Source organism: Triticum urartu, chromosome 6A, assembly GCF_056163025.1.
Source record: "Triticum urartu cultivar PI428250 chromosome 6A, HENAU_Tu73, whole genome shotgun sequence".
Classification (NCBI taxonomy): domain Eukaryota; kingdom Viridiplantae; phylum Streptophyta; class Magnoliopsida; order Poales; family Poaceae; genus Triticum; species Triticum urartu.
Window position 1 is genome coordinate 128825247 of NC_141878.1, and position 71381 is coordinate 128896627.

The 71381-nt window shown below is 45.4% G+C and overlaps 5 protein-coding genes, 1 long non-coding RNA gene and 1 pseudogene across 7 annotated transcripts; 4 read left to right on the top strand and 3 right to left on the bottom strand.

Annotated features, from left to right (window-relative positions):
* Positions 1 to 12421: 12421 nt before the first annotated feature.
* Positions 12422 to 15896, bottom strand: LOC125517193 (B-box zinc finger protein 21-like). Its single transcript, XM_048682372.2, has 2 exons — positions 15554 to 15896; positions 12422 to 13078 (listed from the first exon to the last, which is right to left on the bottom strand). Exons 1-2 carry the CDS (start codon positions 15878 to 15880, stop codon positions 12662 to 12664), a joined length of 744 nt encoding a protein of 247 aa, XP_048538329.1. The 5' UTR covers positions 15881 to 15896; the 3' UTR covers positions 12422 to 12661.
* LOC147964447 (uncharacterized) lies at positions 13591 to 17324 on the top strand. Its single transcript, XR_015607572.1, has 2 exons — positions 13591 to 13958; positions 17033 to 17324. It is a non-coding gene; the product is annotated as an uncharacterized LOC147964447 (long non-coding RNA).
* An 8447-nt stretch (positions 17325 to 25771) lies between these two features.
* Positions 25772 to 29961, top strand: LOI1 (Pentatricopeptide repeat (PPR) superfamily protein). Of its 2 annotated transcripts, none has more exons than XM_048682076.2 (3): positions 25772 to 27492; positions 28098 to 28590; positions 29137 to 29961. In XM_048682076.2, exons 1-2 carry the CDS (start codon positions 25886 to 25888, stop codon positions 28561 to 28563), a joined length of 2073 nt encoding a protein of 690 aa, XP_048538033.2. In that variant the 5' UTR covers positions 25772 to 25885; the 3' UTR covers positions 28564 to 28590; positions 29137 to 29961. The 2 variants fall into 2 exon arrangements, with proteins under 2 accessions (XP_048538033.2, XP_048538032.2); XM_048682075.2 differs by having other exon boundaries at positions 25774 to 27492; positions 29140 to 29961.
* Positions 29907 to 32221, bottom strand: LOC147964448 (uncharacterized; annotated as a pseudogene).
* LOC147964449 (uncharacterized) lies at positions 32199 to 33913 on the top strand. Its single transcript, XM_087529984.1, has one exon. It carries the CDS (start codon positions 32237 to 32239, stop codon positions 33911 to 33913), a length of 1677 nt encoding a protein of 558 aa, XP_087386110.1. The 5' UTR covers positions 32199 to 32236.
* A 2528-nt stretch (positions 33914 to 36441) lies between these two features.
* LOC125516760 (protein SINE1) lies at positions 36442 to 39386 on the bottom strand. The gene is made up of 3 exons (XM_048682081.2): positions 39139 to 39386; positions 37285 to 38716; positions 36442 to 37174 (listed from the first exon to the last, which is right to left on the bottom strand). The coding sequence occupies exons 2-3, from the start codon at positions 38650 to 38652 to the stop codon at positions 36617 to 36619; spliced, it is 1926 nt and encodes a 641-aa protein (XP_048538038.2). The 5' UTR covers positions 38653 to 38716; positions 39139 to 39386; the 3' UTR covers positions 36442 to 36616.
* A 4671-nt stretch (positions 39387 to 44057) lies between these two features.
* On the top strand, positions 44058 to 46400 carry LOC125517358 (desmethyl-deoxy-podophyllotoxin synthase-like). The gene is made up of 2 exons (XM_087526989.1): positions 44058 to 44982; positions 45517 to 46400. Exons 1-2 carry the CDS (start codon positions 44098 to 44100, stop codon positions 46132 to 46134), a joined length of 1503 nt encoding a protein of 500 aa, XP_087383115.1. The 5' UTR covers positions 44058 to 44097; the 3' UTR covers positions 46135 to 46400.
* The last annotated feature ends 24981 nt before the right edge of the window (positions 46401 to 71381 follow it).

The window sequence follows — 71381 nt, forward strand, 5'->3', positions numbered from 1 at the left end:
TTTTATTGTTTTTTCTAAGACCTCCCATGGAGTTTCAGGTCATTCCGAGAATATTTGTTTTCTGCACATAAAACAACATCATGGTAATTCTACTGAAAACAGCGTTAGTCCGGGTTAGTTCCATTCAAATCATACAAATTAGAGTCCAAAACAAGGGCAAAAGTGTTTGGAAAAGTAGATACGACGGAGACGTATCAACTCCCCCAAGCTTAAACCCTTGCTTGTCCTCAAGCAATTCAGTTGACAAACTGAAAGAAAGAAAGAAAGAAAAATTTTACAAACTCTGTTTGCTCTTGTTGTTGCAACTATGTCAAGCCAGCATCCAAGTTTTCAGCATAAATCATAACTAACCACATTTGCAATAACTCTCAGGTCTCATAATTACTCGTATCAATAGCATAATCAACTAGCAAGTCATAATAATAAATCTCGGATGACAACACTTTCTCAAAACAATCATAATATGATGTAACAAGATGGTATCTCGCTAGCCCTTTCTCAGACCGCAAAACATAAATGCAGAGCACCTTTAAAGATCAAGGACTGACTAGACATTTTAATTCATGGTAAAAGAGATCCAATCATAGTCACACCCAACATAAATTAATAGTGATGAATGCAAATGACAGTTGTGCTCTCCAGCTAGTGCTTTTTAATAAGAGGGTGATGACTCAACATAAAAGTAAATGGATAGGCCCTTTGTAGAGGGAAGTAGGGATTTGTAGAGGTGCCAGAGCTCGGTTTTGAAATAGAGATAAATTGTATTTTGAGCGGTACACTTTCATTGTCAACGTAACAACTATGAGATGGCGATATCTTCCATGCTAAACACATTATAGGCGGTTCCCAAACAGAATGGTAAAGTTTATACTCCCCCTCCACCAACAAGCATCAATCCATGGCTTGCTCGAAACAATGAGTGCCTCCAACATACATCAAGTCCTAGGGGGAGTTTTGTTTGCAATTAATTTTGATTTAGTTTGCATAAAGCATGGGACTGGGCATCCCGGTGACCAGCCATTTTCTCGTGAGTGAGGAGCGGAGTCCACTCCTCTTGAGAATAACCCGCCTAACACGGAAGATAAGGACAGCCTTTGTTGATACATGAGCTATTCGAGCATACAAAATAGAATGTTTATTTGAAGGTTTAGAGTTTGGCACATACAAATTTACTTGGAACGGCAGGTAGATACCGCATATAGGAAGGTATGGTGGACTCATCTGGAATAACTTTGGGGTTTAAGGGATTGGATGCACAAGCAGTATTCCCGCTTAGTACAGGTGAAGGCTAGCAAAAGACTAGGAAGCGACCAACTAGAGAGCGACAACAGCCATGTACATGCATTAAAACTAATAAACATTGGATGCAAGCATGAGTAGGATATAATCCACCATGAACATAAATATCGTGAAGGCTATGTTGATTTTGTTTCAACTACATGCGTGAACATGTGCCAAGTCAAGTCACTTAAATCATTCAAAGGAGGATACCACCCCATCATACCACATCATAACCATCTCAATAGCATGTTGGCACGCAAGGCAAACCATTATAACTCATAGCTAATCAAGCATGGCACAAGCAACTATGATCTCTAATTGTCATTGCAAACATGTTTATTCATAATAAGCTAAATCAAGAACGAGGGACTCATCATATTTACAAAAACAAAAGAGGTCGAGTTCATACCAGCTTTTCTCCTCTCAGTCAGTCCATCATATATCATCATAATTGCCTTTCACTTGCACGACTGAACGGTGTGAATAATAATAAGAGTGCACGTGCATTAAACTAAGCTGGAATCTACGAGCATTCAATAAACAGGAGAAGACAAGGCAATGTGGGCTCTTGGGTTAATTCAACAATAATGCATATAAGAGCCACTTCAACAGTTTAATTATGGTCTTCTCCTACTGACCCCCAAAGAAAAGAAAAGAAATAAAACTATTTACACGGGAAAGCTCCCAACAAGCAAAAGAAGAACGGGAAATATTTTTGGGTTTTCTTTTTGATTATTACTACTACAGCAGAAAAATAAACTACTACTATTTTTTTGGTTTTTCTTAAGGTTTAACAATCACACAAGAAGAAAGCAGGAGAAGGAAAATAAACTAGCATGGATATTACAATGAAAAAGTATGAGCACCGACATCTAGCAATGAGTGTGTGTACATAAATGTAATGTCGGTGAGAAATACGTACTCCCCCAAGCTTAGGCTTTTGGCCTAAGTTGGTCTATGGCCACGGCTGGCCTGGCGGATATCCATAATAATAGTTGTTGGGGTCGTAGTGTGATGAGGAAGGATAGTTGGGATCATACTGATGTGCAGTGGTTATCGCCTGCTGAGCTGCAGCATGGAGTCGAGCTGCCTCTGCTCTCCTCTCGTACTCTTCTGCCTCCTCTTTGGTAATAACATATCTTCCTTTTGCCTGTGAATCAAAGAAGGCAGGAGCAGGGAGAGTAATACGGAAAACACGTCGTTTATCAAAAATTAAGCGGTATAAGAGAGGTGATTCAGACCTCTCGACAAACTGGTGCGAGGCCATAGAGTCATAATCTAAATATGCAGGGGGCAGCTCCGTATCACCCTCACGAATGTCTATTTCAAGAAAATAAGCTACGCGGGTTGCAAAAATTCCTCCAAAGAAATCTCCATTATGTCTATTATGATGCAACCTACGAGCTACAATGGCTCCCATATGATAAGATTGGTCTCCTAACACAGCACTCCTAAGAATGCTAAGATCAGGGACACACATGTGACATGCTTCATCCTTAGCATTTATGCATCTACCGATGAAGAGAGCAAAATAATGTATAGCAGGAAAGTGAATGCTCCCTATGGTAGCCTGCGTTATATCTCTAGATTCTCCCACAGTTATACTAGCAAGAAAGTTTCTAAATTTAGATTTAGGGGGATCCCTAACACTACCCCATGATGGAAGTTTACAAGCAGAAGTGAAATCCTCTAAGTCCATGGTATAAGATTTGTCATAAAGATCAAACATGACTGAAGGAGAATTACGCGAAGATGAATACTCAAACCTCCTCACAAATGAACTTGTGAGATTATGATACTGGGGGCATTTGTTAGCCTCAAAATCCTCAAGACCGGCATTGTGCAAATATGCTTTGAATTCTTCTTTAATTCCCGCACGGTCCATAAAATTTTCCGACGGCCATTCGCAAGGCCGTACTAGAGCGTCTCTTGGTGGATCCTCGTCAGCATCGCGCATAGCAATCTTGGATCCTTGCTTCTTAGAGGAACCACCTTGGAACATCTTCCTAAACATATTGTTTATCTCTAAAAAATTCTGAAATTTTTAGTAACTTCAAAATAAAAGTAACCAAACTCAATAAAACTGATAGCAACTACTCCTACAAGTGCCTAGAGCCTATATCAAGCATTAGAACTACTTGGAACCAGATAAATTTGACATGCAAGCTCAAGAACATGGTCACCTATGCAGCTTAGATTTGCAATGAATAAAGCACTAGAACAAAAACTAATTGGACCAATGGAGGAGTCACATACCAAGGAACAATCTCCCCAAGCAGTTTTGCGGGAGGTGCTTTGAGCAAGGAGATCGAAAATCACAGCAAAAGTGGCTGGAACTCGTGCTTGAGTTAGTTTTTCGGGTTTGTGTGAGATAGAGGAAGAAGATGGGTGCTGGGATAAGTGGAGGAGGGCCACCATGGGCCCACGAGGCAGGGGGCGCGCCCTATAGGGGGGGCGCGCCCACCACCCTCGTGGCCAGGTGGCAGCTCCTCCCGCGGTGATTTTTGCACAGTAAATCCTCAAATATTCCCGAAAAATCATATTAAATTGGCATGTCATTCTGAGGACTTTTATTTTCGGGATATTTTTATATTGCACGGATAATCAGATAACAGACAGGAAAATACTATTTTTACTTTATTTAATATAAATAACAGAAAATATAAAGAGGGTACAGAAGTTTGTGCTTCTAGTTTCATCCATCTCATGCTCATCAAAAAGAGTCCACTAACAAGGTTGATCAAGTCTTGTTAACAAACTCATTCCTATAATCATGAAACCGGAGAAATTTCGAATAACACTAAGTTACCTCAACGGGGATATGCACATCCCCTATAATAAGAATATCATATTTCTTCTTACCAGTAGGAAGAGGAAATTCAAAACCTCCAAATATAATTGATGGAATTTTTCCAATAGAGTTGATACTATGAACTTGAGGTTGTTTCCTCGGAAAGTGTACCGTATGCTCATTACCATTAACATGAAAAGTGACATTGCCTTTGTTGCAATCAATAACAGCCCCTGCAGTATTAAGAAAAGGTCTTCCAAGAATAATAGACATACTACCATCCTCGGGAATATCAAGAATAACAAAGTCCGTTAAAATAGTAACGTTTGCAACTACAACAGGCACATCCTCACAAATACCGACAGGTATAGCAGTTGATTTATCAGCCATTTGCAAAGATATTTCGGTAGGTGTCAACTTATTCAAGTCAAGTCTACGATATAAAGAGAGAGGCATAACACTAACACCAGCTCCAAGATCACATAAAGCAGTTTTAATATAATTTCTTTTAATGGAGCAAGGTATAGTAGGTACTCTGGGATCTCCAAGTTTCTTTGGTATTCCACCCTTAAAAGTATAATTAGCAAGCATGGTGGAAATCTCAACTTCCGTTATCTTTCTTTTATTAGTAATAATATCCTTCATATATTTAGCATAAGGATTTGTTTTGAGCACATCAGTTAATCGCATACGCAAAAAGATAGGCCTGATCATTTCAGCAAAGCGCTCAAAATCCTCATCATCCTTTTTCTTGGATGGTTTAGGAGGGAAAGGCATGGGTTTCTGAACCCAAGGTTCTCTTTCTTTACCATGTTTCCTAGCAACAAAGTCTCTTTTATCATAACCTTGATTCTTTGATTGTGGGTTATCAAGATCAACAGCAGGTTCAATTTCTACATCATTGTCATTACTAGGTTGAGCATCATTATGAGTATCAGCATTAATATTTTCATTAGGTTCAGGCTCATTACCAGATTGTGTTTCAGCATCAGACATAGATATATCATTTGGATTATCAGGTAGTTCAGCAATAGGTTCACTAGAAGTTTGCACAGTTCTATCATTTTTCTTCTTCTTCTTTTTAGAAGAACTAGGAACATCAATATTATTTCTTTGAGAATCTTGCTCGATTCTCTTAGGGTGGCCTTCAGGATACAAAGGTTCCTGAGTCATTCTACCAGTTCTAGTAGCCACTCTAACAGCATAATCATTTTTCTTACTATTCATTTCATCAAGCACTTCTTTTTGAGCCTTAAGTACTTGTTCTACTTGAGTGGTAACCATAGAAGCATGTTTGCTAATAAGTTTAAGTTCACCCTTAATATCAGCCATATAATCACCCAAGCGTCTAATCATATAAGCATTTTCTTTTAATTGTCTACCAAAATAAGCATTGAAGTCGTCTTGTTTAAACATAAAGTTATCAAACTCATCCAAGCGCTGACTAGCAATTTTAGTAGGAGGAACTTCAGCTTTATCATATCTATAGAGAGAATTTACCTTTACTACCTGTGTCGGGATATCGGGATCAGGAGGTTCTTCAACAAATAAATAATTGAGATCATAAGTTTCTTCAACAGGCGGTGAATTAAGACCATGTATTTCTTCAATAGGAGGTAAATTCTTAACGTCTTTAGCTTTAATACCTTTTTCTTTCATAGATTTCTTTGCCTCTTGCATATCTTCGGGACTGAGAAATAAAAACCTCTCTTCTTCGGAGTTGGTTTAGGAATAGGCTCAATAATTGGAGCAGGAGCTGGCTCAGGAGGTTCCCAATTATTTTCATTTGTCAACATATTATTCAATAGAATTTCAGCTTCATCAGGTGTTCTTTCCCTGAAAAGAGAACCAGCACAACTATCCAGGTAATCTCCGGAAGCATCGGTTAGTCCATTATAAAAGATATCAAGTATTTTAGGTTTCTTAAGAGTATGGTCAGTCAAAGCATTAAGTAGCTTGAGAAGCCTCCCCCAAGCTTGTGGGAGACTCTCTTCTTTAATTTGCACAAAGTTGTATATTTCCCTTAAAGCAGCTTGTTTCTTATGAGCAGGGAAATATTTAGCAGAGAAGTAATAAATCATATCCTAGGGACTACGCACACAACCATGATCAAGAGAATTAAACCATATCTTAGCATCACCCTTTAATGAAAACGGAAATATTTTGAGTAAATAGAGGTAATGTGATCTCTCATTATTAGTGAACAGGGCAGCTATATCATTTAACTTAGTAAGATGTGTCACAACAGTTTCAGATTCATAGCCATAAAACGGATCAGATTCAACCAAAGTAATTATATCAGGATCAACATAGAATTCATAATCTTTATCAGGAACACATATAGGTGAAGTAGCAAAAGCAGGGTCGGGTCTCATTCTATCTCTAAGTGATTCCTTGTTCCATTTAATTAATAACCTCTTAAGCTCATATCTATCTTTGCAAGCTAAAGTAGCTAGAGAAGCATCTTTATCAAAAAGATAACCTTTAGGAATAACAGGCATGTTTTCATCATCTCTATCATCATCGTATTCAAATTCAATAATTTCTTTTTCTCTAGCCCTAGCAATTTGTTCTTCTAGAAAATCACCAAGGGGCACAGTAGTATCAGACATAGAAGCAGTTTCATCATAAGTATCATGCATAGCAGAAGTGGCATCATCAATATCATGCAACATATTAGAATGAATAGCAGAAGCAGGTGTAGGTGTCGCGAACTTACTCATAACAGAAGGTGAATCAAGTGCAGAGCTAGATGGCAGTTCCTTACCTCCCCTCGTAGTTGAGGGATAGATCTTGGTTTTTGGATCTCTCAAGTTCTTCATAGTGTCCAGCAGATATAAATCCCAAGTGACTCAAAGAATAGAGCTATGCTCCCTGGCAACGGTGCCAGAAAAAGGTCTTGATAACCCACAAGTATAGGGGATCGCAACAGCTTTCGAGGGTAGAGTATTCAACCCAAATTTATTGATTCGACACAATGGGAGCCAAAGAATATTCTCAAGTATTAGCAGCTGAGTTGTCAATTCAACCACACCTGGAAACTTAGTATCTGCAGCAAAGTGTTTAGTAGCAAAGTAATATGATAGTGGTGGTAACGGTAACAAAAGTAAAGACAGCAAAAGTAATATTTTTGGTATTTTGTAGTGATTGTAACAGTAGCAGCGGGAAAGTAAATAAGCGAGAACCAGTATATGGAAAACTCGTAGGCACCGGATCAGCGATGGATAATTATGCCGGATGCGGTTCATCATGTAACAGTCATAACATAGGGTGACACAGAACTAGCTCCAATTCATCAATGTAATGTAGGCATGCATTCCGTATATAGTCACACGTGCTTATGGAAAAGAACTTGCATGACATCTTTTGTCCTGCCCTCCCATGGCAGCGGGGTCCTATTGGAAACTTAGGGATATTAAGGCCTCCTTTTAATAGAGAACCGGAACAAAGCATTAGCACATAGTGAATACATGAACTCCTCAAACTATGGTCATCACCGGGAGTGTTCCCGATTATTGTCACTTCGGGGTTGCTGGATCATAACACATAGTAGGTGACTATAGACTTGCAAGATAGGATCTAGAACTCACATATATTCATGAAAACATAATAGGTTCAGATCTGAAATCATGGCACTCGGGCCCTAGTGACAAGCATTAAGCATAGCAAAGTCATAGCAACATCAATCTCAGAACATAATGGATACTAGGGATCAAACCCTAACAAAACTAACTCGATTACATGATAAATCTCATCCAACCCATCACCGTCCAGCAAGCCTACGATGCAATTACTCACGCATGGCGGTGAGCATCATGAAGTTGGTGATGGAGGATGGTTGATGATGACGACGGCGACGAATCCCCCTCTCTAGAGCCCCGAACGGACTCCAGATCAGCCCTCCCGAGAGGTTTTAGGGCTTGGCGGCGGCTCCGTATCGTAAAACGCGATGATTTCTTCTCTCTCATTTTTTTTCTCTCCGAAAGCAAATATATAGAGTTGGAGTTGGCGTCGGAGGATCAACAGGGGGCCCACGAGGTAGGGGGGCGCGCCCCCCACCCTCATGGAAAGGGTGTGGGACCCCTGGTTTTCATATTTGGCGAGGATTTTTTATTGTTTTTTTAAGACCTCCCGTTGAGTTTCAGGTCATTCCGAGAATATTTGTTTTCTGCACATAAAACAACATCATGGTAATTCTGCTGAAAACAGCGTCAGTCCGGGTTAGTTCCATTCAAATCATACAAATTAGATTCCAAAACAAGGTCAAAAGTGTTTGGAAAAGTATATACGATGGAGACGTATCATCGTAGTTCTTAGGCGAAGCCCTGCGTGGATCACTTCACCATCACCGTCACCATGTCGTAGTGCTGACGAAACTCTCCCTCGACACTTTGCTGGATCAAGAGTTCAAGGGATGTCATCGAGCTGAACGTGTGCAGAACTCAAAGGTGTCGTATGTTCGATACTTGATCGGTTGAATCGAGAAGACGTTTGACTACATCAACCACGTTAAACTAACGCTTCCGCTTCCGGTCTACTAGGGTACATGGACAAACTCTCCCCCTCTCGTTGCTATGCATATCCTAGATAGATCTTGTGTGAGCATAGGATTTTTTTTTGAAATTGCATGCTACGTTCCCCAACATGCAGGTCATCGGGTCCTGCCTGGGAGGAACTAGTGACTGATTATGGTCTCCGTCATCATGATACAATGACTGTTAGACTTGAGAACTATGGAACGTTGCTTGGTTTTGATTTTTATCATGGTGAAGATTTGTTGCTCACTTTACCCCGGGTTGGTAAGTTGTTGGTTTTCATTTTTTTTAAATTATTACGATAGCTGATATTTTTCATGCAACATTTTTGCTCCCATTGGAATATCTTTTTGTAGCTCTTGAGAATTTGAGTGGATCTTAAAGGGGCCTTATTGGCGCCTAGTTTTACACTCGTGGGGCCGATCTCAATTATCGATAGTTGTTTTCCATGTCACGTTCTCTCTTCATTCACAACTACATATTATGTCGTCCTTTTGTGCACATGCTTACTTCTTATAATGTCGGTTACTGGTCCTTTGGGTTGGGTTCGAGGATCCCCCTAATCCCGTCCACTAGTGGCCATGTTCGTCTAGTCCAGGAACATCAAGAAGGAATCACGCGAAGACTTGATGCATACTCCAAGGCGTCAAGGTAGTCCCCGACATGTTTTCTCCTAGATGCAACCGACTTATGTGTACCCCTAGGCACCCCTGGTATCTATATAAAGCGAGGTGTTAGGTCCATAGGGATACATATTCATTCACATACGATCTCGTGGTAGATCACATGTACCTTTTACCCCATCACATCAATACAACCAAAGCGGTAGTATCACTCTCCACACGAATGCGACTAGCCACCTAGGCCAGATCGATACGTTTGCTCTAGGACACATTGTTAGATTCAAGAACTTCGAATACACCATGGATTTTTGTGGTGAAGTCGTTTTCTTGGGCTGGGTATCAGGTCAGGCCAAAGATCGCACTAACATGCCCATTCGGGCATCAGAATCAATCCCAGACTAGGATGATGGCATAAAATCAACCGTGAACCCAACTTTGAGTCTAGAGCCGAGCACTACCATTGCGAATCCAGGTATCAGACCTGGTCGGGGAAGAGCCCGAGGTCATGTCAGATAGGATCTCAAATAGACTCCCATTGGACGCGACCTTCGATCAGGCCATGAATGAAAGTGAGAAGACTCTGCTGAATGAGATGTTAGGTCGAATTCATAAGCTTGCAATCTTGGACGATCGGAACTCAGTTTACGATCATATCTGGTAGAAACTGGGAGAAGTTGGAATTTTCAGCCCACCCATAACCCATCTAGTCGCTAATGCCGAGGAATTTTGACCCCCTCTTACACCTATAAATATTTTGAGAGAGAACCATCGACCCCCCCCCCTACAGGCACACCAATTCTAAGGGGTCTCTCCCACATAGCTCCACACTCAACCCGATCTAGTTGATTACTCTGTGCATTTGAAAACCGAACCGAAAAAGCATACCAAAAATAAACCGAACCGATTTTATGGTTTTTATGGTTTCAGGTTTCGGTATGGTATGAACTTTTCATACCGATTTGAACTTTGGTTTTTATGGTATATACCGAAAAACCAAACGGTTAACCGATTAAACCGAATTAAAAAATAAATTCATATTTCTTGAGATGAACAACCATAAAAGTTGTCATTTTTCTTGTACATGAGTTAAATTCACTACTAAGCACATAAATTTTCTTGTAACATAGTCATTTTTCTCCTTTTAAAATGCTAAGCACGTCCATAACCATCAACAGACGAATCAAAGCATTCATATATTCTTATATATGTAGTCATATACTATTTGTGTAAAATAGTATGTGTTTTGAGTCATAAATTTGCAAATTATTATACGTCATTTTCAAATTCGCGTCAACTTTGGTTTTTATGGTATGTATCGAAACCATACCGAAATAATTTGGTATATACCGAAACCAAACCGTATTTTATTTTCATACCGTATTTACCAAAGTACTAATACCGTACAAACCGAAAAACCATATAACCGAACCATGTAAACCGAATAAACCGAACGCACAGGGTGACTAGTTGATCTTAAGTTTAGACTCCTAATGACGGAGCGAAATACTATCACATCCCTTGGTAGGGTTCATGACGAGATCAGAAGTACCAAAACGGAGTCTGCACGCAGAGTTTACCCAGGTTCGGACCTCCGAAGAGAATTACCCTACATCTTGCTTCTTCTTGTTATTCATGGTGAGGGGATACCTCGTGCAAAGGATTACAATGGTGTACAGGATTGCTACCGAGAGTTTGTATCTGAGATTGGATGATAATGAGGTCCTATACCTCCCTTTATATAGACAGGAGATGTCTAGGGTTTACACAGAGGGTAGGTCAGATATGTTATGCCGTCGTTTCCTTGACTTGAAGAGCACGAAGGTCGCCCATGCTTCTTTAGGGCTTCCTCCCCTTCTTGGGCCCGGTGGGCCCTGTGTACTGGGTGAGGACAGGTACCAAGGGTACAAGACCCCGTCACCTAATTAGATGGGTTCTAGTCTCTATCTAATAGAATTAGACTCCTAATTATATGGGACGCCGCTAGGCTCTCTCTCCAGTTTCCTCGGAGCTTTTCCTTCTTTCACGTTGAAGTGTTGTCGGATTACTACTTCGAAATGTGTGGATACCTCGGAGGGGCCGTCTACTTCGACTCTCGATTGGCGGATCGTCTCGAAGAAATTCTTGCGGCTGGGAGGTATAACCTAGTTGCTTTGCTACTATGCTCGCCGGTGAGATTGCCGTTACCTGCCATCCTCATAGTGTTGGGTGTGATTGTGTAGCATATATCTTTTATTGTGCAACACTTTCCCCTACAGGTGAAGGGGCAAATGCATGTGAAATATTGTATTCTAGTAGAGAAGATATGTATGATGATATAGTGAGCCCTGGCCATGGGAATGGAAGACGCTTCACAAATGCTCATCAATTACAAGGTGATATATAGTATTAGGACCATGGAATCGCCATATTGTTCTTTCTTGGACCAGAATGTAACCCAATTGACTGTGGTGGCCTAATATCATTGGCCTTCATGAGACGGGCACTTGGCGCTGAAGGATAATTTAGTCTGTTTTTCTTTTGACATTCCACAATTTAGTCTATTTATAAAGCAAGTATACCTGAAACTGAAATGTTGGTAGTGTATATTGAGAGTTACTCTAGCCAGTATTTATGCTGCTTGTATACTCAAATGAAAATGCTCAGCTAAAAAAAGCTTCTTTGTAAAGACATATTGTTATACTCCCTCATATCCAAATTAATTGTCGCTACTTTAGTAGTTGTACTAAGGCCCTGTTTGTTTGGGTTTTTGCTTCTGCTTTTGCAACTTTTTCACTTTCGTCAAAAAGCCATAAAAGCTCCTAAATAGATGTTTTTGCAGCTTTTATGGCTTTTGAAGTTCATCAAAAGTCATAAAAGCTCCAAAAGCACCTATTTAGAAGCTTTTATGGATTTTTGGCCAAAATGAAAAAGCTGCAAAAGCAAAAGCAAAAGCAAAAGGCCAAACAAACAGGGTCTAAAGCAGCCACAATTAATTTGGATTGATGGGAATAGTAAAAATACTTTAAAGAGTCGACGTGTTGGATGTGTGATGAGAAAAACAGATCGAGATATAGTTTTATTAAATGAGAGCAACCCTTTATTAATTACATACACATCTTGTAATCTTTAGGAGTATACTTTATTTCTGAAGATTCAATGATTGCAAATCCTCCAATTCACTTTTCTTCCTCTTCATGTTCTTTTTGTGCATGTGCTGAAAGTATATTTTCCCTTGATATATGTATGCCACTTTCACGCCAAGTGTGGGAAAATACAGGCTAGAGTTAACTGTAATTATTTGCTTTCTTTTTGAAGTAAAAATAAAGACATATTATAATTTCTTTTTCTATCAACTCATGCCAAATACATACTCCTTCCGATCCATTGTACTAAATCAGTTGCAAGTAATATGAAATGGAGGAAGTAATAAATCCATTTAAGTGGAGCTTTCATCATCCAGTGAGGCTGGAGGAACCAGGTTCAGAGAAGCCAGGGTAGCACTGGTGTTGATCCATGCCAACACCATCATCAGCAAAAATATCGCTCCAAGGCCATTGCTGCTGCTGGCCAATGTCGTCTTCTCCTCCTCCGATCAGCCCCACCCCCTCCTCCGACCGCTGGTCGTTGGCAATGGCGAAGTTCTCGGAGGTGGGCATGTTATTGCTTCCGTTGGCGCTGCTGTTGCTGGGGCTGCCGACCGTGGCGCCACTGACATCGCCGATATGGTCCTGATCAGCACCGACGCGGACGCCGGTGATGAGGAATCGGCGGTGGGTGGAAGCATGGGGAGTTGCGGTGTGGATGGCGACGTCGCAGCTTCGGCACAGGAGGGCTCTGTCCTCTACACAGAAGAAGTAGCCTGTTTTCTCCTGGAATGTAATATATAAGTACATAGTTCATGTTTTTGAATGAAAAAACTCATATCAATTAGAATGTTAGGAGATTCTTTTGAAAATCCTTTTAACAATAAATACTTACATATGTACGTCTTTCTTATATTTTAATAAGAATTTTAGAAATTACAACCCCCAGATAAATAAAGTAGGTTGCACACCATGTCACGTTTAGAAAGAAAGAATTATACAAATAAGGGTATTTTCCTTTTTCACCCCCATAATCCTGATATTTTGATAGTTTTGCCCTATTTAAAATATCTTGCTATGTATACTCTCATAATTTCAGGGTTTTCCAAACATTTTATTCAAAAGTCACAATTGAGACAAGGGACGGATCTAAGGGGAGACGAGGGGGGGGGCGAGCCCCCCCCCCCCCCCCCAATCGATCGTCTTGTCCCTCGATAGTGATCTGTCAATCGCTAATTTTTTGGCTTGCCCGCTTGTCCCGTGCTGGCTTCGCCCCCCCCCCCCCCCCTATCCTTCCTCACGCCTTTCTCATTAACGTAAAAGCTTCAGCCCATGTACGGCCCATTACATGCTAAAATCCAAAAATCCACCATCATAAAAGAAAATTGCCTAACAGGCCATCGTGGAAGGAAAAGAGGCCTGTTAATTGCAGCACACAGCCACGACCTGATTACGCACTCCCGTATCGCTAATTTCTCCAAGCCGCCGTTGATATCGAAACTGGCGCCTGAGGGCTGCTGCGATCAGATCTCTCCGTCGGGTCGCCATGGAGAGAAGCGGAGAAGGGAAGGGATCGCCGGAATACGCAGGTGTCTATCCACGCACATGTTGCTGGTTCCCAGCAGAGCGGACGCACGGATGGACAACAACCACTCAAGGGGAAAAGGTAATTGATTCTCACATCAGATTAGTTCTTTGCTTTAAAAATTATAGAAGTATAATCAGACAGATTTAGAATCAATTATAACATTCCTACTTGTGCTTGTGTAAACATGAAGAAGAAGAGAGTAGAATTGATTCATCAATTTTTGATTCCGTTTTTGGGACTGGGTCGAGTTAGTGAGGTCCATCTCGTCAATTCCAATAAATAATGAGATTAGGTAATATATTATTTACTACAAATTATTATTTCATAAGATTATCCGGTATTTCTAGTGTTGTGAATTTGTTTTGTCATTTGTCAATTTTCAATCAAGTTTGATCATGTGAATGCAATGAATAGACACAAAAAGGGTGTGTTACACCATGGCATCTTCATTAGACCAGACCCTAATTTTTTTTACAACATTACCATTGCATATGAGACTTAGTGTGAAATCTCGCCCCTTCTATGTTGAAATCCTGGCTCACAATCGGTTTACCAAATGACAACACTGCTCACAACAACTTTTTCATAGCTCACATCCCACAATCAGCTTTTTGAAAGCCACATCCCAACCAAACAGACAGCCAACCGAAAAGGCGGAAGGGAGAAGCGTCACAGAGGCATCACAACCAGTAGAGCGTCAAGGACCGGAACTCCGTCGAGGGTGCTACACTGGGCAAGGTCGCGTGTGTTTGGCACCTACATGCCACCCAGCGAGGACCAGGGTGAGACAATTACGCTAGGCTTCGGTAGCCCGAGTCAAATGAGGAACAAGAGCGACCTCCACATCCGTATGCGAGAACAGGATGGGGTCGGTGACGCATAATGCACCGTGGGGGAGCCACAAGTCAATGTAGAAGACCTTGTGATGCCTGTTGTTGACGAGAGCGACAAAGATGGACCGGTAAGCAGCAACAGGGAGCACATTAATCCAAGTATTAGAATAATTGAGGGAAACATTCACGCCCTCTGTTTTAGAATAATGGAGGGAGTATCTCCTACCAAGAACAACCAATGCGGAGCTGGCACGTCAAATATTGCACCACAAGAGTAGAGCTAAATGTTTACTCCCTCGGTTCCATAATATAAGAGCATTTTCTGATACTAGTGTAGTGTCAAAAACGCTCTTATATTATGAGACACAGGGAGCATTTTTTTGGCTGTATTAACATAGAACGGATTTTGGCATTGAATGCCTAAGAATCACTGTTTAATTTTTTTTCATCAAATTACTTTCGGAACATGTTTTTATTTTTATCGCAATCTGGGAGCTCAAATAGAAATGAATGGTCAAATATGCGGATCTTGAAGATCAAGTCAGTGTCTAAAATGGCAACTTTAGAGAACCTGAGGCAGAACATTGATATTGCACTCACCCGTTTAACAAATACGGAGTATCACGAAATTAAGTTTGCAATTGCATAATGCTGAACTTGTTTCATACTAGTAGTTCGCTACAAGAAAACAGCTAAGTAGTCAAGGAAAGTCGAAAGAACAGGTAAACAAACTGTCAAACAAGCAAGAAAAACATAATTATCCACCACAACACCAAACGGAGCATACGTCAAGCACAACTCTTCTTCTTTTTCTTTGCAAGAAAACTCAAGCTTAAGTACCTGGCAGATGTCGCAGGCGGGGTGGCTCCCGCCGTCGTCGCCGGCGCCGGGCGACGACGAGCCGGCGGGCGTTGAGGAGAGGAGCGCGACGCGGTGGTGCCTGCCGGCGAGCTTGTTGGCGGAGTGCACGGCGGCGTCGCAGCGGCGGCACAGCGCGGCCTCGTCGGCGCAGCACAGCACCGCGGCCTCCGCCTGCCCGCACGCGTCGCACCCTATCTTCATGAGCATGCGCCGTGTCGTCGTGTGCATGAGGGAGAAGAGAAATCTCGAGGATGGATACTGGGAGGGTGCGAGCCGGGAGGGAGAGGGAAATGGTATTAGTAGCATCGTGGACACTTGCCAGTTTTGGTAGATGGAGGTCGCTGTCCGGGAAAATATCCGCTGCCCTGCACAGGCTGCACTACATGCCACGTCGGTAATTCTAGTACGGAGTACCTGCTTCCCTTTTTTGACAAGTTTTAATTTTCTTGCTGGCCACGGTTGGAGCGTCGTGCGGTTGATAGACCGACGCATGAGGCTCCGGTTAGCCGTGGAAGAGGTTTATGTTGTGCCAAGGAGCCACGTAGGTCTACCGGAAAGTCCATTTCAGTCACAGCTAGGGAGAAAAATCCCGAGATCTTTAGTCGAGTCCACCGTGCATTTTTTCTTAATTTCAACATTTTTGCATTTTATAAAGATAGTACCCCGTCTGTATAACATAATAAATGACGTGGTTTTATATCGTCTGACCGAAGGGCGGCTTTTCTTCCTCTCAAGGGCAAGATCACCAGTAGAAAAACGAGTATTAGCAGCAGGTCTCGGAAGCAGTTGTGACCAAGCAGAACAATGCTACATGTAGTACCTACACCGAAGGAGCTTATTATTATTATTATTATTATTATTATTATACAAAGCACCGGAGGCGGTTAGGAACACAAAACCTCCTGCGGCAAAGATTGAAAGTGGTTGGTGATTAGCAACCACCTCCATTTTCGCAGCACCGCAAGCGGTTTCTTCTTAGAATCCGCCTAGGGCTAGTGATTAGCTCGGGGCACCCACATTTCCTTCTTTTCTTCCACGGGTTATGATACATGATACGTCTCAAATGTATCTATTTCTATGAACACTTTCGATTGACTTTTAACTAAAATATTGTTGTGGTGAATAAAATCTAACCGGCACTGACGCTGCTGTCAGCAAAATTTTACATGGTGTTATCTTTCTGTGCAGAAAAGTGTTGGAAAAAATAAAACAACAATAGAAGGCAAAGTATTTCAACATATAAGGGACATGGGGCCTAGACTTTGACCAAACAGAGGCCTATAGTGCCTAGGCACCCATGGCCCTGAGGCAACTCCACCGGATGCGTACTGCCTAGGGTGTGGGTGCCTCGGGCTAGCCTACAGTGCCGTTGGCTTTATATTCATGAGAAATATCTTTGTGATTTATCCTTGTTTTTTGTACGATACTGAGATGCCATCATCATAATTCTTCATCCAGGAGGAGGCGGGGGCTGCTTGAAGCTGTACTTTTTTCCCCGGAGAGGGGGGATGTTCACCATGAACTTTGTCAACCCCTTCTTCAACACTATCAACATGCTCTCCCAATCATGTGTGAGTAATCCGATGTAGCCACATGGGATGGATGAGAACTGAATGAGATTGATTATGTATTAGACCTCAGATTGATGTGGGAATGATCCATAGTGTAATGGTTGTTCAAGAATTGGTATTGCTATGACTTTGCTTTGCCCAATACTTATTACTAAGGCCCGAGTAACACTTGTCATCAAGCCACAACCCCTCTCATTTTTCGTCCATCTCCCTTTCCCTTCCCTGATCCATGGCCAAACCCTAGCTAGTCAAAATCCTTGTTCACCTGGACAAGCATGGAAGTGTAGTGGCGGTTCTACTGCCACCGCAGCGGCGTGGTGGCAAATCCACCCATCCACGTTGGCACAATGGTATGTCGCCGCCACCGGCCTCCACCGAGGCCTCCCCAGGCAGACTCCGTCACATGGGAGCACCCCTTTTGATGTTGTCTCATATCTCTGGCACGGTGAGCTCTGGAGTGTGGCCGACCTTCGCGTTGATGGCCTTTGAACTTGCCTACTAAACACTGATGAAACTTGTATCTTTGCCTTTGTACATTTCGTCGAAATACATATGTGTAATGAAACCCGACTAGGTCTAAATAAACGTGTACACATGTGTAACAAAACCCAACTAGGTCTAAATAAATATGTACAGATGTGTAATTATACCCAATTAGGTCCAATGAAATATGTCTCTTGCAAGTGCTTTATTATTTGATGACACCGTACAAAATTGTAACTTAGTTGTTTTGGACCACCACATTTTCTCTTCTCGAAAGGCTTGATTTATTTAGGTGGCTATACTTAGTTGTATGTCCAAACATGAACAAGTTTTTTCCTTGTTGTTAATAGGGATATCGATGGGGACATGTACTATCATCGATGTTGCGACATTTTAGTTGCATAGCATAAGTATTTAGTATATAAGAGGAAGAGTCGGGAGGAAGCACTAGCTACTCCGGACGATGAATCTTCTCTTCTTGTGTAATAAGTTTGCCTTCAGGACATATTGTTGCCTTATGGATTTATTCAATCAACTTCTTGTCCAGAGGCGGTTATGATCCTGGGAGCATGTATAATTGTTCTGGTTAAATTTCACTTAGGTCAGTACATATGTTATTACTATATAAATTATAGTTTCCTTGTGAATTGGTTTTTGATCAAATTGGATTTTAGGCACACTACACGAGATGGAAAAGTCTTACTAGCTCGTCTACTGTACATCTCCATTAATGTGCATATTTTATGCACATCACAAAAGACATATGGAAATGTAGAGAGGACGTCATGAAGAGGCGGGAAGGGTAATTAGATGGGACGCTGCTGTAGTAGTATAAGCACATCACAATAGACTTATGTTTCTAGATTTTACAAATATGTCCATATGTTGGATGTGAAGTGTTTAATTCTCCATCGTAGCTTTGAAACCCCAGTTATATGCATGTGTTTTATGAAAAGCAAAGTGTTGGTGCAATGAATGATGTATGCATGTGTATCGTGCTTGTATGTTTTTGTCAATTTTATTTGCAGGGCTAGTAACAAAATAGAAATCATTCTCAGCCCTGAAAAGGGTAATGGAGACGGTAATGAAGACAATTCTGCGGAGGAAACCGCCTTGGGGCTCAAAGCATTGGAACTGCGTTATCTCAAAGAACCACGTGCACTTACAAAAATTGGAGACGTTTGCTAAAATGCCACTGTTGTTCCAACTATTAGCGACACAAGCTTTGAGACGGAATAAGAAACCACCGCTTGCCCATGTACGAAACCACCTCCAAAGCCCGATCATGTACTCAAATTAGAAACGGTACAACATCACCATGAAATCTACGACGAGGTGTCATGGATGCTCCGTCATCCAAGTGGTATCGTCCCCGGCGACGACGGAGTTTTGTCTGTGATGAGGATGTTTAAGGGCCAATTTTGTTTCCATATGTGTTGGGGGTCTCGTTGTAAAAGTCAAGGATAAGTTTGCAATTTACATTTACTAATTGGTCCATCTATAACTTGTTATGTACAACTATTTTAATATTAATGCAACTTCAGGGTCCTTATGGACCCCCTTTGGTTCAAAAAAAATGTATGATACTAACTTATTTTCCTATGCCGATATCTAACCACGAGGCATTACCTAATTGTACGCACATGTAGATGTTCTTCGATTTTTTCCCCCACTGCAAGATTTGAATGCCTAGAACACAACGAGTGGTTCAGGGCGAGTGGTGCTGCGAGTAGTGCAATCTTTTTTTCTTTTTTGGTGCAATCTAACGACACATGACAACATGAACCATCGGTGAGAAGAAAAACGATATGCATACACAGCAAGATGACATCTCTACCATAAAAGGAGAGTTTGTAGTCACATCCGTTTCGTTCATGTCGTATGTAGCCATTCATCTCCAAAAATCGTTCTAGTTATCTCTTGCCCAATCTCGCAATTAATTAGTCTGGTTAATTATGCAAGTTAATTAGGCATGCTTTAGTTTATGGAAAATAGTATGGACCTTTAGAGATGAGGGTCACATTAGTTATGAAGAGTTTCATTCTTTAAACTGGAAGATCACATGAATTGTGTAAAATATTGTCGTGCATCGGACGTGAAAATCACATTAATTAAGAAAAGTATTATCTAGGATACCCTTATCCCCGTTGCAACACAGAGCAATTAGCTAGTCTAACTAGAGGGTGAGTATAACTTCTTTTGCTTGGTTTTGAATACGGATGAGGACAACGCCTGTCACTGGAATGAAGACAAGGGGAGTCATGGCTACCAAATCCAGCTCGTCAAAATATCCATGTTTCTACTCAAGGCAATTAGCTAGTCTAACTAGAGGGTGAGTACAACTTTTTCTTTTACTTTTTGATGAATACGGATTGTAGAAGTGTATGCTCTAACTAATGCAACTAAAATATCGATTTGATGGAAGAGATTAGGCAGCACATTATATGTCAATACTCTTCCTCACATGTGCCTTCCTCAGGCCTAAATGTGAATTGAAAATGGGCTGTAATTTTTAATTGCCTCTTGGCTTTGATACCATATAAAAATGCATGCTTTAGCTAATGTGATCAAAAAATCAATCTAATAAAAAAGACTAGGTAACACATTAAATACAACGCATGTCTAGCACTGGAAATAAGACAAGGGAGTCATGGCTACCAAATCCAGCTCGTCAAAATATCCATCCATGAGATCTCGATGGGCCAAAAGATCTGTGGCAGATACAGTGGCCTTGTCCGGACTCGAGATGGGTCCGTGGCTCCATGTCAACGTCGCCACGAGATTGAGATGCACTTGCAGGGGCGGGAAGGACCACGGTCCATCAGTATGCAGAAGCCTTGTGTGGACACTAGGTTGCCACGGTGAAATGAGAATGGATATTCCGACCCGTACCCGTAGACCGTAGCTTACCTACCTAGCCGTATCTGGTGTGTTCGTTCTTTCTCTGCTCGACCGACTTCTCTTGTCCACACAATGTGATATCCAAAATGTATGCAAGTGAACAGAGGAAGGTGACGTGTGCATGCCTGCATGGATTAGGGGCAGCCTCAGGATTTGAGGATATCTCCGACTACGTTTCTCAAACACATGCAAAGAAAAAAATTTGTTTCTCAAACGGACATCCTCATATGTGAATGAAGTAATGTTCATGGACTCCTTAAAAAAAGGTAATATTCATGGACATTAAGGCGGAGAGACGCCATACAATGGTATCTCTCAAAAATTTCTAGTTCAAATATTTCAAACACAAAGTTTTGATCAAATTTACCGAATTTGATATATTACATGCAAACTATACTAAATTTAAGCTAATTTGATGTATATTATAACCAAACATAACTTAAACTAAACCTAAACTAGACTAATATCGGATTGTGACCTCGTCGGCATGACCTTTGAGGCCACTAGGACCGTCAACATTGTCGTCATTGTCGCCACAGTTGCAGAAGCGTCCCAAGCACCAGTGGTGGAGCTTGAAAAAAAAAGTTGGGCGGGCCAGACTAACACAGAGGATAGTTTTTCTTTCTGAAATTTTTAATCATATAAACAATACACACAATTTTAGTCCTCCGAGTACTCTAGCCATGAGGGGGAAAGACCAAACCAACTGTAATGGAATCGGTGCCAATGCCCTCGTGCACCTGAAAGTTTATAATTCTATATACGGGATTGCATAAGACCTAACATCAATTATGCCCTACTCACATTATCTCTTTGTTCCGGTGGATATTGCCAAATTGAGAGCAGAATCTAGGGTCTTTCTACAAGAGCTCAATACCTTGGAAAATTCATTTGTTAAAATTCCTTCATTTGGTTATGTTGTTGTTCCAATTCTAAGCAAGGGGAATACATGATCTTCCTCAACTTTAGTTATATCATCACTTTTCGTTTTAAAATACAAATCAATCATCCTCTTAGTCTGATTTTTCTTGCCCATAACTACCTACTGTATGTTGCAATGTAGAACATCAGGACTGTATAAGACGTAAGGAACTGAAAAAAGTCAGGCTATTAATTATCAAATGGAGAATTGGGGGAAGATATTAGTTTACGTGATGTTGTGCATGTGCGTTTGTACATGTAGCTGTTGCTTCGCTTCGCCAAGTTATTGGACTGCTGCTGGACTAGGCTAGGAAGATGCATAGGTATGAAAAGTTGTCAAATTCCTGGGCGGGTTATGGCCCCATTTGGCCCCTACAAAGCTCCGCCCATGCCAGGCACTGCTGCATCCAACCATCGCTAGTTGTGGCGTCGCGCTTGCACCATAGTCATTACGCCTCCTTAACACAGAGGTCACACACTAACTCGGCGACCGCGATCTGGAGGAGGTCCTGGATGCTCCAGCACTAACGACAGGGTGTGGATCTCCTTGGTGGTCTTGAACAGGTACAAGGTTCACACCTCCGCAAGCTTCGGGGCATCGAGGACCCAACCCGACGGCACTTGTATCTTGGCCAAGGACGCCGAGCGCCACACCTGACACCGCTCAGTCTGTTAGCGATAATCTTGAGTTTGTAGTCCATGTGTTAGTGGAGTACTAGCACGTGTGCATGTAGAAGTCGTGCAAGTTGAGTTCGGCTACGATTTGCATCTGGCCGTAGTCTGAGTTAGAGTTGTACTAGGATTTGAGTCCATAGCGTGGGGCGGATAGGCTATCCTGCCGTGTCCGTGTGTGTGTCAAGTCCGTCTAGGATTAGAAGTCCTATACGAGTAGGTTTAGTTTGTCTGGTCGGCTGCCTTGGTTGTGTATATTTAAGCACAGCCAAGCCGTGAGGTTTATTGTATCATCATGGAGAGAAAAACCAAAAAGGAGAAAATAAAAAGAGGAACTTTTAGGGTACGAGACGTACCCTTGGCGATCGGTTTTGCGTGTGCGTGTTCATCGTGATTTGATATGATCGATCCTGTGGTCGAATTCCAACACAGTCATGGTGGGTACGCTTCTCACATGAGGAGGTAGTCAGCTCCTGCTTGGCGGCGGCCATGCGCCACTAGGTGTCGATGCGGTGAGGCAGCGAGGACGGCTGACACCTGATGCGACATTTGATTTGGATGGCATGGTTTCTCGGCGAGGATGGCGCCTGTTTCGGAAGCACATCGAGGAGGGATTCCCAGAGCCCGTCAGAAGCTGCTCTTGTTCCTCAATGGTTTTTGGTGCCCCGGGTGGTGGGGTGTCCGACTACAATGACTCCACCACCTTGTGCTAATCGATGTCGTCGGAGGAGGAGGCAAGCTCCTCCTTCACGGCAGAGGGCGCAATACAGGAGGATGGGCCCGACGACGTGCGGCAGCAAGGTGCATTGCTCGGGGCGGCACGCGGGGACAACTTAGCTTCATGTTGCTGCGAATTGAAGCACGAGCTCCCGCTATCGGATTTGTCATCGTGGCAGAGCGACGACACCTCGGAGTGGCACCCTTCGAGGTACCACATCACCCGGGGCCTAAGAAGCTCCTCTCGACGTCATCTTTCGCGATGGGACGGCGGAAGAAAGCGTTGTGGTGGGCAATGGCCACGATTTTTGGAGGGGGGGTTGTGGAGTGAGTGATAGTGAGGGGTTGATACGTCTATTTTGCATCACTATTTCTTATTATAACTTCCTTTTAATTATTGATATTTTGCACATTGTAGTTCAATGCTAATGTATTTTTCTCTAAAATTATGTGATTTAATGGAGGAGAGGAATTACCGAAAATCTGTAATACAAGAGCAAAATAAGGGGGTGCTGATCTATGGGGGACGGGGGCGCGTGCAACTGGCTCGAACCGAGGAGAAGAGAGACCGCCACCACCTCACCGCGCTACCTAACGGCGCCCCCAACCAGCTGCACCTCCCCCAAAGACACCACGGGCCCGCACACCCTACCGCCATGTGAAAGTGCTCCTAATCTCTTTGGTGGTTTTGGAAATTCATTCCAACATACATGGCTTTGAACTAATATTTTATTTGCGTATATTTCAGGAATTGTTCATTTTAAGTACAACATGGGAAGTGAGGGTGAACCCCTCTAGAGCTAAAGACAAGTGTTGGATCAAGCCTCAAGACTCTTCATTTTGTATTTAAGTGATCAAAGATCACATTAAGTCCATAGATATGTCAATACTATCAAAAGAGGATGAGGTTGAGAAGATGAGTTCATTGTTCAAAGTGCTTAGAGATCAAACTCCAAAGACATTAGCTACTTCACAAGTTCCCACTATATCAAACCCTAAATGCAACTCCGACACACCGAATTGATTTCTATCAGAGTCACTGAATCACACAGATATAGCCATTTTCTAAACCCTAGTTGCATCGGTCGCACCGAGAAACCCATCCGGACCCACCGAAGCACATGTGCAAACATTCTATAACCTTCTACGTTCTTAGTTTCCGAATGGTTTCACTCCGTGACACCGAAGCGTGTAAAATGCTTAGGTCAACACTTCTTAGAGCCACTGATCAATTTTCCATGGTGTGACCAAGAAATCCAACTGTTGCCTCTGGGCCATTCCACTCTCGGATTCACTGATGTGTGCAAAAGTGTGTGTAACAGTCAGATTGTTTGTCCAGCCTATATACCCCCACCCACTCCATCAGTGTCTCTCGAAGCAAACACAAGTCGTATACATTTTTCTGGGAGAGAGCTCCCACTCCTTGTGTTGATTTCAAGGGATTCTATTCCAACTATTGACCCTTTGATCGCTAGTAACCTCATTGCTTTCTATCCAAACTACTCCAACCAAAAGCCCAAAAATATGTGAGCCGACCATTGCGAGGGCCGCGACTGTGGTCCTCGTCACGCGCCGTCTGGAGGATGAGCGTGCTATCCTCAAGCTCCCCCTTGCACCAGACGCATGGGAGAAAACTCTCGAATGGGGGTAAACATACCCCCATAAGCCGAGCCTGCCAAAGTCGTAGGAGGTGGGGTTTGTAACCCCGCCGTTGTTGAGCCCAAGATGAGGAGGCCCGACACCGGTGGCGGAGCCGGAGTGCGCGACGTTGATGTTGCATTGGCCCGTTGTGGCAGCAGCATGGTGCAGAAAGGGGACAACACCCGGAGAACCGCTGCGAGATACTGGCCGGGAGAGGGGGGAGGCGGCAATCCACCTATGTCGGATGGGGTTGCTACCGGTGATGATGGGAGTGGGGGGGGCGGTGGCTCTGGCATCGGAGACACCGAAGGGACGATGAGGAAAGAGAAAGCGAGTTTGTGTGAACTAGCGTGGAAGGTGACTGAAGAGAGCGTGGGAAGTTATGAGACGTCACGTCGTCTGGCGTGGAAGGTGACTGAAGAGAGCATGGAAAGTTATGAGACGTCCCGTCGTCTCCAGTGCTTCCCCACGCGTGGCTCGAGCAAGCCTGGCTCAAGAAAAATAGTTGATTTGGCCGTTTTACTGGATGTAAGCTCGGAGCTACTTCAAGTTTTATATGAGGCAGAAAACAGATGTAGCCCATGTAACTAAATAGGCTGATTTTATTCCACAAGGGCCTGGCTGAGGGCAACAAACTGTACCAAGCCCGACCGTGCGTACGGGGCTGCTGCGGGTCTGGTTGTAGATGCTCTTACAGCTCTCCCTCCGCGCGCGAAAAGAAGCGAGTAATACTACACTTACGAAAGAACTTAACGTAATGTTATGTGATCAGACAGTTGCAGATTTTGATTGGTGTTAAGACAAAAATGCTACACCTACATACACTTACGTTCCCACCTTACGTAAACTTTCTAACTAATCTCTCCACCCCCCCTGATTTCAACTGGGTGGGCCTCCCTCCTCTAATTTCGCCCAACAAAAAGATGCCACCTGGCTTATTACGTTAATTACGTAAGACTAATTAGGCTGGTTGTAATGGGGAGTATCATATAATAGTATCATGCATATGATACTAGTCTATGATACTACATCCCTAATGCATAGTATTATATATTAGTATTATGTAGTACTTTATTTATTGCCATGCATGACACAAAATAACATAACATTTAATATAATACGGTATTATGATATGATATTACACCCTCTCTTTCTTCATTTAATGTTATGACACATCATCAAAATTAACTAGTTGGCGTGCATAATACTAACTATGATACTACCATTACGACCAGCCTTACATAGATTGCTGGTGTTAAGAGGAGGCGGGGACCACCCTCGTTGAAAATCAGGTGGGCAGAGAATTAGGAAAGGAAGGTCTACGCACTCGCAGTCTCTTCGTAGTCCTTCGTAGGTGTAGGATTATTGAAAAGAGGGCAAAGAAGCCCAATTCATCAACAAGCAAATGCGCGCGGGCGCGGCCATGTCGGCGGACCCCCAGCTCCTTGCGGCGGCTGTGGAGGCCGCGATCGCCTCGCGCTCCCCACGGCTCGGCCGTGCCGCGCACGCGCGCGCGCTCAGGCTGCTATCGCCGGGCATCCCGCCCTTCATCTGCGCGCACCTTGTCAACCTCTATTCCAAGCTCGACCTCCCCGCGGCCGCCGCCTCCGCCCTCGCCTCCGACCCCAGCCCCACCGTCGTGTCATTCACGGCCTTCATCTCCGGCGCCGCGCAGCACGCGCGCCCGCTCCCCGCCCTCTCCGCCTTCGCCGCCATGCTCCGCCTCGGCCTCCGCCCCAACGACTTCACCTTCCCCTCCGCGTTCAAGGCCGCCGCCTCCGCGCCCCCTCGCTCCGCCGCCGGCCCGCAGATACACGCGCTCGCCATTAGGTTCGGCTACCTCCCCGCCGACGCCTTCGTCTCGTGCGCCGCGCTGGACATGTACTTCAAGACCGGCCGCCTCGGCCTGGCCCGCCGCCTGTTCGAGGAAATGCCTAACAGAAACGTGGTGGCGTGGAACGCGGTGATGACCAACGCCGTGCTCGCCAGCCGGCCCCTCGAGACGGTCCAAGCTTACTTTGGGCTCCGGGAGGCTGGTGGGATGCCGAATGTCGTCTCGGTCTGTGCGTTCTTCAACGCGTGCGCCGGGGCGATGCTCCTGTTGCCTGGGGCCCAATTCCATGGGTTCGTGGTGAAGTGCGGTTTTGACATGGATGTCTCGGTGTCGAATGCGATGGTTGATTTCTATGGGAAGTGCCGATGCGCGGAGAAGGCAAAGATGGTGTTTGATGCGATGAGAGTCAGGAACAGTGTATCATGGTGTTCCATGGTTGTTGCATATGCACAGAACGGGGCAGAGGAGGATGCTTTTGCTGTGTACCTGGGTGCGAGGAGGGCGGGGGAAGAGCCGACTGACTTCATGGTCTCCAGCGTGCTCACTACATGCGCAGGCCTGCTAGGCCTTGACCTTGGGCGTGCTCTGCATGCAGTTGCTGTTCGCTCTTGCATCGATGCAAACATCTTTGTTGCAAGTGCATTGGTTGACATGTACGGCAAGTGCGGGGGTGTTGAAGATGCTCACCATGTCTTTGTCGATATGCCACAGCGGAATCTTGTCACATGGAATGCGATGATTGGAGGGCATGCTAACATCGGTGATGCTATAAACGCACTTGCAGTGTTCAGTGATATGATAGCGAGTGGAGAGACAGCACCTAACTACATCACACTTGTAAATGTGATCACAGCCTGCAGTAGAGGAGGTTTGACCAAGGAAGGCTATGAGCTGTTTGAGACAATGAGGGAGAGGTTTGGGATAGAACCACGGACTGAGCACTATGCTTGCGTGGTTGACTTGCTTGGGCGTGCAGGAATGGAAGAGCGAGCTTATGAGATTATACAGAGGATGCCAATGAGACCTTCCATTTCTCTCTGGGGAGCACTACTTGGGGCATGCAAGATGCATGGGAAGACAGAGCTGGGAAGGATTGCAGCTGAGAAGTTGTTTGAACTTGACCCTCAGGACTCTGGCAATCACGTGCTGCTCTCAAACATGCTCGCATCAGCTGGCAGGTAAAATTAACTACCTTACTCATACTGAATTTCTCTTACGGGTTCGTGGTGATATTTACCCTTTGGGAAATACTGCCATATATCAATGCCTGAAAGAGTTCGCCTCAAAATTAACAATCCCACATATCAGTGTGAAGTGTCGTAACTTGTCAGTAGATCGCATGTATTCTTCATGGCATTAACTCTAGAACACATTGAACTATCTTTTCTTATCTCTTGGCCTATTCGAGCATCCACGATGTGTATGCATGCCGCTAAGCTCTCTCTGTCTCTATCTCCTCTTGGAGGCAGCCTCTATACACTGCAGACTGCTGCCTCTAACCAAAAAACGCTAGCATCGCCTCCTAGCTTGCAAGCTGCCATCATCAACTAAAATAACAGAGCTGGCCCTGTTCGGTTGCTGGGTGTGGACATCTGCAACGTTCTCATGTTAACCGAAGCACTATGTTTTGGAAATAACAAAACAATATTTTAATACCTTTTTAAACATTTCATGAGATATCTGCCAGATTATGACATTCTTTGGAACTTAATTTAGCCGTAGAATCAATGCATTAACACACAATTCATACTGTTGATTTTATGTGTCTTCTGAACTTGTCCAGGTGGGCAGAAGCAACTTATGTGAGGAAGGAGATGAAAGATGTCGGAATCAAGAAAGACCCAGGGTGTAGCTGGATCACTTGGAAAAATGGTGTGCATGTTTTCCATGCCAAGGACACCAAACATGAGATGAATAGCGAGATCCGGGCATTACTGGCCAAGCTTAAAAAACAAATGCAAGCTTCTGGGTACATGCCAGACACACAATATTCACTTTATGATCTTGAGGAAGAAGAGAAAGAATCAGAGGTGTTTCAACATAGTGAGAAGCTTGCCCTGGCCTATGGACTCATTCACATTCCGCCTGGTGTACCTATAAGGATCACAAAGAACTTGAGAATATGTGTGGATTGTCACCGAGCTTTCAAGTTTATATCTGGTATTGTTGATAGGGAGATAATTGTGAGGGACAATAATAGGTTTCATCACTTCAAACAATATGAATGTTCATGCAAGGATTACTGGTGAAAACTCTGTCCATGTGATACAGAAAAGGTATGCAACATCAGTTCCTGTAGGATAGTTGCATGAGATTATAAATTATTTCTCCAGAAGGATGATGTTTTAGCTCACTTCTTTATGTATTGTATATTACTCCCTTTGTTTGAACTTTCAAAGAAAATATAGAGGTCAATTGAGGAATAGATCTCAGTGTTACTACAATATCCAGCATAACTACAGTAGAAAACCCTCAAGTTACCAATGCATGTTTTTGTGTTACTATTATAGTTGCAGCATCGAGAGAACTACTTGGACAAATTCTTCAAACAGCAGGTAATTATTATGTTTCTTGTTCAAAAACAAGGACAAGCGCTCCTTTTCTCAATTTGAAAACTAATGTTCACCTATATTGGTGGTTCATTAAAAATGGCACCTACTGTATTAAAGGATGACATCAACTTTGTTGTGATTCCATTTTGTTGATCCACTTTTGTTGTCTGAATATGGTTGTGAAGTACCTCTCTCCCTTGCTTTATCTGACGAAAATGGCCTATAAATGAGTTTTTCTCTGATTTGGTTTACTGTAACTAATTTATGAAGCAGGAAGAAACAGCGGAGAAGATCAAGAGCTGGGTGAGGATGGCCACGAACAACCTCATTGGCTCCATCATCTCTGCCGACACCGACCTCGACCTCGTGCTTGTCCATGCAGTCTACTTCAAGGCCAAGTGGTGTGGTGCAGTATGTTCGAGACACATTGGATGAGGCTGGGCACGTTCACTGGCTGGATGCCGCCGCGTTTGATGCACAGGTCATGTGGAAGCTCATGTATGACGCGCACCCATGAACGGGTTCAAGGTGCTGTGGCCGGCGAGGCTTCATCTGACGCGGACAACACACATCACACCCAAGACGGCAGCCGCCAACTGTTGGGCTGCCCAAATTCAAGGTAAACTTGAAATGGGACCTCCATCTGCTTGGGCTCACGCTACCGTTCTTGCCAGAGTCAGACGACCTGCCGAGCATGTGCCAATGTGCAAGGACCACGACAGGCAGCCGACATTCCTGAGAAAGAGGGTGCACCAAGCAGTCGTCAATGTGGACGAAGAAGGAACTGAGGCGGCCACGATCATATTTGGATCATACAATGTGCTGGGAAGACACCAAGCAATGAGTTCGTCTCCGACCATCCCTTCACTTTCTTCATGATGGAGTTGAGGGTGCTTGTGTTTGCCAGCAGGATCGAGATTTTAGAAACTTCAGGCATTGGCTATCTGCTTCTTTTACTTTTGCATCTAGCTGTCTCGATGTTTTCAGAACAATCAAGCAAAACCAGAATGCAAATATTTCAGTTCCATGTATTTTTACAATCAATCGTGGGATATGGTACTCCCTCCGTAAAGAAATATAAGAGCGTTTAGATAACTACTACTCCCTCCGTCCCGAAAAACATGTCGTGGGCGTAGTTCACTGGTAATTTTGCAAAAAAAACCTTGTGGTTTCAAAAGCGTTTCAAACAAGTCCCTCCACCTCGTCTACTTCCTCTGCCCATCGCCAGGGGCCGGCGCCGCCCAGCTGCGTGATTCGCCAGGGGCCGGCGAGCCCAGCTGAGCTCCTCCTCCGTAGCCAAGTACCTGCTCTCGCTGCCTTCGCCAATTACCTCCTCTGCCGCCGCAGCCCAGACCTGCGCCGCCGTGGTCTCCTCCCGCTGCCTGCGGGCTTCGCCGGAATCTCCTGCCACGTCTTCCTCGAGGCCGCGCGCTTCCCTCCTGGAGCCCCCGCGCATCCTCCTCGAGCTCGTGTGCGTCCACCCTCGTGCTCCCGCGCATCCTCCTGGAGCTCCCGCGTGTGCGCCGCCGCGATCCCCTACTGGCGTCGCCGGAGCTTGCCTCCACAATCCGGTGGACCAGGAGCTCGCCGGTGGAGATCTGCCCGTGCTGCTGCTGCTGCTCCTTCTCCCCCGCCCGTGCTGCTGCTCCTCCTCTGACCCTGCCCGTGCTGCTTCTCCTCTGATCCTGCCCGTGCTGCTATTGCTGCTACTCCTCTGCACTCTGTAGAAGGTACAGTACTTACTCATCAGAGTAGTGTTGATTTACTATTACTGATCAGAAAATTAAATAGAGCATGATTAATTCAGAGATCAGATGATGCTAATTCAGATGATGCCAATTCAGAGTGAAACTGTAAAATTCAGAGGATGCAAATTGTTGTAGCACTAGCAGCATTCATAAAACAGTCCAGGTTAAAACTTTGTAGCACTAGCAAATTCAGTTGATGCCAATTCAGGTTTGTAGCACTAGCAGCATTCATAAATCAGTCCAGGTTAAAACTTTGTAGCACTAGCAAATTCAGATGATGTCAATTCAGATTTGTAGCACTAGCAGCATTCATAAAACAGTAGCCTCATTCCGTACATGTGAACCATGTTAAAACTTTCAAAATTGTCCAGTATCACCCGGTTAGCTGGTTAAAACCATCATCAGGTTTTGGACAACCATGGGACAAAGGGACAACTGGATTTGCGGTGCCATTGGGTACAAGGGCAGTTTGTTGAGGTGCCCGCGGAGTCGCCGATGCTCCGAGCAAGTCATCCAGCGGCTGAAAAGAAAGTACACACACTTATTAATTACTGTAATCGTAGCTGCTCGGGTGTTCGAGTAAATGGGTAGTATGGTTTTGTGCAGAGCAACTGTTGCAGCCACAAGAAGCCAATTAGACAAACTTCCATAGCTTATGATGTTGCTCTGTTTAACTGAAGCACTAAACTGACTAGAACTGCAGTACTAGCTTTGAGTGAAAAGAGAACAGTGGAGGTCATATATTATGTCAACAAAATAAATACAGAGGAGGTCGTACTGGGTGCCTAAATGAGCATTTAGCATTCGCACTGTTGCCATTGAACCAATACCAGCAACCCCTAAGGGTCTCCTTGTCACTACTGTTTTATTCATTACGATTCATGTTATCAAAAGTAAATACCAGTTTCATAGTGAATGCTAGCTCCAAAGTAACCAAGGCAATTAAGTTTAACTCTTAAAATACCCTACTAATGTCTATTTCTCACTACCAAGCTCTACTTAGGAAAACAATAAAAGCATAACAAGCCAAGTCAATAAAAGGGCAAAAATAACCGTGAATTTGCAAGTTGGAAGCCATGGCCTTGCAATTGCCATCAAGCAAGTGGATGAAGTGGCTTGCCCTGTTTTAAATGGAGGGTCACAAAACTCCTGGTCTTCACCTCCTGAATTATTTCTCTCTGGAAATAATTTTTCAAAGGATTTTCAATAAAGAGAAAAATAACAAAACTCTATCTAGAACATCTAGGTAGGTCAAATAAAACCCAAACTTGGAAATTAAATAAAAATAATAATGTAAAAAAGAATCAATTGATTTGGACTTATAGTTTAGGAGATATTCATGGTCAAGGTTGGGATTCTCACTGTAAGTTGGTTATCTTGGTTTGCATGTACTCCTCATTAGGAACATGAGGAGTACTTGACCAAGAGCTGCTGCTGGTGGTTATTAGGAACATGGAGTACATGTATGGAAATGAATCATTTATGGAGTACTATGAAAACATGTGTTGTTGCAAATCTGAAGAAAAATGATGTTGTTGATCTTAGAGTACTCTTTTTGTGTGTGTGTATTCTTGTTATGGTACCATGGTGTACTCATCTTTTGTCATTGATGGCAGGAACACATGAATATGGATTTGAACTTGATGCCTCAAGAGGAAGAACATGAAACCATTGATTTGAACTTGATGCCTCAAGAGGAAGACGATGAAGGTATTAATTTGAATTGGATCCCTGAAAAGGAGGAACCTCAAGTGGCAGAGAATGTAGCTATGGATTTGAACTTGATGCCTCAAGAGGAAGACGATGAAGATATGAATTGGATGCCTCAAGAAGATGAAGGGAAAGAGGATGAAGCTCAAGAGGAAGAGGATGAAGTTATGAATTGGATACTTCAAGAGAAGAGAAGAGAATTGTCAGATAAGGAGAGGCATGGTGTTTACTTTGCCTTGCTGGTAATCGAGCTCAGAGATGGGTCTGTTCAACCAGATGACAAGCTGCTAGTCTCAAACCTGTTAGACATAAGTGTACGATCTGTTGAAAGAATCTGGGAAGAGGCTAAAAAGCAAATTGCCGATGGCAAAGAAGTAGATGTCTCAAGCAAGAAGCCAGGAAGATCTGGCCGAAAGAGAAAGGAGCTAGATCTAGAGAGGACCTCAACAATCCCACTGAATAAAAGAAGAACAATTCGATTTCTGGCACGGTCTCTAGGTGTGGCCCGATCGACCCTACATAAGAGGTTCCAGTTGAATGAGCTCAACCGCATCACAAGCACCATGAAGCCTCACCTCAAGCTAGAGAACAAGCTTGCGAGATTGAAATTTTGTATGTCCATGGTCGATGAAAATTCGATCTCAACTTCTCGGGCTATGTTAAAACCAATGACGAATATGGTTCACATCGATGAGAAGTGGTTTGACATGACGAGAGTGAAGAATAGTTATTATGTACTTCCAGGAGAACTTGAACCGAAGCGCACCGTGTCAGACACTCACAGCATTGGGAAGGTAATGTTCCTAACAGCTGTTGCCAGGCCTCGATATAACAATGAGGGGGAGCTAACATTCGATGGGAAGATCGGCATTTGGGCATTCGTTGAAGAGACTGAGGCGAAGCAGACAAGTCAGAACAGAAAAAAGGGAACAAAAGTGTTGACATCAGTGAAAGTAACCAGGCCAGTGTGCAGAGATTATCTAATCAATAAGGTTATCCCGGCAATTCAGGATAAGTGGCCTGACGATGATGAGGGAGCAACAATATTCATCCAACAGGATAACGCAAAGCCTCATGTCCTTCCCAATGATGTAGCTTTCCGAGAAGCTGTGGAACAAACTGATCTTGACATCCGATTGCTACAACAACCCCCAAATAGCCCTGAGTTAAATTGTTTGGACCTCTGCTTCCATAACTCTCTCCAGTCTCTAACTGACTGCAGGTCACCTACAAACATCCAGGAACTGGTACAGGGTGTGGAAGAGGAATTCGAGAACTATGATCCCGACAAGTTGCACAGAAGCTTTATCACATTAGAAGCAGTTATGTTTGAAGTTATGAAAGACAAGGGAGGAAATCAATATAAGTTGCCCCACTTGCACAAGGATCGCGTTCAGAATGCTGGAATGGAAATAACCGGTGTATATTGCGACAGTCGGGTAGTTGTTGATACTAGGGCCCTTATAGAAGAAATGGAAATTGCAATAGGAAAAGAAAATGAAAGGAAAGAATTAGCTAGAGAAGGGAAAATAAAGAAAAGTAAAGGGAAGGGAAGGGAAGAAGTGGCCAGAGAAAGGAAAAGAATGTAGTCAAAAGGGGGCAAAGAGGCCCTTATGTCATGTAGTCAGGTGCTCCTTGTGTATGTCTTGTGTAATCTTGTGTTAAGAGGGGACAAAGATGCCCTTATGTCATGTCCTTATGTATACCTTGTCTAATCCTTGTATATCAACTCCTTGTTGGAATTTATTGGAATTATCTGGGTGATTTGGATTAATTGAATTATCTGGGTTATTTAAATTAATTTGGGTTATTTGGATTTATTTGAATGATTTGAATTGATTTGCATTAATTTTAGTTATTTGAACTAATTTGGGTTAGTGGACTGAAATTTTTGCTTGACAACTACAGCAACTAATGAGGCAAGCAAGGCCTTTGCTAATCCCATATCATCAGTAGATGATATGGTCTATTTAGTTAAGAGGATGACAAGAAATAAAAGGACAGTGGATGACAAGAAATCGCTTCTATTTAGTTAAGAGGTCCATTTAATGCTATCAAGGACACTTCCAGTTTTTCTTTAGTTTCATCAAAGGTTCATCAATACAGATGCTAAAATCTAGCATATCTCATGGAATGGATCAGCTAAAAGCCTAAAATAAGAAGTCTAGATAGGAACACTTCAAGACCATCTCCAGAATAGTCACACAATAATTTGCAAGAAATAATACTGTCTATACTTTACTAAATAAAATGACTTACATAACAAACAGATATACGGTAAATAAACGAGCAGTGGAGCAATTGAAAAGATAGGTTATTGCTACTGTCAAATTTGTTTCAAACAGTTTTCTGTCAACTTGTGAGTAGGAAAATGGCTCCAGAAAATTCAGTTAACTGAGACTACAGTGAATATTCAGTTTTCTATCAATTTAAATGGATCCATCCAATATTTGTAGTCCAAGTTTAAATGGGTTGCAGTCATGTCCAAGTTTAACTGAATTGATGGAGTCGAGCCTTGAGTATATTTTAGCCTTCATTGCACGCAGGGATCAATATTTTAGTGGCTTTTGAATGAACAGTTGCATGATCAGAATTCTGAAGGGAAATATGCAGTGATGGTGCTTACACTGGCTGGACTGAAGAGTGTGCGGCCTAATCCATGGTACAGGCCCAAGACATCCTAAGCCTGAAAAGATGAGTTCACCGTCAGTCATTCAGTGAGACCCAAGAACACCACAAACTTCTCTTCACTCACTGAAGTAGACTGTGTGTGTGGATTGATCATCAGATAAGCATATGCATTTTCTCATTACTGTTGATACTATTGCGGCATCACTGAAACAGTACTAAAGAACGGGTTAATGATTGAATTGTCACCTTGCGCTCGGGGTCGGCGTACAAGCTATCCACAGGAAATGGCAGCTGCAATGCAATCATCCCAGATAACTGTCAGCTCCATGCTCAGAAAAGAAGCAGAACAATTGCAAAGTGACATTGGGATGGTCTGATCAAACTGAATCTCATCAAGACAACCACATCTGCAAACAGTCTACCACCTCCTCCCTCAATTGGAACATTGCACGAACTCAACAAAGCCCTCTTGGTTGCCGTTGGCATAGTCTTCTTGGAGTACTAGCAGAAGTGAAATTCAGTGGTACATCTCACATTCAGTGAAGTGGTTCAGAAACTAGTGGTTCAGTAAACATAGAGTAGTGGAGAAAATTCAGTAAACATGGAGTAAATTCAGTAAACATAGAGTAGAGAAGAGAGGTTCAGACCCAGGCAGTAGGACCTGGAGATGATCTGCAGTAATGGAGAAAACATGTAGCCGCCACCGCTGCTGCCAAGTGAGCAGGCGCGACCCACTTGTGCCGTGGACAGCCTAGCCGCGGTGTCGCAGGCACGGATCTTCCACCAGAGAAACAACAAAGAAGACGCCGCCGCGATCGTATTCCTTGTGGAGCTATCGTCGTCGTCTTCCAGGCTCGCAAATCGACGGCCTTTAGCTTGCCGTCGTCGTTGGGCTCGTCGGCGTTTAGCTTGCTGCATCTCCTGTCGTCGTCGGGCTTGTCGGCCTCGTCGCCCTTTAGGTTGTTGGTGGTGGTCCGGATCCAGTGCCTCCGGGCTCGCCGACGCCGGTTCCGACGCAGCCGGAGCAGAGCACGGCGGTAGCTGGGGAAATCGAAGGTTTTTTTGAGGAAGGGGGAAGCTTGGGGAGGCAGGCGAGCGGCAGCTGCGGTGGCGGAGCAGGAGGCAGCTGCGACGGGGGAGCAGGGGAGCAGGGCAGCTACGTTGGGGGGGGGGGAGCAGGGCAGCTGCAGCGGCGGTGAGCAGCACAGCTGCGGCTTCTGTCTGGAGGAGGAGGACGAGGGAGCGCAGGTTTGGTCGGGAGAAACCAGAGGTTTTTTTTGCAAATTTGCCCTCACGACATGTTTTTCGGGACGGAGGGAGTACTTTAGTGATCTAGACGCTCTTATATTTCTTTACAAAGGGAGTACTTCGGAATTTTGATGAAAAGATCAGCGGCATATATCTGTAAAATAATGCACTATGTAGTAGCAAACTCCAGAAATATAAACTGGCAAACCAAATCAATTTCAGAAAGTCAAGTAATTACTTTAGCACAGGAACACAACACTTTATAAGCACATCACAGGCGCAAAATCAACAAGCATAATCAAGGGTTTGCTGTCATACAAAGATTAATGACTGCAAAATAATTAGGCCAGCTAACCACCACTACTGTGGTATAAGCAATGCAATAACTTAAACAGTAGGGATACCTACAGACATCAAGTGGGGACTAGACCAACATAATCCTCAGAACTATCTTCTATCCTAATTAACACAGCGATGATTGCGACAACGGTCATGATCATGCTCAAAAGACAACCGAATATTGTCTTATACTTCCTGGTCTTCCCGCTGCTTCTTTTCACACAAACATCTAGCTCCTTGAACTCAACCTCAGAGGATTCTTCGCGGGTTGTATCCGCAACTTCAGTACTAGACAGGCCTGATTTATCTTCATTGCAGACAATCTCAGTGGTGCCGTTAGCCCTAGGCCTAACAACAGCAGTTTCAATCTCTTTGTCCCCCTCTTCAGTCTTGCTCTCAGAATGCTCAGATTGCATATCCTCAGATGACTCCGTTAGTTCCTTGTGTTCCTGATCTGATGGTGGTGATGATGATGACGATGACGATGATGATGATGAGCAGTTCAGCTTCATAATTGATTTTTCCTTGTGGCGATCAGAGTCAAAGTCATACGAACTCTGGAGGGATCGGAGAAGCTTTCTCGGCGTCGTGTATAGCTTCACATCATCAATGCTGATTGGCCTTTCAGAGGCCTAGAACAACAATAAATAACAGAGTCAGTTAACAGATCAACTGATGAACACTTTATATATTTTTCGAATCAAAACTAGAGCAGTATAGGCATTTCGTTATGTGAACGTACCTGCGGACTGGGGGTCTCATCTCTTGACAAGGTGTTGTTGGGGCTAGCTGAAACAAACCCTGTGAATGTACCAGTGCACTCAAAATCGGCATCGGTTACTTCGCTGTCACAAACCTCCCCCAGGTCATCTTCAAGGCACTTGCCGTTTGAGCAGAACCTAATGAACAAGCCATCCTTGAGAGAAACATCCACACCATCGTTGCTCCATAACCTCCTGTTCGCGCGCCGACTCTGATCGAAATTGCAAGAGGACTGCTCGATCGAGATGGGCGATTCGGTGAGCGTGCTACTGCCATACATGATGGTTGAGTCTACCACCTGTGATTCAGGGGACTGGAACTGAACCGGTGAAGCAGACATGGTGGAGCTTGCAGGGCTGCTGCCCTTGACATTCCAGAGGCTCCTGCATGGGCTTTTCTCTCTTCTCCTTTGGAAGTTGGAGCCTACCATCGGGCTGGTGGTGACCTCGTGCCTCGACCCCTTCTGCGCAGCAATGTTCTTGGCAGTCTGTGAGGTCTCAAACGCGGCGCCTCGGACGAACGGCATGCGGTCGTTCTGGCATTGCTCCATGACATCCACCACCTTGCCAAGCTCCGAGGATATGCTCCTGGGGTCGACAAACTTCATGAAGAAATTGATCATCTGGATCGCCGAGAGCCGCTTCTGGGAGCTGCTCTCCGCGGCGTCGCCGTCAAGGACCTGCAGGGCAGACCGCACAAGGGACCTCGCATACGCCTCTGCAATCAGGCCATTGTGCTTGACAAGCGCCATTGCCAGGCCCATGTGAGCATTGGACCGGGTCGACCTGTCGTGCATCGCCCCGGCGACCTTCAGGCAGACCTCGTTGACGGCCTCACCGGACGCAAACCTCCAGTTGCTCGACTCGACGAGCGCCTTGAGGCAGAGCGCGGCGCCCGACGCGGCGCCGTCCTGGTCGCTCATGAGCGCGCCGCAGAGGGGCTTGCAGAGGGAGGCGATGATGCGCGCCTTCTCCTCCTCGGGCGCCGAGGGGTCGATGCCGTACCGCGCTATGGCCGGCACCACCTTGGAGCACGCCTGGTGCAGGGGGAAGGAGCCGCCGCTCGAGGACAGCGTGCGCGTGATGGTGGACATGATGTTGCCGATCTGCGGCACGATGTTCCGGCCGTGGACCCTGGCGAGCACCTCGTAGAGCGAGATGGTGAACTCGCCGGAGGGCAGGCCGGGGGGCTTGTTGTCGGAGACCTCGGCGAGGAAGTGGGGGATGGACTTGGAGTCGAGCTGCTTGGCGTAGGACTTGAGCGTCTTCATGGCGTTCCGGCGGCTGTCGGCGTCTTTGTCCAGGTTCTCCAGCTCCTGCCGGAGCAGCGGGCTCAGGCTCCGGCCCATTGGGTTGGTGGTTCTCGCCTTCTCGGGACAGGAAAATGCGGCAGCTTCCGGCGGCGCGCTGGTCCTGTGATTCAAACCCAAGATTCAGGCGAAAAACTTGCATCTTTCCCTCATATATCTAGCATAATTAAACAGATGTGATGGCAAATTGGCCCTAGCATCCATCAAGCATACTATACTCCTACAAGATTACGGTGTATCGGAATTTAGTAGTCCATAAAGTAGTGCCATAAATACCAAATCATGAAATGAATGTCAGATTTTCAGAAACAAGAAACATTCTTTGCAGGGGGACTCATTGTTCCGCCCCACTTCCGCATGGCCACATCAGGAAGAAGCAATCCAATCGCAACTAAACTACACATCGCGCACTTTTCTCCCCCCCCCCGAACCCCCCTCCCTTTCCAATCGAGAAACTACTGTAAGGAATCGATGCGTAACAAGACCAGCAAAGAGGGGAGCAGTATGCTCCAGCATTGAACTGACCTGGATCGAAGAACTTGCAAGGCCTCGCAATGAATCAGCAGAGAGCCAGAGACCCAAACCTCTCTCTCTCTCTCTCTCTCTCTCTCTCTTTGAAATTTGAACTGGGAGCGTGTCGCAGAAAACTATCTCTCTCTCTCTCAAGATTTGAACTGGGAGCGTGGGTCTCGAGTCTCGACAGATGCGGAGGCTAAAATGGGGAGGGGTGTTAAGATTGTGATTCCCCGTGCAGTGGTCAGCCTCCTACTTTTCTCACACTTGGTCTGTCAGACCCAGTGGAGGAGAAATCGGGAGTGCACCATCCGGTCCCATTTTTCAGTAACGGTGCTGGCCACAAGTGCAGGTGCGTCAACAGTTCAGCACTGGCCGTTTCGAACGGACGCTCCGCAGCACGCGCGGAAGGTGCGGGAATTTTGAAATTTTGGGGCGTGGAAATTACAGTCCTAGCCATGGCGGAGCCTATTGACTGACTGTGAGTGGACCGGGCTCACGGGCTCCAGCGTCGGAACTCGCGAGATGCGCCTGGCCCAGCGAGCGAGTGCACGTATGTTATTTTTTTCGTGTTTTCTCATTTCATTTTTTTTGTAAGTTAACGCCATCGTTCGACCGGCGGATGTTTCTGCGCGCATCCACCTCCTCTGTGACAGTCGGATTTGATTTGGATCAAACGACTCAGACGCAATCTCTATCCTAGTACAGTTTACACAACTAATTTTCATCAATAAAAGTATTCAAAAATCCAAGAAACGTTCACGAACTCAATATTTTTTGCGGATTTGAAAAAATGTTCATGAATTTAAAAAGCATGAATTCACAAATGTTCGTGAACTAAGCAATTATCAAAAAAATTCCCAGTATTTCAAAAAATGTTCGCCATTTAAAAAATTGTTTACCAATTCAAAAACAATTGTCCACAGATTTGAAAAAAGTCACAGATTCAAAAACTGTTCGCCCATTTAAAAAATTATTTACAAACTCTGAAAAAAAGTATTTGCAGATTTGAAAAAAATGTCACGGGTTCAAAAATGTTCATGAATTCATCAAAAAAATTACAAACTTGAAAATATATTTGTGAATTCAAAAATTGATCACGGGGTTTAAAAAATGTCCATGGATTTAAAAATGTATGTGAATACATTTTTTGTGAATTCAAAAAAATTCATTATTCAATAAATGTTCGCGAATTTGAACATGACTGTGAATCCAAAAAAATGTGAATTCAAAAAATGTTCAAGTGAACGACTTTTGAAATTTGGAAACATTATATGAAATTGCTAACAGAGTTTGAAAATTATGAACATATTTTTGAAGTTGTGAACATTTTTTTAAGACGTGAACAATTTTTATAAACCTGATGATATTCTGAAAAAGCAAACAATTTTATGGAATTTTGAACTAAATTTCAAGGTTCTGAAAATTTTCTGAAAATGTGTTTTTTAAAATCTCAAACATTTTTAGTAAATGAACAATTTATGATATTCGAATAAATTTTTATATTTATGAATTAAGAAAAGAAAAAAGAACGTGGGAAAAAAATCAGGAAGAAAATCAAAATGCCAGGAAAGAAAAAAAACAAGTTCATGAATCTTCTAGAAGGTTCCTAAAATTGGACAGACCCTTCAAAAAGGTTCCTTTTTTTAGCATACCTTCAAAAAGGTTCCTAAATTGGCCACACGCTCGCTTCGCTCGATCTATGATGAGGCCGCCCCATCTTCCTACGGTTATGGGTGATCCTTAGCATTTGTGGGCATCAAACTCCGATCCTGATTTTGAATCAGACCGATGACCGGCCTGTTTTTTTTCTGAACCTTTTTACCAATCTATTGACGCAAAAGGCCAAAAACAACCCAGGTTGAAAAGCACGCGGGCCGGCCGACACATGTGTCGTGTCGTCCCGTGTCAGACACCTTATGTTCATTTCGCTTAATAGAACTACAGTTCTCTCTGTGTGTGTGCGCGCGCGTTTGAACTGCTCGTTTGAGCTGTTGCATGAATTGCCTTAAAAAAAAGCTGTTAGGTCTAGTTAAGGTCTAATTAGTTAGGATTGTAAAAAACATATGAAATGGTTATTCTGGAAGAAGCTGGGGAGGGGGGCGATTCTGATAGAATCGCCCAAAAGAACTGGCCCTATATTGCGAGCGCAAAATGTCATCTCTGACATCTTCTGACCGAGATCCTCTCCTGGTCCGGTCCAGGCGGCCTGGACCTGTGTACGACGGCGAGATCTGTTCGGCGCGCTGCCGAAACAGTGTGCGCGACACCTTGTCGCCGAACGTGCTTTGCCTGTGGTGTGCCGAGCGAAGGTCGCCACCGCTCTGAGATTTCCATCCTCGTACGTTGGCGTCAGACTGTCAGTGTCACCCCGCGAGAGCGATGACGATCTCAGTTGGCTCCTCTGTCATATACACTAGTAGGATCGTAATTCACAAGACGTCAATTTTCTTGTTGTCTTGGTCGGAAGTTTCGAGCCATGCTCCCACAAGATGCTCAACACCCACCACGTATATTTCCGCGGAAGACGATCCAAAGAAGGAATGCACGCATCGTCATGCTAGACCTCATATATCTTGTGGCAATATGCTATCACGCCGGTTCATAGACAAAGCATAAATAAAAGGTGCTCTTGAGTTAACTGGACAACATAAACGCATGCGAGTAAGTTGCCGAAAGATGACACAGGTATGCATGAATACAGTGGCATAACACGGCCTAGGACGTCTAAGCTCCACGAGAACACCAACGAGAGGGGAAACAACGCAAAGTGTGGCCACAGTTGTTCGAGATGGACAAGGGTTTTCACCCGAAACCCTGGTACGGAGAGACGAACCAACGATGTCCTCAAGAGAAGAGCGGTAGCCGCAGGTGTCACCACCGTGGTCGCCAAAACGCGGAGTTTTCACTCAGCAGCTCACAAGTGCGACCACGAGACACCCAGAACAACCGCGATGAGCACAAACCCCTAGACCCGGATCTCGGTGTCGCCGCTACCAACGACAGAGGGCAAGCATGAGCCACCCGCGGCTACACCCCTAATTGCCCAAATGACCAAGAGGCATAGCCACCACTGTCATCATGATGACTATCTTAGAGCTAAAAATGCGGATCACTTTGCTGCCAGCAATCAGGAAGCTGGTTTGTTGATGGGCAATGTTAGCTGGTTATCCCACATATATACATTGCTTTTGGCAGGGATATGGACGCCCTTTGCTTTTATGGTCATGTTGTAATTACCAACATGAGACAACATAACAACTATATGTTACCCTGTGTCCGTTTGATAGTTAGCAACATGAGACAACTAAAATTACTAGCTGACCATGCTACAACTTTTTAGTATGTTAGATGACAAGCACCACTATAGTAGGCCATGTACTCCCTTCGTCCAATCATATAAGATGTTTTTGCAAGCTATATTAGCTTGCAAAAACATCTTATATTATGGGACGAAGAGAGTAGATACATGGTAGTTGTGGTGAGTTCTAGTTTTAAAATTGTTTTCTTGTCTCATGGAAATTGTTTTCTCCTTCATACCATATGTTCGCTCTGACCTAGTGTCTCCTCATCGCAAGTGATAGATCTATCCTCCTACCACCTCCACAATGCATGCCATAAGGAGATCGGAAAATCCTTGCGATGTCTCGATCTGTCGTGCTAGCTGAGGCCACTATACTTTCATCACTTTGTGGATCGTACCATGGTCCGCTAGCTGGTGCCAACACAATACACTGCTAGGAACTGATCAATGTATTTTACTTTTTTGTCACTCAAGTCTGAAGTAATATGATCTATACACAAAAATGTTACCACCAACTTTGAGTGGATTATACAATCTATTAGTCTAACTATGTAATACACTTTTTTGCGGGGAAACTATGCAGTGCACTTGCAAATATAGGACGATGGTTTATCAAATTGGTTGATGCCTTTGGTTATTTACTCTTCATATTAGCTTTGTCTAAAGTCAAACTTCATAATCTTTGACCAAGTTGGTAGAAACAAATATAAAAATATACACAACCAAATCAATATTATTAGATATCATCATTGAATATATTTTGACATCGTATAGATTTGTATTGTAGATGTTCATAGTGTTTTCTATAAACATGATTAAACTTTATGAATTTTGACCTCAATCAAAGCTAATATGTCAAATATTTATTATTGCTATCTCTATAATATCAATGCATGCTATGTAAATCGAAATTGCTAGTGAGGGATAATTTTGGCTCTAGAGGGCATATGCCCCCGAATGAACAATAAGTTCAGAATAAATAGTTAAAGAAAACTGATTTCTCTTTTAGATGTTCATGGTAGTGTAGCAAGCGTGTTTGATAACTTTTATACGAAATTGGACAACAATGCTTTGTCGGTGAAAAATTATTAAGTGTAACATTTAAGGTTTAATTTACTTTTAATTTTTGCACGGGTCAAAATGCTAAGGCTTTCATTCCACCTAAAATTTTGCATGTAACATTAGAATGTGACCATATACACATCTAATTTTAATGGATAATTTCGACATTTTAAAAAATAAAGCATTTTGGTGTCCATGGGACCGAATTGGATTTACTTTTAATCTTTTTTATTTTTGCGGGAATCTGAATGTTCTATCTTATGTGTGTTATTTTTTTTTCTTATTTGCTCCTCATGTCTAAATCGTGGATCTGCACCTTACAATGATCCTGGTCATCGCGCTATTTGTGAGTGCCTACGTCTGTACTGTGTTTAGAAAAAAAATGCTTATCTATAGTTAGCTGCAATAGGCAGACAATACTCACAGCTTTTGAATTTGTTGGTATGTTCCCGCGACAAAAAAAAATTGAATTTGATCGTATGTGCGCCAGCGCGAGCAGTACACTTGTGTTCTCCGTTCAAGTAATTAACCTCCTTATATAAGACCGGCCTTAGAGTCACTCCACTACACTGCCTCAGCTGAAGCTGAACACGCGGCTCCCCGCCATGGAGCAATGGGCGTACTACCTCTGCCTCTTCTTGGCTCTCCTCCTCCCTCTGCTGCTCCTCAACCTCAGGCTCAACACCAAGCGTCCCGGCGTGCGTCTGCCACCAGGCCCATGGCGGCTGCCGGTCATCGGCAGCCTGCACCACCTCGCCGGTAACCCGCTCGTGCACCGTGTCATGGCCGACCTCGCGGGCCGGCTGGACGCGCCGCTCATGTACCTCAAGCTCGGGGAGGTGCCGGTCGTGGTGGCCACGTCCCCGGAGGCCGCCCGCGAGATCATGCGGACGCACGACGTCGTCTTTGCGACACGGCCTTGGAGCCCCACCATGAAGATCATGAACTCCGAAGGGGAAGGGCTGGTATTCGCACGCTACGGCACCCCGTGGCGGCAGCTCCGCAAGATCTGCATCCTGGAGCTTCTCAGCGCGCGCCGCGTGCAGTCGTTCCGCCACATCAGGGAGGACGAGGTCGGCCGCCTCGTGGCCGCCGTCGCGGCGGTGCCGCCTGGGGAGCCAGTGAACTTGAGCGAGCGGATCGCCGTGCTCATCACCGACTCGGCGGTGCGCGCCATGATCGGGGACAGGTTCAAGAGGCGGGAGGAGTTCTTGCAGACGCTCGAGGAAGGGGTCAAGCTCGCCACCGGGTTCAACCTTGGCGACTTCTTCCCATCGTCGTGGCTCGCCAACTTCATCAGCGGCACGGCACGGCTGGCGGAGGAGAACCACCGCAAGAGCTACGAGCTCATGGAGTACGCGATCAAGCAACACGAGGAGCAGAGGGCCGCCGCCTCGGCGAACGGCGACGTGGGCGCGCTCCTGAGGATCCGCAAGGAAGGTGGCCTCGACGTGCCTCTTACCATGGGAATGGTCAAAGGAGTCATACTTGTAAGTGCACTAGCTCCTTAATTTGTTTCAGAATACTTTGTCCTCTACTATGTGTTATACTTACTTAAAACATGTACTCCCTCCGTTTCAAAATAGATGACCCAATTTTATACTAACTTTGTATTAAAATTAATAGTATAAAGTTGAGTCATCTATTTTGAAACGGAGGGAGTATTAAAACAAACTAATTACACTACGTTTTAAAAGTACATTTGGTGATAGATTTGGTATTATGGATGTGATGTTGTCAATGTTGAAATTATTTCTAAATTTATATCAAAACAAAAAGTTTGGACAACATAGATTCAAAAAGGTCAAACATTTTGAAACGAGAGAGTAGTTAGCAACACAGTAGGTATCTTAATTTGTTTTTTTTCTTCTTTGATTCAATCTGAATTCAAGAAATGGCATATGTTATATTCGCTATTATTCTAGGATTTGCTACTTGATGTCTCGCTTTTTTAAGGGCAGACAAATCCTTGAATGCCAAGAAGAACTTGCAACTTCTAAATTGTGTAAATTGACATACTGTAGGATTTATTTGGCGCTGGGAGCGAGACATCAGCTACCACGCTTCAATGGGCCATGTCAGAGCTCATGAGGAACCCAAATGTGATGCGGAAAGTACAAGCTGAAGTACGCGGAAACCTCCAAGAAAAGCATAAAGTGACCGTGGATGACTTGACCGATCTCAAGTACCTCAAACTCGTCATCAAGGAGACAATGAGGTTGCATCCAGCCGCACCATTGCTTCTCCCTAGGGAGGCCAGTGAGCCTTGCAAAATCCTCGGGTACGATGTACCCAAAGGTACCACGGTGTTGGTGAATGCGTGGGCGATTGGCAGAGACCCAAGGCACTGGGAAGACTCCGAGGAGTTCAAACCAGAGAGGTTCGATTCTGGCACGATTGACTTCAAAGGCACAGACTTTGAATACATACCGTTTGGGGCGGGCCGGAGGATGTGCCCTGGAATGACGTTTGCTCAAGCCAGCATGGAGATCGTGCTCGCCGCACTGGTCTACCACTTCGATTGGGAGCTCCCGAATGGGGTGAAGCCTGATGGGTTGGACATGACAGAGAAGATGGGAGTAACTGTTCGGCGGAAGAACGATCTGCATCTATACCCTGTGGTCCACGTGCCTCCGATTTGATTTGCACTTGCATTAATATGCGAAGACGAAAATGAATTCTCATCTACTATGCCTTCTATATATGTGCCTTTCTCGAACGCGGAGGCTGTGTGAAGAAGTATTGTTAATTACGTCACTACCAATTAAGAGTCAAGTTATGTGTGTCATGAGTGTGTGTGATTCCTATATTCATGTCTACTAGGAAGGCTCATCACACTACAGAAATCTGAGTAAATACTTTGCTTATAAAGCATATACATCACTTCATCATAAAATTAGACGCTCAGGATATCTTGTAGACTTGTACCACTGACCACTCCATGCCATATTTATATCATATTAGATGTATCTAATTAGGGGGTAGGACGGATCGGGTGTTCGGCTCTGTTTGAGGGGAAGTGAAGACGGAAGACAATTTAATGGCGGCAGGAGAGATTTGTGAGGATGAGTATCCTCCGGTTACATCTTTTGATTCAGCGTGATCGGGTGGACCATGATCTAGAGTTGTAAAGGGGGATGCGCATGTTGGAGGCCATCGTGGCCATTCCTCAGCAGCGCAAGGGGAATTCTGCATCACCGAAGTGGATCTGGTGGTCATGAACCTGGAGGTTGCCAGCCGTGCGATGGCGGATGACTTGTCGTGGATCGCCTGCTTTCAAGCACATCCTTTGCAGCTTTAAAGTGAACTCTTGCTAGTTTCTATCAACCAATTCCTTTTTCTACTCATTGGATTCGACACTCATACTTATATAAAAGGCTATGATAGTTTCAATACACCTGTGGTTTATCAGGTATGTATGTGGCAAAATGTGCAAGGATGTTTGTTCTAGTGTTTTTGAACTTTAGATAAATTTAAAAGTTTTGCTCGCTTAGTATGAACGTTTATGTGGTACATAGTGGGTATTGTGTCATCGGTTTCATATCTTGAGATTAGTCCTTCTATTTGTAGTTGACCCCTTTTGTAATAAAGGAAACTTTGCAACCTTTTAAATTGTAATATTTGGTGCTTTACGATATCCGTAAATATTGTTTGTGCTCATATTCGTCGAAAAACTGTTCGAAACAACAAAGTGTTAGCAATTCAGCAAACAATTTCAGTCTAAGTACATTACAAGCATTTCAGCATACAACTTATACCATAATAACCTCATACTACAATCTCAAAAAGGAATTGAACGGCAAATTCTATACGCAGCAGATTCGGTGGTCCATAGTTTTCCAAAATCTTGATTCTCGAGAATCCTGGGCGAAAGAACTGGCCCTTAGAGAGGTAGATGTATCCTTGAATAGTATCGGCAAGGTCAACATTCAAGCGCGTGAGCGGTCAATTTGGTATCGATGTACATTGTTTTTTTTTCCTTTTATGAGAATATTGATCGCTGTACATTGTTTTTTTAGCATTAGTACAGACACAAGCGCTCATATACACGCGCATACACTCACCCCTATGAACGCACACACGCACATCCTACCCCTATGAGCACCTCCGAGAGACTGAGCCGGCATATCATCTTGAGATTTACGAAGTCACCGTAGGCGCCTCGTCGTCGACGGGAACGTCTCCTCCCACTGAAAGCGCATCGCCGGAAATCCTGAAATAAATCCAGGAATAATGCGAGCACCAGGATTTGAACCCTGGTGGGTTGGGGATACCACTATCCACCTAACCAACTCAACCACAGGTTGATTCGCATCGCTGTACATTGTTGTCCTAAGTACTAACAGCAGTTCAATTAAAAAAAAGTACTAACATCAGTTGGGAAAATGCATGCCGTATGCGCCCATGAATGTGGGTGCAGCAGCAACATTTTATGTGGCGGCCGAAGCAAAATCTCATCCCCGGAATCCTCGAAGGCTCGGACTGAGACCTTCGCCTGCATCTGTATTAAACTGATGTGCTAGCCAAATTTCTCAAAAGTACAAAAGCAACATATTTTAACACCCCCCCTCACGTCTGTGCTGTGGACGTATAGGAAGACCTTAGACCTGGGATCAAGATTAGATTGCAACTATTTTTTTATTAAATAATGCGTTGGCCTGGATTTGATCCCAAGACCTTGTGACTCTGATACCATATTAAACTGATGCGCTAGTCAACTTTCTCAAAAGTACAAACTGATGAAAAAGGCTAGACAATGTATTTTAACAATGTGCGTATAATGGCGGACAATCCAGTGAAAGCGGATCTTTACTACACCTACGTAAACATCTAACGTAATTTTACGTGCATGTTGGCTTGGCACATTTTAATTGAAAGAAAAACTCACGTGGGCTCCACCCCATTAAAACCAGGGAGCGTGACTAGTTGAGGGAGGGAAGAAAGTAAGTTTACGTTAATAACTTAGGTACATGTAGCATTATTGGCGAAAGCCAGGCCCCAGGCCCCCACGCAACCTGCTCTGAAAATCTTAGAGCAACTCTAGCAGACCCTGCATCCGGTGCAAACCCGCATAATTCCGGCGATTATACGGGTTCGACTCATTTTTCTGGCTAGACCAAAGCTCGCATCGGTGTCCGGCCCGTAAATTTTTTTGCCGCAGCCCGCAAATGCAACCCCCGAGCCACTATAACTGCGGGTTTGCGAGGCAGATGCGGGTTGAAACCCTATCTTCCCGCCGCCGCGTTCCCCTCCAATTCCTCACCGCGCTGCTCGATTTCTCGCCGCCGGCGAGCCTTGAACCACCATGGCCAACTCGGGGGATGAGGTGGAGCGCCGCCGCCGCGCCAGATCTGACGCCGCGGGCAAGCGGGGGGCGCGTCGGTGGCTCGACCAGGGTGCCCGGCCGCCGCCGGCATTCGACCGGCGCGAGCTTGACGAGTTCGAGCTCGAGCGCGCCCGTCGTCGCCGCGCCTCCTCCGGCAACTGGTCCGCGGGGAGCTCATCCGGCCACGGGTCCGCGGGGTGCTCATCCGCGGGCGCATCGAGCTCGCGGCTCGTTCCGGTGAAGAGGGAGCCAGAGGAGGCCGTGCCCGATGCACCGCCGTGCCGAGGCGTCATCGGACCTGAGGACTACCTCCCACCGGGGCAGGAGGAGCTCCTCGAGCGCGTCGTCCTCGAGCGGTCGGCGAGAGATCAGGAGGAGATGGAACAACGCATCCGGCGCGAGCTCGAGTACGAGCGGCTCTTCCTCGAGACGGGCCTCACGGCATCGCAGGCGCACGCATCGAAGGAGGCCGACCTGCGCGTGATGAAGGAGGAGCAGGAGAAGCTCTTCGTCGACCTCGACTCCGACTCCGACTGATCGCCGCCGGTGGGCAGATACCGCAGGAGCTCCGGTGAGCTCAATTTTGTCGCAGTGGTGCGGTAGCGTAGGCTTGTCTACCATATCTAAGCTTTATGTATGTATGTGGCTTGTATGAACTTATATGCAAAGAAGAACCATTTATGCGAGCGAGCTCCGGCGAGCTGTTGCTTAAATTTCTCGCGCGAAACAACTTTTTAAAAAATTTAGGCGTTTGTTTGCAGTTTCTAGTCTGTCGTCGCAAATTTCAGCCTGCATAACCGCCTCCGTACGACCTGTAGACACATTTTACAGGTCGACAAAATGCGGGGTCTGCTAGAGTTGCTCTTACGGCTTAGGGCTTTCTGCTGAGGTGCGGAGCAAAGGTCGCTACCACTCTGAGATTTCCATCCCCATCCCCTTTGGTCTCACACCAGCGGGAGCGACGACGAGCTCAGTTGGCTCCTCTATCATTATCATAATAGTAGTAGGATCAATAGACGTCATTTTTTCTCGCTGTCTTCATCGGTAGCATCAAGCCATATCCCCGCAAGGTGCTCAACATCCACCACGTTTATTTTCGCAGAAGCTGTGTACACGTATCTTTGTGCGGAAGGACTGCATGCACCGTCATGCGGTCACGCCTCAGATTTCCTCGCCCTTCGCAAGTATCTCGATCAATTGGTGCACGAGACACGGACCGTCATGCTCATACCTCAGATGCATAGATCCGACCGAAAGTTTCAATGCCATTATGCCAATCGCAATCTTAGTCAAATTTTCCACTTGTTAGTTGTTCCTACGTTACCAGCAACGACGACATGGCATCACTGCTGCATGCAACCCAAAAGGAAGGCATCTCGTACGTATCGATCGATTCCCAGCATTCGCTCTCGATCGAATCAGAAAATGCCTTGCTACAGCTAGACTCTTGGCAATATGAGCAAATTACTACGAGATTTAATCCGAATAAACAGAAGATAAATCATGACTACAACAATAGAGATTAAACTAATCATGTGAACTAGCATAGCAGATGAACAGATTACATCTAAGGCACATACTAGAAACATGAATTCTATCACGATCTCGAACAGGAAGGATAGAATCACATACGGTGCAGCGGGAGCAACACCGCCGGCGTTGACGTTGTCACCCATGTCGTCGAGGATGAGGTTGCCGAGGTCGGGGAAGAAGTCGTCGTTCGCGAAGTCGTCGCTGCCAGCAGTCGCGCGAGTGCGCTCCCCAAAAACCCGATCGCCCCTCTCCCGTACAGGATCACGAGAGACGGGGTTCCGGAGGCCTGCTGTCCCTTCTTCCGGTGCACGCCGAAAGGAGGGATGGAGAAGACTTGCTTGGCGATGCAATGATCTGGAACGGTGGTGAGAAACCATAACCATACGAAGCGACGGCGGCTAGGGTAGACGTCTGTCTGACTATATAGTGCGGGCCGGGTAGGTCGTGGAAATAAACCCCACGTCCGAGTCGTCATGATCCAAAAGAATCGGAAACGGTTCAGTAATTAACGCGTCCGTTAATTATTAATTAATGAATCATTACTTTTCCCGAGCAGCAAAAATATAGACAACATGCATAGCTCTGTCCTCGGCTCGGCTCAATCCCGCAACTCGCGGCGCGTTGTGACGAGGTGTGGCGTGGCGTGGCGAGCGAGGAGGAGGAGCACATGTGTAGGTCTTCTCTTCTCATGCTTATACAAGTGGTAGAAGAGCTCACCTTATAAAGAGGTGCAACTCTCTCTAAACTTCCAGGGTGGGACTAAACTTTAGCCTCACTCACTTCACTCACATGTGTGCATGAATGAGCCAAGAGAATTTCAGAATTTTAGTTGGGCTTTGGGCCAAAGGCCTACTAGCAAAATTCCAACAATCCCCCACAAAGTCTCATTGGCACATCTCATCATTTAGTTCCAAAATATTGTTTATATACCGGTGCTTAGTGGAGACTGTGAAGTTGAACTTCCACTTAGAGATTTATGCTACACTAGATCACAACTTGAATAGTGGACTATGCCTTGAACTACAAGTTTTCTGCGAGACTAATTTCACACAAATTCTTGACCGATACTTGGCTGCCGCAAGGCTTCCCCACGGGTGGAGCGTATACGTCATACTCCAGGGCCTTTTCATGAATTTATTAGAGAACACCCAATTCTCACAGACTGCGACGTTAACAGTCAAATTCATATAGGTGTGTTCCTCAGAAGATGTTCTGCAGGACAACATCTCTGCTTACCCGAATAAGCCACTTGGAACACATTAAGATAAGTATCAACCTGCCATGCAGATCAGGAGAGTATTGCATCTTCACGGAGTGGGATAGTTAATATAGGGATACTCTCCTCCCAGCTGACCAACAGCTTGTCTCCCACTTCTACTTCACGGGATCTCCGATCACATAGAGTGGGTTACCACTATGGACAACTCATGCGGTAGGTCTCAAACCCATCTCCATCGATGCATTATCTATCACATTACGTGATAGACCCTTTGTGAAGGGATCTGCCAAGTTTTTCGACGTATGGATATAATCCAACGTAATAACTTCGGAGTTCCTCAATTTTCTGACAGATTTTAGTCTTCTCTTCACATGTCTTGAGGAATTCATATTGTCCTTCGAACTGTTTATCTTGACGATCACAATTTGATTATCACAGTTCATCAGTATAGGGGGTATTGGTTTTTCAACCATAGGTAAGTCCATCAAGAGTTCACGAAGCCACTCTGCTTCAACAGTGGCAGTGTCCAATGCTGTGAGTTCTGCTTCCATAGTTGACCTCGTTAAGATGGTCTGCTTGCAAGACTTCCAGGAAACAGCGCCACCACCAAGTGTAAAAACATAACCACTTGTGGCCTTTATCTCATCGGCATCAGAAATCCAGTTTGAGTCACTATAACCCTCCAGTACCCTTGGATACCCGGTGTAGTGAATCCCATAGCTCGCGGTGCCTTTCAAATAGCGCATAACCCTCTCAAGCGCATGCCAATGATCATCTCCCGGTTTTGACACAAACCGACTTAGCTTTCTCACAGCAAAAGAGATGTCAGGCCTCGTGGCACTCGCCAAATACATAAGTGAACCAATAATCTGAGAATACCTCAGTTGATCTCTAGCAATCTGTCGATTCTTTCGAAGCAACACACTAGCATCATATGGAGTTGGAGAAGGTGTGCAGTCGCTATACCCAAAACGACTCAAGACCTTTTCCACATAGTGAGACTGAAGCAGTGTGATCCCACCATTCTCATCTCTCAACAGCTTGATGTTTAAGATAACATCAGCTACTCCTAAATCCTTCATCTCAAAACAGCGAGATAAGAAATCCTCAACCTCCTTGATTAAATCAAGTTTGGTTCCAAATATTAATATGTCGTCGACATACAGACAAAGAATAACTCCTTCACCCCCACCATAGCGATAGTACACGCACTTGTCACCATCGTTTACTACAAAGCCGGCAGCAGTTAATGTTCTTTCGAACTTCTCATGCCACTCCTTAGGAGCTTGTTTAAGGCCATATACAGACTTTAATAACTTGCACACCTTTCCTTCCTGACCACGTACTACAAAACCATCTGGCTGATCCATGTAAATTTCCTCCTTCAACTCTCCATTGAGGAAAGCTGTCTTAACGTCCATTTGATGAACGAGAAGACCATGTGAGGCAGCGAGTGATAGTAGCACCCGAATTGTGGTCAGTCTAGCCACGGGTGAGTAAGTATCAAAGAAGTCTTCACCTTCTTTCTGGGTATAACCCTTGGCCACAAGCTGTGCCTTGTACTTTTCAATCGTACCATCAGGTCTAAGCTTCTTCTTGAACACCCACTTACATCCTACAGGTTTGCACCCATAAGGACGGTCAGTGATCTCCCAGGTATCGTTAGCTAAGATGGAATCCATCTCGCTACGTACAGCTTCCTTCCAGTAGTCAGCATCAGGAGATGCATAGGCTTCTGAAATAGTCCTGGGTGTGTCATCCACGAGGTACACAATGAAATCATCACCAAAGGACTTTGCAGTCCTCTGTCTCTTACTCCTCACAGGAGTTCCATTGTCACCCTCAACAGGATTCTCAACGTGTTCCATCGCAATGGTGGGTTCAGGAATTACAGTGAATTCCTCACTAGATGGAGTAGGTATCTCCTGATTTGATGAACTCGACATATCCTTCATAGGAAATATGTCCTCAAAGAAAGTTGCATCATTTGACTCCATAATCGTACCAACATGCATGCCGAACACCTCAGATTTTATTATCAAAAATCTATAGCCGATGCTATGAAAAGCATAGCCCAGAAGAACACAATCCACGGTTTTTGGTCCAAGCTTGCGCTTCTTGGGAATTGGTATATTGACTTTCGCCAAATAGCCCCAAGTATGTAGGTAAGAGAGTTTCAACCTTTTCCTTTCCCATTCCTCAAATGGAGTCATGGTCTTATGCTTTGTGGGAACCCGGTTTAGGACATGACACGCAGTCATTAGCGCCTCCCCCCACCATTCCTTGGATAGACCCGAAGTGTCTAACATGGTGTTAACCATATCAGTTAGAGTTCGGTTGTTTCTTTCGGCTATCCCGTTTGACTGGGGTGAGTAGGGAGGCGTCCTCTCATGGATTATACCATGTTCCGCACAAAATAGATCAAATTCATTGGAAAATACTCTCCACCACGATCGGACCTAAGCCGTTTAATTTTTTGATCAAGTTGGTTCTCTGCCTCAGCTTTATAGTTTTTGAAGAAATTCAAAGCCTCATCTTTTGATTTTAGAAGATACACATAACAATATCTAGTGGAGTCATCAATCAACGTCATGAAGTATCTCTTTCCACCTTTTTTCAACACTCCATTCATCTCACAAAGATCAGAATGTATAAGCTCTAGTGGCACCAAGTCTCTTGCCTCTGCAGTCTTATGGGACTTGCGAGGTTGCTTAGCTTGCACACATACTTGGCACTTAGAGCCCTTGACAGGAGAGATTTTCGGAATTAAATTCATATTGGCTAGCCGCGTCATGCATCCAAAGTTAATATGACAAATTCGTGAATGCCAAATATCAGACTCATTATTGTGGCAAACATTATTAATAACTTTAGTGCAAATATCTGACAAAGATAGGCGGAACAAGCCTCTGCACTCATAGCCTTTTCCAACAAATTGTCCACACTTAGAAATTACAACTTTATTGGATTCGAAAACCAACTTAAAACCATCTCGACATAAACGAGAACCGCTAACGAGATTTTTATTGATGGACGGCACATGATGAACGTTCTTCAGACGCACGGTCTTCCCCGAAGTAAACTTCAGATCGACCGTACCAACACCTCAAACGATGGCATGTGACCCGTTCCCCATCAGCACGGGAGAAGTCCCAGTGGCCTGGTAAGAAGAAAACATGGAGGCGTCAGCACAAACATGTACATTGGCACCGGTGTCAATTAACCAATCAGGGGATTGAAATACTGAAAGGTTGGTAGGAAAAATATCGTACCCTGATTCCTTCATATCAGTATCACCGATGACGACATTAGCGGACTTGCCACTCTTCTCATGTTCGCGCTCCTCAAAGCGGTTAGGACACTTCGGAGCCCAGTGATTAGGATCACCGCAGACATGGCAAAGTCCCTTCCCCTTCTTATGAGAATTCTTCTTGAAGTTGGTAGAATGTGATGGCTTGTTCTTTGTATCAAACTTGCCTTTGCCCTGAGTTTTGTTCTTGTTGTTTTTGAACTTGTTGGGCTGGAAGTTCTTCTTCTGTACCATGTGGGCACTAGAACCTCCCTCAGCAACTCGAGCACGTGTGTCCTTTGCTCTCGCCTTCTCTTCAACATCAAGAGTACCAATGAGATCCGCAACGGAAAACTCATGTCTCTTGTGTTTCAGGGAAGTAGCAAAATTGTTCCACGAAGGTGGAAGCTTGGCAATGATGCCCCCGGCAACAAATTTGTCCGGCAACACACACTTGAAGTACTCAAGTTCTTTTGCGAGCGACTGTATCTCATGAGCCTGCTGTACAACAGCGTGCTCATCAGTCATCTTGTAGTCATAGAATTGCTCCATGACGTACAACTCGCTGCCGGCGTCCGAGGCACCAAACTTGGCCTCGAGCGCAGCCCACATGTCCTTGCCGTTGTCAAACGACATATACGAATCCACAATTGAGTCATCAAGAACACTCAGAAGAGCGCCTTTAAAGAGGGTATCGATGTTCTCAAAAGCTTCCAGCTGTGCTGGATTAAGATCGCCCTCGGGCTTGCCCTTGGTGGCATCATAGCAGCCCATGGTCTGAAACCAGTAGACTGCTCTCGTGCGCCACCTCTTATATTGCGCCCCCTTAAAGGCAGGTGGCTTCAGATGCGCAGCAAAACCACTCGGAGTAAATTGCCTATAATCAGGTTTTTGGATTGTTGGAAATATGAGCAAATTACTATGAGATTTAATACGAATAAACAGAAGATAAATCATGACTACATCAACAGAGATTAAACTAATCATGTGAACTAGCATAGCAGATGAACAGATCACATCTAGGGCACATACTAGAAACATGAATTCTGCCACGATCTCGAACAGGAAGGATAGAATCACATACGGTGCAGCGGGAGCAACACCGCCGGCATTGACATTGTCACCCATGTCGTCGAGGATGAGGTTGCCGAGGTCGGGGAAGAAGTCGTCGCTGTCAGCAGTCGCGCGAGTGCGCTCCCCAAAAACCTAATCGCCCCTCTCCCGTACAGGATCACGAGAGGTGGGGTTCCGGAGGCCTGCTGTCCCTTCTCTCGGTGCACGCCGAAAGGAGGGATGGAGAAGACTTGCTTGGCGGCGCAATGATCTGGAACGGTGGTGAGAAACCATAACCATACGAAGCGACGGCGGCTAGGGTAGACGTCTGCCTGACTATATAGTGCGGGCCGGGTAGGTCATGGGAATAAACCCCACGTCCGAGTCATCATGATCCAAAAGAATCGGAAATGGTTCAGTAATTAACGCGTCCGTTAATTATTAATTAATGACTCATTAATTTTCCCGAGCAGCAAAAATATAGACGACATGCATAGCTCTGTCCTCGGCTCGGCTCAATCCCGCAACCCCCAGCGCGTCGTGACGAGGCGTTGCGTGGTGTGGCGAGGCAAGCGAGGAGGAGGAGCGCGCGTGTAGGTCTTCTCTTCTCATGCTCATACAAGTGGTAGAAGAGCTCATCTTATAAAGAGGTGCAACTCTCTCTCAACTTCCGGGGTGGGACTAAACTTTAGCCTCACTCACTCGACTCACATGTGTGCATGAATGGGCCAAGAGAATTTCAGAATTTTAGTTGGGCTTTGGGCCAAAGGCCTACTAGCAAAATTCCAACATAGACAACACTCGTATTCTCCGTTCTAATTACTAACCTCTTTGTACATCCAGAAAGATGAGACGAAGCACCTCACAAGGCTCCTCAGAGCTTAGAGCATTTCGACCGTCCGATCATTTACTTGATGCATTTTTGGCCGTCGGATCTTGGTCCCAGATGACCCTGGCTGTCAGATGAAAACCAAACACTCTCGCAATAAATAGTGGCCGAAAACACGTGCTACCGCGCGTAATTTTGCTGCCCCGCCGAGGGCATTTTCGTCATTTCGCACGTAGGAGTATAAAAGGCAGCCGCTGCCGTGGAGATGACCTAGCCGCCTCCTCCCTCCCGCACTCGCGCCTCCTGACGAAGCTATGTACCTAGGGTAGGGTCATGGATCTGTTCAAGATACCCTCCTCAAGGACATCCCTAAAGGTACCAGGAGCATTCGAAGAAAAATCATCATCCACTCGACCATGAAGTTATGTTCTACTCGACCATCCTGAAGACACTCGATCGTATAGATAATCACTCGACTACCAGAAGATCTAGGGCCTCTCCACTCTGCAACGGTCGGGAATTAAGTCATAACTTTAATGGTCATTATGTATCTTTATTGCAGGCGTTACCAGTAACGCCCAAATCTTTATGTATCTTAAACCCTCTGTGACGTGGGCTGGCTGGGGTCCTGGCGCACTCTATATAAGCCACCCCCCTCCACAGGCACAAGGGTTCGCACTTTCTGTAACACACACGCATACAATCCAGTCGACCGCCTCCGGGCTCCGAGACGTAGGGCTGTTACTTCCTCCGAGAAGGGTCTGAACTTGTAAAACTCCTGCGTACAACTCCTCCATAGCTAAGATCTTGCCTCTACATTCCTACCCCCATTCTACTGTCAGACTTAGAACCACGACAGTTGGCGCCCACCGTGGGGTAGGTGTCTTAGCGATTTGTTAGAGAAGTTGCAATTTTTCCGATCCCCTTCATCATGGTTTCAGGCGGAGGTTTGGCTGAGGTCCGCGAGATCCATCTCGGCGCGCTCATGTTTGTCGCCGACAACTCCGCTTGGCTTCAGGAGGCTCCACTCGACGTCAACGCACTCCCCATTCGCGGGGCAACACACTTTCGCGTGTGCGTCCGCGGCGTCCTCCTGCGGCAGCCGTCAACTCAGTATCGTTCGGCTCCTGTAGCTTCCCCCTCCCTGCAGCCCGTCGGAGCAAACATCCGGTCGGTCGAGGCTTCAGCGGTGGGTGAGGCATGTGGTGGCTCGCCAATCGGCCACCCCCAGGTCGCGGCGATCGAGCCTGACGAAACTCTCTACGGCCTGTTCGACTGGCTCCATAGAGACTGCATCCGAGTGCGACAGCAGCGACCTCACGGCGAAAGTTTTGATGGTCAATGGACCATGTAGTCCTCCTGGCTTCACCCGTGAAGACGGAGGTGACGGTGACGGCGATCCATCGCGTGTCCACGAAGAGTACCGACCCGAACCCCTCTCTTCACAGAGGAGGGAGGAACTTCGCCGTCGGAACATGGATGCACTTCACACTCCTATCGTTGGAGAAACCCCTGAGGCTTAGGCCTTGGAGGAGTCGCGTCTGGCCAACTTGGCTGAGCGCACTCGACTAGAGAACCTCCAGCGCGCACTCGACGAGCGTGCTCGGCAACGTGCTCCTGAATCGAGTCGATGTCAACTTTTCCCACCTCCGACTCAGGTATACCGAACTCCAATTCAGAATCTTGCAGCTGCGGCCCAAATAGCGGAGTCAATTCAACCTTCCCAGTCAGAAGCTGGTCGAGGTTTGGTGCAGATCCGGGCTTTGCTCCAAGCCGCGGGAGAGCAGAATACAGTAGTATCTCAGTCGTGGAATAGGATTCACAGCAGATCCATAGTTGCAGACACGGTCCAGTCGGCTCACAGCCCGAGATCGCCCCCGAGGTGTGAAGGACGTGGAGACCGACGAGATCAGTACAGAAACCATGAGCAGTATGATCACCGACTCGATCACGATGATCATCGTCGAGGGCCCACGCCTCCCCCATGGAGTGGATCATACGTGCCTCGGCAGCAGGATGACAGACGCCCTCACAGTGGTGGGCGAAGGATTCCGGTCGACCCCAGGGAACCAGGCTTTGATGCGAGATCTATCCACGTTCAGGGTCTGGTCGACAGAAATAGAGCTCACAGAGAAGGCCCTGACAGAGATTTTCCAACCAGCAGTAGAATGCATGTCTCAGGCGCAGAGTGCTTCAGCAGAGCCATCAAGTCTGCTGTGATTCCTCCCAACTTCAGATTGGCGACTGGAGTCAGTAAGTTCATTGGCGAGTCCAAGCCAAACACTTGGCTTGAGGATTACCAAGTGGCTGTACAGATCGGTGGCGGCAACGATGAAGTGGCCATGAAGCATCTTTCTTTGATGCTAGAGGGCTCGACCAGGGCGTGGCTGAATTAGTTAGCTCCTGGTAGCATTTATACTTGGGAGGATCTTGCCCGAGTATTTGTCAGAACATTTGAAGGTACTTGCAAAGGGCCGGCAGGGCTAACAGAATTACAATGTTGCGTTCAGAAACCGAATGAAACTTTGAGAGATTATATCCAGAGATGGATCACATTGCACCACACGGTGGAGAATGTGTCTGATCATCAGGCAATTTGTGCCTTTAAAGAAGGCGTCAAAAATCAGGAGTTGAATCTGAAATTCGGTCGGACAGGAGATATGACTCTGACTCGGATGATGGAAATTGCCACCAAGTACGCCAACGGCGAAGAAGAAGACCGACTCCGGAGTGGCAAGCACAAAACAGTCGCCCACGAAACCAGAGGAGGAAACTCCAGTCGGAAGCAGAAGCGCAAAGCCGAGCCAGGCGCTCCTGGTGAAGCCTTAGCCGTGACACAAGGAAAGTTCAAGGGGAAGCCCAAAGGGCCATGGAACCCCAAGAAAGTAAAAGATCAAGATGGAAATGATGTGCTGGATTTACCATGCCACATTCACACCAAAAAAGATGAAGAGGGTAATTTCATTTACCTGAAGCATACCACTTGACAGTGTCGACTCCTAATCCAGCAATTCCGAGAGAAACAGCCCAAGGAAAAGGAGAAAGAAGCAGACAAGGTTGAGGACGAGGAAGAGCATGATGATGGTTATCCCCACGTGAATTCCACTTTGATGATTTTCGCTGACGTTGAGAGTAAGAGTCGACTGAAAGTCATCAACAGAGAAGTGAATGTTGGAAATATGCCCTAGAGGCAATAATAAAATGGTTATTATTATATTTCCTTGTTCATGATAATTTTCTATTTTTCATGCTATAATTGTGTTATCCGGAAATCGTAATACATGTGTGAATACATAGACCACAACATGTCCCTAGTGAGCCTCTAGTTGACTAGCTCGTTGATCAATAGATGGTTACGGTTTCCTGACCATGGACATTGGATGTCATTGATAACGGGATCACATCATTAGGAGAATGATGTGATGGACAAGACCCAATCCTAAGCATAGCGCAAGATCATGCAGTTCGTCTGCTAAAGCTTTTCTTATGTCAAGTATCTTTTCCTTAGACCATAAGATTGTGCAACTCCCAGATACTGTAGGAATACTTTGGGTGTGCCAAACGTCACAACGTAACTGGGTGACTATAAAGGTGCACTACGGGTATCTCCGAAAGTGTCTGTTGGGTTGGCGCGAATCGAGACTGGGATTTGTCACTCCGTATGACGGAGAGGTATCTCTAGGCCCACTCGATAAGACATCATCGTAATGAGCTCAATGTGACTAAGGGTTGGTCATGGGATGATGTGTTACGGAACGAGTAAAGTGACTTGCCAGTAATGAGATTGAACAAGGTATTGGGATACCGACGATCGAATCTCGGGCAAGTAAAATACCGATTGACAAAGGGAATTGTATACAGGATTGCTTGAATCCTCGACATCGTGGTTCATCCGATGAGATCATCGTGGAACATGTGGGAGCCAACATGGGTATCCAGATCCCGTTGTTGGTTATTGGCTGGAGAGTTGTCTCAGTCATGTCTGCATGGTTCCCGAACCCGTAGGGTCTACACACTTAAGGTTCGATGACACTAGGGTTATTAGGAAGACTTGTGTGTGATCACCGAATATTGTTCAAAGTCCCGGATGAGATCCCGGACGTCACGAGGAGTTCCGAAATGGTCCGGAGGTGAAGATTTATATATAGGATGTTGTCATACGGTCACCAGAAAGGTTCGGGGGCATATCAGTATTCTACCGCGGCCACCGAAGGGGTTACGGGGGTCCACCGGGAGGGGCCACCTCTCTCGGAGGGCCTCATGGGCCGTAGAGGAAAGGGAACCAGCCCCAAGTGGGTTGGGCGCACCCCCCTTGGGCCCATGCGCCTAGGGTTGGGGGGGAAACCCTAGAGGGGGCGCCCCCCTTGCTTGGGGGGCAAGCCCACCCCTTGGCCGCCGCCCCCCTCTAGATCTCATCTAGAGGGGGCCGGCCCCCTTCCTCCTTCCCCTATAAATAGAGGGGCAAGGGGAGGGCTGCAGACCACATCCAAGGCGCAACCCCTCCTCTCCCCAACACCTCTCCTCCTCCGTTAAGAGCTTGGCGAAGCCCTGCCGGAGTACTGCCGCTCCACCACCACCACGCCATCGTGCTGCTATTGGAGCTCTCTTCCTCAACCTCTCGCTCCTCCTTGCTGGATCAAGGCGCGGGAGACATCACCGCTCCGTATGTGTGTTGAACGCGGAGGTGCCGTCCATTCGGCGCTAGGATCTTCGGTGATTTGGATCACGTCGAGTACGACTCCTTCAACCCCGTTCTCTTGAACGCTTCCGCTCATGATCTACAAGGGTATGTAGATGCACTCCTCTCCCTCTCGTTGCTAGATGACTCCATAGATTGATCTTGGTTATGCGTAGAACATTTTAAATTTGTGCTACGATCCCCAACAGTGGCATCATGAGCTAGGTCTATGTGTAGTTTCTATGCACGAGTAGAACACAAGTTGTTGTGGGCGTCGATTTTGTCAATTTACTTGCCGTTACTAGTCTTATCTTGATTCGGCAGCATCGTGGGATGAAGCGGCCCGGACCGACCTTACACGTACGCTTACGTGAGACTGGTTCCACCGACTGACATGCACTAGTTGCATAAGGTGGCTAGCGGGTGTTTGTCTCTCCCACTTTAGTCGGATCGGATTCGATGAAAAGGGTCCTTGTGAAGGGTAAATAGAAATTGGCATATCACGTTGTGGTTTTGGCGTAGGTAAGAAACGTTCTTGCTAGAAACCTATAGTAGCCACGTAAAACTTGCAACAACAATTAGAGGACGTCTAACTTGTTTTTGCAGCATGTGCCATGTGATGTGATATGGCCAAAAGGATGTGATGAATGATATATGTGATGTATGAGATTGATCATGTTCTTGTAATAGGAATCACGACTTGCATGTCGATGAGTATGACAACCGGCAGGAGCCATAGGAGTTGTCTTAATTCATTTATGACCTGTGTGTCAACATAAACGTCATGTAATTACTTTACTTTATCGCTAACCATTAGCCATAGTAGTAGAAGTAATAGTTGGTGAGACAACTTCATGAAGACACGATGATGGAGATCATGATGAAGGAGGTCATGGTGTCATACCGGTGACGATGATGATCATGGCGCCCCGAAGATGGAGATCAAAAGGAGCAAAATAATATTGGCCATATCATGTCACTATTTGATTGCATGTGATGTTTATCATGTTTTACATCTTATTTGCTTAGAACGACGGTAGCATAAATAAGATGATCCCTCGCAATAATTTCAAGAAAGTGTTCCCCCTAACTGTGCACCGTTGCTTAGGTTGACTTGACGAGCCTAGCATGTACAGACATGGCCTCGGAACACGGAAGACCGAAAGGTTGAACATGAGTCGTATAGAAGATACGATCAACATGAAAATGTTCACCGATGATGACTAGTCTGTCTCACGTGATGATCGGACATGGCCTAGTTGACTCAGATCATGTATCACTCAGATGACTAGAGGGATGTCTATTTGAGTGGGAGTTCATTAAATAATTTGATTAGATGAACTTAATTATCATGAACATAGTCTAAAAATCTTTGCAATATGTCTTTGTAGATCAAATGGCCCACGCTAATGTTGCCCTCAACTTCAACGCGTTCCTAGAGAAAACCAAGCTGAAAGACGATGGCAGCAACTACACGGACTGGGTCCGTAACCTGAGGATTATCCTCATAGATGCCAGGAAAGCATATGTCCTTGATGCATCGCTAGGTGAAGCACCTGTTTTCCCTGCAGAACAAGACATTATGAATGCTTGGCAGACGTGTAGTGATGATTACTCCCTGGTTCAGTGCGGCATGCTTTACAGCTTAGAACCGGGGCTCCAAAAGTGTTTGGGCAACACGAAGCATATAAGATGTTCCAAGAGCTGAAAATTGTTTTCCAAGCTCATGCCCGGGTCAAGAGATATGAAGTCTCCGACAAGTTCTATAGTTGTAAGATGGAGGAGAATATTTCCGTCAGCGAGCACATACTCAAAATGTCTGGGTTGCACAATCGCTTGTCTCAGCTGGGAGTTAATCTCCCGGATGATGCGGTCGTTGACAGAATCCTTCAATCACTCCCACCTAGCTACAAGAGCTTTGTGATGAACTTCAATGTGCAGGGGATGGAAAAGACCATTCCCGAGGTATATTCAATGCTGAAATCAGTGGAGGTGGAAATCAAAAAGGAACATCAAGTGTTGACGGTGAATAAAACCACTAAGTTCAAGAAAGGCAAGGGTAAAAAGAACTTCAAGAAGGACGACAAGGGAGTTGCCGCGCCCGGTAAGCAAGCTGCCGGGAAGAAGCCAAAGAATGGACCCAAGCCTGAGACTGAGTGCTTTTATTGCAAGGGAAACGGTCACTGGAAGCGGAACTGCCCCAAGTACTTAGCGGATAAGAAGGCCGGCAATACCAAAGGTATATGTGATATACATGTTATTGATGTGTACCTAACTAGCACTCGTAGTAGCTCCTGGGTATTTGATACCGGTGCAGTTGCTCATATTTGTAACTCAAAATAGGAACTGCGGAATAAACGGAGACTGGCGAAGGACGAGCTGACGATGCGCGTCGAGAATGGTTCCAAGGTCGATGTGATCGCCGTCGGCACGCTACCTCTACATTTACCTACAGGATTAGTTTTAAACCTCAATAATTGTTATTTAGTACTAGCTTTGAGCATGAACATTGTATCTGGATCTCGTTTAATGCGAGATGGCTACTCATTTAAATCTGAGAATAATGGTTGTTCTATTTATATGAGAGACATGTTTTATGGTCATGCCCCGCTGGTCGATGGTTTATTCTTATTTAATCTCGAACGTGATGTTACACATATTCATAGTGTGAATGGCAAAAGGTGTAAGGTTGATAATGATAGTCCCACATACTTGTGGCACTGCCGCCTTGGTCACATTGGTGTAAAACGCATGAAGAAACTCCATGCAGATGGACTTTTGGAGTCTCTTGATTATGAATCATTGGACACGTGCGAACCATGCCTCATGGGAAAAATGACCAAGACTCTGTTCTCCGAAACAATGGAGCGAGCAACCAACTTATTGGAAATCGTACATACCGATGTGTGCGGTCCAATGAGTGTTGAGGCTCGCGGAGGCTATCGTTATGTTCTCACCCTCACTTATGACTTGAGTAGATATGGGTATGTCTACTTAATGAAACACAAGTCTGAGACCTTTGAAAAGTTCAAGGAATTTCAAAGTGAGGTTGAGAATCAACGTGACAGGAAAATCAAGTTCTTACGATCAGATCGTGGGGGAGAATATTTGAGTCACGAATTTGGCACGCACTTAAGGAAATATGGAATAGTTTCACAACTCACGCCGCCTGGAACACCACAGCGTAATGGTGTGTCCGAATGTTGTAATCGCACTCTGTTAGATATGGTGCGATCTATGATGTCTCTTACCGATCTACCGCTATCATTTTGGGGTTATGCTATAGAAACTGCCGCATTCACTTTAAATAGGGCTCCGTCGAAATCCGTTGAGACGACACCATATGAATTGTGGTTTGGTAAGAAACCTAAGCTGTCGTTTCTGAAAGTTTGGGGATGCGATGCTTATGTCAAGAAACTTCAACCCGAAAAGCTCGAACCCAAATCGGAAAAATGCATCTTCATAGGATACCCTAAAGAAACCATTGGATATACCTTCTACCTCAGATCCGAAGGCAAGATCTTTGTTGCCAAGAATGGATCCTTTCTAGAGAAAGAGTTTCTCTCGATGCTAGTTTTGACTCTAAGCCTCTTGAACCGGAGAGTGGCGCAACTCAAGAAAATGTTTCTGAGGTGCCTGCACCAACTAGGAAGGAAGTTAATGATGATGATCATGAAACTTCAGATCAAGTTGCTACTGAACTTTGAAGGTCCACAAGGACACGTTCCGCACTAGAGTGGTACGGCAACCCTGTCCTGGAAATCATGTTGTTAGACAATGGTGAACCTTCAAACTATGAAGAAGCGATGGCGGGCCTAGATTCCGACAAATGGCTGGAAGCCATGAAATCCGAGATAGGATCCATGTATGAAAATGAAGTATGGACTTTGACTGACTTGCCCAATGATCGGCGAGCCATAGAGAATAAATGGATCTTTAAGAAGAAGACAGACGCGGATGGTAATGTGACCATCTATAAGGCTCCGCTTATCGCTAAGGGTTATCGACAAGTTCAAGGGGTTGACTACGATGAGACTTTCTCACCCGTAGCGAAGCTGAAGTCCGTCCGAATCATGTTAGAAATTGCCGCATTCTATGATTATGAGATATGGAAAATGGACGTCAAAACGGCATTCCTTAATGGTTTCCTTAAGGAAGAATTGTATATGATGCAGTCGAAAGGTTTTGTCGATCCTAAGAATGCTGACAAGGTGTACAAGCTCCAACGCTCAATCTATGAGCTAGTGCAAGCATCTCGGAGTTGGAACATTCGATTTGATGAGATGATCAAAATGTTTGGGTTTACGCAGACTTATGGAGAAGCCTGTGTTTACAAGAAAGTGAGTGGGAGCTCTGTAGCATTTCTCATATTATATGTGGATGACATACTATTGATGGGAAATGATATAGAATTCTTGGAAAGCATAAAGGCCTACTTGAACAAGTGTTTTTCAATGAAGGACCTTGGAGAAGCTGCGTATATATTAGGCATCAAGATCTATAGAGATAGATCGAGACACGTCATTGGTCTTTCACAAAGTACGTACCTTGACAAGATATTGAAGAAGTTCAATATGGATCAGTCCAAGAAGGGGTTCTTGCCTGTATTGCAAGGTATGAGATTGAGCACGGCTCAATGCCCGACCACGGCAGAAGATAGAGAAAGATGAGTGTTGTCCCCTATGCCTCGGCCATAGGGTCTATTGTGTATGCCATGCTGTGTACCAGACCTGATGTAAACCTTGTCGTAAGTTTGGTAGGAAGGTACCAAAGTAATCCCGGCATGGAACACTGGACAGCGGTCAAGAATATTCTGAAGTACCTGAAAAGGACTAAGGATATGTTTCTCGTCTATGGAGGTGACGAAGAGCTCGTCGTAAAGGGTTACATCGATGCTAGTTTCGCCACAGATCTGGATGACTCTAAGTCACAAACGGGGTATGTGTATATTTTGAATGGTGGGCAGTCAGCTGGTGCAGTTGCAAGCAAAGCGTCGTGGCGGGATCTACATGTGAAGCGGAGTACATGGCAGCCTCGGAGGCAGCACAAGAAGCAATCTGGGTGAAGGAGTTCATTACCGACCTAGGAGTTATTCCCAATGCGTCGGGCCCGATGACTCTCTTCTGTGACAACACTGGAGCTATTGCCCTTGCCAAGGAGCCCAGGTTTCACGGGAAGACCAGGCATATCAAGCGTCGCTTCAACTCCATTCGTGAAAATGTTCAAAATGGAGACATAGATATTTGTAAAGTGCATACGGACCTGAATGTCGCAGATCCGTTGACTAAACCTCTTCCTCGAGCAAAACATGATCAACACCAGAACTCTATGGGTGTTTGATTCATCACAATGTAACTAGATTATTGACTCTAGTGCAAGTGGGAGACTGTTGGAAATATGCCCTAGAGGCAATAATAAAATGGTTATTATTATATTTCCTTGTTCATGACAATTGTCTATTGTTCATGCTATAATTGTGTCATCCGGAAATCGTAATACATGTGTGAATACATAGACGACAACATGTCCCTAGCGAGCCTCTAGTTGACTAGCTCGTTGATCAATAGATGGTTACGTTTTCCTAACCATGGACATTGGATGTCATTGATAACGGGATCACATCATTAGGAGAATGATGTGATGGACAAGACCCAATCCTAAGCACAGCGCAAGATCGTGTAGTTCGTCTGCTAAAGCTTTTCTTATGTCAAGTATCTTTTCCTTAGACCATGAGATTGTGCAACTCCCGGATACTGTAGGAATACTTTGGGTGTGCCAAACGTCACAACGTAACAGGGTGACTATAAAGGTGCACTACGGGTATATCCGAAAGTGTCTGTTGGGTTGGCGCGAATCGAGACTGGGATTTGTCACTCCGTATGACAGAGAGGTATCTCTGGGCCCACTCGGTAAGACATCATCATAATGAGCTCAATGTGACTAAGGGTTGGTCATGGGATGATGTGTTACGGAACGAGTAAAGTGACTTGCCAGTAATGAGATTGAACAAGGTATTGGGATACCGACGATCGAATCTCGGGCAAGTAAAATACCGATTGACAAAGGGAATTGTATACAGGATTGCTTGAATCCTCGACATCGTGGTTCATCCGATGAGATCATCGTGGAACATGTGGGAGCCAACATGGGTATCCAGATCCCGTTGTTGGTTATTGGCCGGAGAGTTGTCTCAGTCATGTCTGCATGGTTCCCGAACCCGTAGGGTCTACACACTTAAGGTTCGATGACACTAGGGTTATTAGGAAGACTTGTGTGTGATTACCGAATATTGTTCAAAGTCCCGGATGAGATCCCGGACGTCACGAGGAGTTCCGAAATGGTCCGGAGGTGAAGATTTATATATAGGATGTTGTCATACGGTCACCAGAAAGGTTCGGGGGCATATCAGTATTCTACCGCGGCCACCGAAGGGGTTACGGGGGTCCACCGGGAGGGGCCACCTCTCTCGGAGGGCCTCATGGGCCGTAGAGGAAAGGGAACCAGCCCCAAGTGGGTTGGGCGCACCCCCCTTGGGCCCATGCGCCTAGGGTTGGGGGGGAAACCCTAGAGGGGGCGCCCCCCTTGCTTGGGGGGCAAGCCCACCCCTTGGCCGCCGCCCCCCCTCTAGATCTCATCTAGAGGGGGCCGGCCCCCTTCCTCCTTCCCCTATAAATAGAGGGGCAAGGGGAGGGCTGCAGACCACATCCAAGGCGCAACCCCTCCTCTCCCCAACACCTCTCCTCCTCCGTTAAGAGCTTGGCGAAGCCCTGCCGGAGTACTGCCGCTCCACCACCACCACGCCATCGTGCTGCTATTGGAGCTCTCTTCCTCAACCTCTCGCTCCTCCTTGCTGGATCAAGGCGCGGGAGACATCACCGCTCCGTATGTGTGTTGAACGCGGAGGTGCCGTCCATTCGACGCTAGGATCTTCGGTGATTTGGATCACGTCGAGTACGACTCCTTTAACCCCGTTCTCTTGAACGCTTCCGCTCGCGATCTACAAGGGTATGTAGATGCACTCCTCTCCCTCTCGTTGCTAGATGACTCCATAGATTGATCTTGGTGATGCGTAGAAAATTTTAAATTTGTGCTACGACCCCAACAGTGAACATGGTCGCTCCGGTGACACCCAGTTATTTAAAGTGGTCCCAGACTGCCATTACATTCGACTAGTCCGATCACCCAGCGCACATAGCCACCCCTGGGAGGCAAGCGCTGGTGGTCGACCCAGTAGTCGAAGGTACCTGACTGACTAGGGTTCTGATGGATGGTGGCAGTGGCCTGAATATACTGTATGCAAAGACGTTGAAAGGAATGGGCATTCCGATGTCCAGACTCAGTGAAAGCAATATGAGTTTCCATGGAGTCATTCCCGGCAAGAAGGCTGCATCACTCGGTCAGATCGTTCTCGATGTAGTGTTCGGTGACTCCAAGAATTACCGCAAAGAAAAGTTGACATTTGAAGTTGTGGATTTCCAGAGTGCCTATCATGCTATTCTGGGCAGGCCAGCTTATGCACGTTTTATGGCTCAACCATGTTACATGTGAAGGAAATATGCCCTAGAGGCAATAATAAAGTTATTATTTATTTCCTTATATATCATTATAAAAGTTTATTATTCATGCTAGAATTGTATTAACCGGAAACATAATACATGTGTGAATACATAGACAAACAGAGTGTCACTAGTATGCCTCTACTAGACTAGCTTGTTAATCAAAGATGGTTATGTTTCCTAACCATGGACAAAGAGTTGTCATTTGATTAACAGGATCACATCATTAGATGAATGATCTGATTGACATGACCCATTCCATTAGCTTAGCACCCGATCGTTTAGTATGTTGCTATTGCTTTCTTCATGACTTATACATGTTCCTATGACTATGAGATTATGCAACTCCCGTTTGCCGGAGGAACACTTTGTGTGCTACCAAACGTCACAACGTAACTGGGTGATTATAAAGGAGCTCTACAGGTGTCTCCAAAGGTACATGTTGGGTTGGCGTATTTCGAGATTAGGATTTATCACTCCGATTGTCGGAGAGGTATCTCTGGGCCCTCTCGGTAATGCACATCACATAAGCCTTGCAAGCATTGCGACTAATGAGTTAGTTGCGGGATGATGATTACGAAACGAGTAAAGAGACTTGCCGGTAACGAGATTGAACTAGGTATTGGATACCGATGATCGAATCTCGGGCAAGTAACATACCGATGACAAAGGGAACAACGTATGTTGTTATGCGGTCTGACCGATAAAAGATCTTCGTAGAATATGTAGGAGCCAATATGAGCATCCAGGTTCCGCTATTGGTTATTGACCGGAGACGTGTCTCGGTCATGTCTACATTGTTCTCGAACCCGTAGGGTCCGCACGCTTAAGGTTTCGATGACAGTTATATTATGAGTTTATGCATTTTGATGTACCGAAGTTTGTTCGGAGTCCCGGATGTGATCACGGACATGACGAGAAGTCTCGAAATGGTCGAGACATAAAGATTGATATATTGGAAGCCTATATTTGGATATCGGAAGTGTTCCGGGTGAAATCGGGATTTTACCGGATTACCGGGAGGTTACCGGAACCCCCCGGGAGGTATATGGGCCTTAGTGGGCCTTAGTGGAAGAGAGGAGAGGTGGCCAGAGATGGGCCGCGCGCCCCTCCCCCCCTTGGTCCGAATAGGACAAGGAGAGGGGGCCGGCCCCCTTCCTCCTCTCTCTCCTCTTCCCCCCCCCCACTGCGAATCCTATTCCAATTAGGAAAGGGGGGGAGTCCTACTCCCGGAGGGAGTAGGACTCCTCCTGGCGCGCCTCCTCTTGGACGGCCGCCCCCCCCTTTGAGCCTTTATATACGGAGGCAGGGAGCACCCCTAGAGACACAAGTTGATCCACGTGATCATATTCTTAGCCGTGTGCGGTGCCTCCTTCCACCATAGTCCTCGATAATATTGTAGCGGTGCTTAGGCGAAGCCCTGCGACGGTAGTACATCAAGATCGTCACCACGCCGTCGTGCTGACGGAACTCTTCCCCGACACTTTGCTGGATCGGAGTCCGGGGATCGTCATCGAGCTGAACGTGTGCTAGAACTCGGAGGTGCCGTAGTTTTGGTGCTTGATCGGTCGGGCCGTGAAGACGTACGACTACATCAACCAAGTTAACGCTTCCGTTGTCGATCTACAAGGGTACGTAGATCATGCTCTCCCCTCTCGTTGCTATGCATCACCATGATCTTGCGTGTGCGTAGGATTTTTTTTGAAATTACTACGTTCCCCAACAGTGGTATCCGAGCCAGGTTTTATATGTTGATGTTATATGCACGAGTAGAACACAAGTGAGTTGTGGGCGATATAAGTCATACTGCTTACCAGCATGTCATACTTTGGTTCGGCGGTATTGTTGGACGAAGCGGCCCGGACCGACATTACGCGTACGCTTACGCGAGACCGGTTCTCCCGACGTGCTTTGCACATAGGTGGCTTGCGGGTGACAGTTTCTCCGACTTTAGTTGAGCCGAGTGTGGCTACGCCCGGTCCTTGCGAAGGTTAAAACAGCACCAACTTGACAAACTATCATTGTCGTTTTGATGCGTAGGTAAGATTGGTTCTTGCTTAAGCCCGTAGCAGCCACGTAAAACTTGCAACAACAAAGTAGAGGACGTCTAACTTGTTTTTGCAGGGCATGTTGTGATGTGATATGGTCAAGACATGATGCTAAATTTTATTGTATGAGATGATCATGTTTTGTAACCGAGTTATCGGCAACTGGCAGGAGCCATATGGTTGTCGCTTTATTGTATGCAATGCAATCGCCCTGTAATGCTTTACTTTATCACTAAGCGGTAGCGATAGTCGTAGAAGCATAAGATTGGCGAGACGACAACGATGCTATGATGGAGATCAAGGTGTCGCGCCGGTGATGATGGTGATCACGACGGTGCTTCGAGGATGGAGATCACAA

Bases quoted from the DNA above. Each gene is read 5' to 3' on its own strand.
- LOC125517193 (XM_048682372.2), bottom strand. From the start codon at position 15,880: ATGCTACTAATACCATTTCCCTCTCCCTCCCGGCTCGCACCCTCCCAG. The intron at 13,079-15,553 runs GTACTTAAGCTT...ATTACATTCCAG, and splicing joins CCGCCTGCGACATCTGCCAG to GAGAAAACAGGCTACTTCTT.
- LOI1 (XM_048682076.2), top strand. From the start codon at position 25,886: ATGCGCGCGGGCGCGGCCATGTCGGCGGACCCCCAGCTCCTTGCGGCG. The intron at 27,493-28,097 runs GTAAAATTAACT...GAACTTGTCCAG, and splicing joins ATGCTCGCATCAGCTGGCAG to GTGGGCAGAAGCAACTTATG.
- LOC147964449 (XM_087529984.1), top strand. From the start codon at position 32,237: ATGAATATGGATTTGAACTTGATGCCTCAAGAGGAAGAACATGAAACC.
- LOC125516760 (XM_048682081.2), bottom strand. From the start codon at position 38,652: ATGGGCCGGAGCCTGAGCCCGCTGCTCCGGCAGGAGCTGGAGAACCTG. The intron at 37,175-37,284 runs GTACGTTCACAT...TTGTTGTTCTAG, and splicing joins ATGAGACCCCCAGTCCGCAG to GCCTCTGAAAGGCCAATCAG.
- LOC125517358 (XM_087526989.1), top strand. From the start codon at position 44,098: ATGGAGCAATGGGCGTACTACCTCTGCCTCTTCTTGGCTCTCCTCCTC. The intron at 44,983-45,516 runs GTAAGTGCACTA...GACATACTGTAG, and splicing joins TGGTCAAAGGAGTCATACTT to GATTTATTTGGCGCTGGGAG.